Below are 72089 nucleotides of genomic sequence, written 5' to 3'. Positions count from 1 at the left end.
GATCCTTTCTTTGTGTCCAAGTTTAATAAAAGGTTTGACTCCTGCTTCTGTTGCAGTAAGGGGTTCTAAATTATTTCCTGAGCAAAAACTAGTACAAGGCTTATTCCCGTTGTCTGTAGTGAAAAACGAAGTAAAGTAGTTATTCAGCGTATTTGCAATATATCTGTTTTTCTCTGGAAAAGCTTGGTTTTCGTTTCGTGATTTAGGGTTCAGGTGACGCCAGAACTTTTGGGGAGCACCTTTTAAGAAATGAGTCAGCGTATTAGTAAAGTAAAATGTTTTAGCTGTTTTTATTTTGGACTTTAAATCAGTGATGGCCGAGGTTAATTTTTCAATTGTTTTTGGTGATTGATGGGGTTTCTGCACTTTTTTCAGCCGTCGAACTTTTCGCTTGGCATGAATTATGGTTCGAGTTATCCATGGATTACGTTTGCGTATTCTCTTAGTCTTGGTAGGCACATATTTAGTAACGCAATATGACACAATGTTTTTGAATCTCTGCCACAATGTTTCTATGTCAGTATTTATGTCACCTGAGAGTTGCTGAAATGATGTTAGTTCGTGTGATAAAGTATCAAGTATGGTAGTGTCGTTAGCTCGGTTGTAGTCTGGGTACGTTATTGCAGATGGCAAGCAAGGGGCATTATGGTGATGCGAGACAGAACACATTATTAGTTTGTGGTCAGACAGGCCATTTAAAATTTCAACTTTCGTTTCTCGACAGGAGAAGTGACTACTCAGGAAAACTAAATCTAAAATGTTAGCACAATCAAAGAGTATGTCCTTCAGTATTAAACAAATCAAGTTTTACAGTTATTGCGCGCGGTTTTTTTTTCTTACCTGTAGAGTATTAAAAGACTGAATATCGATTCCGTGGGAGTTGTCGCTGTTGTCAACGACAAAAGTTTCGCTTGTAGACCACAATTTCTTTCGGACGTTCCCAAGCCATGTAGCACTGGCTTGTTGCCACGAGTTATATTTTCTGCGTCCTAATGTCGATGAAGAGAGTTTTTAACTGAGCCATTCATTCGTTCGCGGGAGATTGTATTTCGCGCCACCTTTGTCCCGTGGACAAGAGTGAGCGCCACGAAGTCAGAATGAATCTTGCCCAGCCAAGTTCTTATGAGAAATTTTGTCCTCGCCATAAAATGTTCTTGTACCGAAGTTCGCTTTACGGATGTCACCCAATGAGAACATTTCAGCTCTCCTACGACTTTAGCCAATAGGGATATGAAAGACATTCAGTGTGAGTGGGCTCTCGGTTGGTCTCGAGATTTCCTGCACAGACCAACTTCAGTAACATACACAGGGAATAGAGGTGTTGAGCGAAAAGTGCGAGCTTTCCTGGATAACAAGAGCTAAGTAACTGGATCTCTTGGTAAACACATGCATCACGAAGATGAAGGGACAATTAGCTCTAGCCATGGTCGTACATGGGCAACTTCTGAACACCTACAATATTACGTGCCTGAATATAAAGCCGTAACACATTCAGTTTAGGGGCTCAATTTGCGGCGAGACCTATTTTTCGTGTTCTAATGAGTGCAGATAGCGTTGATACCTGAGCCTAGCCTCCGCCGCAAACGGCGGTGACCTGCCTGTCCCAGCCCCATTTGAACTTGTCTTGCATAATGTGGATGCGCCTTATTCAGCTGACGAGAGCTTAGGCATTGCATTGAATCGTCAGACGTTTTCATTAAAAGGCCTATTGGCGGCCCGTAATGAAATTTTGTCTGTCGAACCTTGTTCTCTCGTTGATGAAATTACAAGCGCTAACTCTTATCCCTATTAGCCGAGCGTCCTTCAGGACCTCTACTGTGGGAAAGAAAGTTTTATCAAATCAAAACCAATTTATGCTTGCGTCAGTCTTGATCTTCATCACAATTGTCATAGGGACAAAGACCGACTCAGGAAATTCAGATTTATAAGCCCGCTCAATTTATTAGTCGAATTTGTTTACATCTCAAGTACGCATCACGTCGGAACGAAGGCACTACGCAGGTGGATGCGGTGACCCTTATTTCACAATCATTGAATGGAATAAGACAAAGGGAATAAGACAAGCAAAGAAGCTCACCCCAACTATGAAAAGTTCAATAGTAAAACTAAGCACTTTTCTAAATATCATAAAATCATCTGAAATGTTGTTGCATTTAATTTATTTCATTTGTTTTCTCCTTAAGGGCCTGGTTGTAATACATAAGGGGTGGCCGTTTCACATGTATACCATTCTTTGAAAATGTTGAAAAGAAAGAAACCAAGAGCAAAGCATAACACAAAATGCGGCAATACTAACAAATACAAAGTATACATTGACAATTCAGAAATATATCCAGAAGGAATAACAACAATCAAGCAAGAAAAGGAAAGAACAAACAAGATAAGAAGGCAGGAAGTAAAATTTTTTATGGTCGTGTCACTCAAAGGGATTTTTTCACTGTTCGCGGAACGTTGTTCTTTGTGTGCAAGTTGCCATGTATTCAGGTAGAGAATTTCATAAGAGTTTTGAGTGAGGAAACAGTGAGCTATTCATTTCTAGCATGCGGGCAGGAATACGTGACAAAGACTCGCTTCGGTTTAAACTGGAAGATCGTCTTTTTAGAAGTTGATGTCTTGACTTCGGATGTTAGTCAAAGGGTCAGGAAGGCACAGACGAGCTATAGGGCGACGCGACTCGAGGAAAGGCAGTCCAAGGTTTCCTTTCAGAGAAAGGACGCTGGATTGTTTAGAGTAGGTTGAGGTGATGAAACGTGTTCAAAAGAAAAACAAATGCCAAAGAAAAAGGTCGCGGTACCAGCAGGAGACACATACATACACCGTCGCCGCACTTACAGCAGTTTATTATCAGCACAACCACGTTGTTAGTCACATTCCTTGAGGAAGCGCACATACAGTCCTATGTATCACAGTCTGGACGTCAATGCACACCTGATCAAAAATGGCATTCTTTTTTTCGTGACAATGACAAGACGGATCGCTGCTGCGAACATATGTTCGCTCTTTTTTATTACAAACACTTCAAGCAGTTCCCACTCGTGCCTGTACTTTCCGTGGCAGATAATATTAGTCCTGTGATGTAGCGTTGAGCAGTTCTGGCACTCTCTCACATGTGTGACCAGGTTGTTCCCTTTGCCAGAATGCAACGTCCTGTCGTTATCTCTGAGGCTCTCGTCCGAGCACTGCCCCGTTTGCCGTATATAAATTTTTCCGCATGAGGTGTCAATGCTCTTAATTGGGCTAGTTGGTGAGCAAATTCAGACATGGTGCTCGCGTAAAAAAAAGACACATACTCGTGAACACGCACTGTGTCCTGTCCGCCTACCTCAAGTGTGTGTCTTTCTTGTGCGCTAGCACCATGTCTGAATTCGTTTGATGCTTTTTTTTTTCCACGCAGGCTCTCGCTGAGAGCCGCAAATTCGGACGCATAAACCGGAAAGTTTGCGCGGGGCCGAAAACAACAAATTCACATCTGATTTCTCGGAAATCTTTTTTGGCCCATGCGAAATTCCGTGGTAGTAGGGAATGACCTCAAAATTTCTCATCCTACCTGTTGGGTGCTCGGTATTGGAAGGTGGCATTTTCATTTTTTCCCCAAGGTTTCAGCGATCGCCACTAGTAACGAGGAAGAAAAACCAGAAGCTTCATGTCCGAGCACCTGCTCGGCAAGACTGTGTTGCATAGCATGCGGGCAACGTTTCCACAGCGCATTTAAGAAACATAGGCTGGCAATGGCGCGTTTTACCAGCGTACCTCCAACAAACGTGTCCGTCCGCTAAAACCTTGACTTCTAAATATAGAAAGCTAATGGTGTTGTCAGAAGGCAAGTCTTTGGTAAAAACCATGTTCTTGGAACACGCACTAAATACTTAAAATCTGGTCCGCCGCAGGAATTCGCTGGTCAGTTGATAAGTTGAAAATGATTAAAAAGTCGTCCACATATCTAACACTTACACAATGCGCGTGGCGTGAAGTGCTTCCCGCTGGGTGTTTTATTTTGAACATGTACCAATCGCGCAGCAATTCACGCTTCTGATAAAACGTGCTGCGCGAATTTGAATGGCTTTGTTGTTAACTGTGAAGCATACTAGCGATGGATTCCTAAATTGATAACGCGTATTCAAGATTTGGTCTGACGAACGTTAGACAGGATAGTTATTTAATGCCTTAGGATGAGTTGTTCAGGTTTCGCAGCATGTAGCCAAAGGTACGCGATGCTTCGGATCAGATGGGCTCTATATGGACACCCATTATGATGAAGATTTCATGTGCACGCAAAGATATTTGTATGACGTCGTGTAAATAACGGGACGTGAGCTGAGTAAGTCATGTGGAAACCGAGCTGCGAAGGCGGGAGAATATTATTTCACTGGGTTGAATGGCATAAGCCAAGCTTAACACAGCGTGATAGCGTTTAGATCTTGTTTCAGGACGCATGTGTAATCTTAATTGTTTTGTGGTACGGTCAATGACGCAGTCATCTGCGAATAATCTCAATTTAGACTTGATGTTAGAATGCAGTTCGTTTATGTGTGTTACAAACAGTAAAGGAGACATCCCAGCATACTTAAGAATACTGAATGTTACGCTTGAACAAGAAGAGTTACGGTTCTGAGATCATGAGAGCCACGAACTTTCAAGAAGTACTTCATTAAACATACTAGTTTGTGTTTTACGCCAGTTCCGGACAACTTTAACAATAAATGGTTTAGCGAGAGCTGATGAAATGCCTTGGAAAAATCTAAAAATACTGTTGCAATGCAATAGTAAAGGGTTGCTTATTCACAATGCAGATGGGAGCGCAACAAGGTGCGGTCTACTAGCTCCAAAGCACCACTGTTTCTTAATTCCTTCGCTTCTCTTCTTTCTTATCTTCTGCCACACAACACCTCGTTTTCGTAAGTAGAGTTAAATTTACCCTCTGCTCAACCGAAGCCCTCTAGGCGTGTTCATAGGTTGTTGATTTGTTTCTTTTTTTTTTTTCAGTTGAGCGAGGCTGATACGGCTTTAAACGAACGACGTGACAAAGTTCAGTTTTCGCAGACCAATGACCCGATGAGGTCAGGCGGGCTATTTCATAAGTTACATTGCTTATCTGTTTGACTGCCACATATGGCCCGTCATAGTGAGCCAAGATATTTTGATATAGGCCGTGGCGCCAAATTGGGCTCCACACCCAGAAGAAATCACCTATTGAGTACGTGACACGCCGGTGACTGGCATCATATCGTGCTTGTAGAGTTCCTATGAAGTACCAGACCGTAAGTGGGCGATTCTTCGAGCTTCTTTGGCGAGACAGAAGGTCTCAGTCAGGCAGATCTTCACAGCTAGAGAAGGGCAGGGTGGTATCCAGAGAGTAGCTTGGTGGCCTGGCATACAAGAAGAATGGGCTGTACTCAGTCGTCTCACGCGTGGCGGTATTAAACGCGTATGTAATGAAGGGTAGAATGATGTCCCAGTTCTTGTGCCCTGCATCCGCATACATGGCTAGCATGTTGGTAAGCGTTCTATTAACGCGCTCAGTCAAGTCATTTGTCTGGGGATGATATGGCGTTGAGTGTCGGGAAGTTACGGCGTACGAACGCATGAGGTCCTCAAAGACATCGGCGGTGAATTGACGGCCTCGAGCTTTGAGGACAATTCTTGGCGGCCAGTGTCGTAGGGTTACTGATTTCTGCAGAGAAAGCGACACTTGAAGCACAGTATGTAGCAGATAGAACAACGGCGGTTTCACAATAAGATGTGAGGTAGTCCGCGCAGACTACAATCCAGTGATTTCCATCCAAGGACTTTTGGAAATGGACCTACGAGGTCAATGCCTACTTGATCGACCGGATTTGTCGGCATGTACACAGGGTGAAACAAGCCAGATGGAGCTGGGATGGGACGTTTGTGGCGTTGACATTGCTTGCAACTCGCAACGTATTCTTCAATCTTTGAGCGCATTCTGGGCCAGCAAAATCTTTCTATAGCACGAGTTCGAGAAAACCCTAGATGCCCAGATGTCGTATCAGCGTGCATGATACGCATTACTTAAGTGCAAAGCGCCTCCGGAACCCCACATAGGTATCGCTGGCTGACAGGCAAGTAACACTTCTTTTACAAGAGGACATTGCGCACACAAAAACAGCTTGCAGCTCCGCTAACTTGGGCGGCTGCAAAAAGGGGCTACAGGATCGTGTCCCTTTGCTGTTCTGATTTAAATACTTTCGGATCGGGGAACGCAGGCTTGAGGGCCGATATCAGTTCAGTTCAGTCGTTCAGTCGTGTCCAACTCTTCGTGACCATTTCGACCATGTCACGCCATGCTTTTCGGTCTCTCACTATCTTCCTAACGCCACATAACTTCATCTGCAGCACCTCGAGGTAGCCATCTCATCACGTTCGCTGCTTACCCCTTCTCCGGCGACCCTCAACCTTTCCCAACATCAAATCTCTCTCCAGCGACTCCTCTCTTCTCATCAGATAAGCAAAATAGCTGACCTTTAACTTTAGAATTTGACCCTCCAATGAGCAGTCAGGATTTATGGTCGACAATATAGACTGATTTGATCTTATGACAGTCCAAAGAACTCTCAAGAGTCTCCGCCAGCCCCACAATTCAAACGCGTCAATTCTTCGGCGGTCAGCCTTCTTCACAGTTCAACTCTCGCATCCATACATCACAACTGAAAGACCACAGCACGAGTTATACGGATCTTGGTTGGCAGACTAATGTCTCTGCTCTTTACTAGGCGGTCAAGGCTAACCATGGCTCCCTTTCCCAGAAGAAGGCGTCTCCTAATTTCATGGCTGCAGTCTCCTTCCGGGGTAATCTTGGAGCCAAAGAAGACAAAATCTGTCACAGCTTCCACTTCTTGTCCTTTGATGCTCCAGGACATGATAGGGCAAGACGCCATGATCTTTGTTTTTTAATGTTCAATTTAAGCCCAAACTTCTCACACACTTCTTGTACGCGCCTCAGAAGTCTCTTGAGTTCCACTTCAAGTTCTGCCATTAAAGTGGTATCATCCGCATATCTAAGGTTGTTGATACGTTTCCCAGCAATCTTCACTCCAAGTGAAGACTCGTCCAGACCGGCGTTCCTCATGATGCACTCAGCACATAGGTTAAATAGGCAGGGCGACAGTATGCAGCCTTGTCCCACTACTTTCTCAATCGGAAACCAATCAGTAAGACTATGCCCAGTTTTAACTTTGGCCTCTTGACCTTCACATATATATATATATATATATATATATATATATATATATATATATATATATATATATATATATATATATATATATATATATAATATATATAAATTATTTATTTATTTCAAAAATTACATACAAATACGAGCCTGCCCAAGCCAACAATGGGCTTCTGGGGCAGCGCTCGGCAGAATGGAGCAAGCCCAGGGGCGGCACAGTAAGTCAATTACACAGGTTCCTGTGGAGACAGATGAGGTGAATTGGAACTGCCATCTCTTGGAGAGCTTGCCACAATCTGCTGTGATGTATGCAGTCAAACGCTTTCGCATATTCAATAAAGCAGACGTAGATGGGTTTCTGAAATTCTCTTGCGTTTTCCATGATCCAGCGAATGTTGGCAATCTGGTATCTAGTTCCTCTGCCCTTGCGAAACCCAGCTTGCACGTCCGGAAGCTCCCAATCCACATACTGCTGCAGCCTACCTTGGAGGATTTTGAACATCACATTGCTAGCATGCGAAATAAGCGCGATTGGGCGGTAGTTGGAACAATCTTTGGCACTGCCTTTCTTTGGAATGGGGATGTAAACTGACCTCCTCCAATCCTGTGGCCACTTCAGGGTTGTCCAAATATTCTAACATAATGTATGCAGAATGTTCACAGCGTCATGGTTGAGGTTTTGAAGCAACTCAGCTGGAATGCCATCACTTGCGCTAGCTTTGTTCTTATCAAGGCTGGCTAAGGCCCATTCAACTTCACTCTTCAGGATGCCCGACTCGAGATCAGTAATCACAACCGTCTTATGTTGGGTTTGCACATCCGGGTCCTTCTTGTACAGTTCTTTTGTGTATTCCGGCCACCTCTTCTTTATCTCTGAGGCTTCAGTGAGGTCCTTGCCTCGTTTGTCCTTTATCACGCCCAGCTTAGCACAGAAGCTTCCCTTGATATCTTTGATTCTCTTATACAGAGCTCTTGTGTTCCTCAGTTGGCTGTTGTCCTCAACTGCTTGGCACTGTATTTTCAGGAAGGCATTGTTATCTCTCCTTGCTATTTTCTGAAAATCCGCATTGAGAACCTCTTTCCCCCATAACGTTTGCCATCCTCCTTTTCTCAGCTATTTGCAAAGCCTCTTCAGATAACCAGTTTGCTTTCTTGCATTTATTTTTCTTTGGAACTACCTTACTAGCAGCTTCTTATATCAAGAATATCAGTCCACATCTCTTCAGGCTCTCTGTCTTCTAGATCTAATTCTTGAAATCGATTCTTAACTTCCACAGCAAATTCTGATGGAATTTGATCCAGATCATACCTGAAAGGCTTTCTCGTTTTCTGGTTTTCCTCAATCGAAGCTCAATTTTGGCAATACGAAGCTGATGATTGGTGCCACAATCGGCCCCAGGCTTTGTTTTTACTGCTTGTATAGCTCTTCTCCATCTATGCCGGCAAAGAATCTAATTGATCTGAATCCTGTACAGAGTGTCCGGCGAGGTCCATGTGTACAGCCGCCTCTTGAGCTGTTGAAAATGAGTATTCGCTATGGTCAGGTTGTTTTCTTGACAAACCTCTATAACCTCTGCCCAGCTTCATTTGGCTCACCAAGACCGAACTTGCCTGTAATTCCGGATATTTCTTCACTCGCGACCTTAGCATTCCAGTCTTCTATGATAAAAACGACGTCTGATGAGGAAGTGTGGTCTAAACGGCCTCTCAGGTCCGCATAAAATCTCTCAACGTCAGCTTCTTCAGCAGTAGTGGTCGGTGCATAGACTTGGATAACTGTTATATTGAAAGGGTGACCTTGGATCCGAAGTGAAATCATTCGGTCGTTTTTGGGGTTGTACCCTAGCACTGCTTTGCCCATTCTTCTGTTTACTATGAGAGCGACCCCATTTCTTCTCTTCGATTCGTGCCCACAATAAAAGACATAATGGTCGCCGGAGTTAAATTCTCCCATTCCGGTCCACTTGAGCTCGCTGATACCCAAGATATCAATGTTCAGTCTGTCCATTTCTCTCTTGACGAGATCCAGTTTACCTTGCGTCATAGATCTTACATTCCATGTTGCTATGTGATATATCTCCTTGCAACATCGGACTTTCCGGTCGCTTCGCGACACATCCACAACTGTGCGTCCTTTTGGCTTTAGCCCAGCCGCTTCATTCGTCCTGGAGCTACTAGGAATCGCCCTTTGTTCATCCCCAGTAACATGTGGGACGCTTTCCAACCTGGGGGGCTCATCTTCCGGCGCCTATCATTAATGGTATTGCGACTGGCCATGGGGTTTTCTTGGCAGAAAATACTGGAGTGGGTTGCTATTACCTTCCCCAGTGAATCACATTTTGTCAGAACTCTCTGCCGTGACCTGTCGATCTTGGGTGGCCCTACACAGCAGAGCTCAAGACTTCATCGAGTTTCGCAAGGCCCTCCGCCACGACAAGGCGTGATGGGAGGTTTGTGGCGTTGGCATTGCTTGCAACTCGCAACGTATTGTTCAATCTTCGAGCGCATTCTAGGCCAGCAATACCTTTCTTGAGCACGAGTTCGAGAAAATCCTAGATGCCCAGACGTTGTATCAGCGTGCATGGTACGCATTACTTCAGTGCAAAGCGCCTCAGGAATTACAAGTAGATATCGCTGGCTGACAGGCAAGTAACTCTTCTTTTTAAAGAGGGCATTGCGCACACAAAAACAGCTTGTAGCTCCGCTGACTTGGGCGGCTGCAAAAAGGGGCTGCAGGCTCTTGTCCCTTTGCTGTTCTGATTTAAATACTTTCGGATAGGGGAACGTAGGCTTGAGGGCCGATATATAATTGCCGAAATCATCTTTGTTGGATTCCGTCGTAGCTACTGCATCCTAGAAAAACAATCTGCGTCTGGATGAGGTCTCCCGCTTTTGAAAACCACGACGAAGTCATGTTCCTGTAACCGGAGGGCCCTGAGTGCGAGGCGACCACATGGGTCTCCAAGGTTCTGCAGAAAACAGAGTGAATGATGGTCGGTTACGATAGTGAACGAACATCCGTAAAAAATATGAAAGGAAACGCTATAGCGAAAACAACAGCCAGGCATTCGTGTTCGGTGACTATAATTTCGCTCTGGCATGGTTAGGGTACGACTTGCGTACGCAATAAATTTCTCTCGCTTGTCGTGGGGCGGTCAAGGGCGGCACTGATGCCGATTCCAGTAGCCTCCGTGTAAAGTTTTGTTGATGCAGTAGGATCGAAGTGACGGAGAACGGGTTTCGATATTAAAAGGAAATTTAGCTGACGGTATGATGCGTCACACTCTGGTGTCCAGTCAAATGTGGCGTTTTTGCTGAGAAAGCATGTCAACGGGTAGACAACATCAGAAAAGCGACGTATAAAGCGTTTAAAATACGGACACAATCCTAGAGAACTGTAGAACTCCTTCACTGTCTATAGCGATATGAAGTATTCAACAGCTGCTGTTTTCTGGGGATCCGGCATAACACCATTACCATTAACAAGATGTTCAAGAACCAGCGCTTGGCGCTCTCCAACGTTGCACTTTTTTCAGTTCATGATCTGGGCGGCGTTGTGCAAACACTTAAAAACGTGGACTAGACGGTCATTATACTCTTGTAAAGGTTGCCCAAATATGACGCGTCGTCAAGATAGAAAAGGAAAATATCACAATTTAAGCAGCGCAGAACTGTGTTGTCCTGAATCGTTCCAATGTGGCAGGTGCATTTCACAGCCCGAATGGCATAACATTAAACTCAAAAAGACCATCTGGCGTGACAAAGGCCGTCTTTTCCTTATCCGTAGAGCCCACTGTAATTTGACAGTAGCCAAATCTGAGATCGAGACGAGAAAAATAGGCCGCACAAGAGAGACAGTCGAGGGCGTTATCTATGCAAGGAAAGGAATTTACGTCTTTTTTCGTAACAGAATTGAGACGCCGATAATCCACATAAATTTACACGAACCGTCTTTCTTGCGCACGAGAATGACAGCAGCTCTCCAAGGGCTGGATGACTCCAATATCACATTTTTGAGTAGCAAGTCCTCCACTTGTTCATGAATGACTTTTCGCTTAGATGGAGACACGCGGTAGGGCTTTTGACGGATGGGACGAGCCGAACGAGTGTCGATGGTATATATGTTATGGGTCCTAGACACAGGGCAAGAGGTTGGCTCATTTTTGTTGCGGAAGCGACATTACGCCAGGTTTCGGCTCGTCGCGTAGTCCTTGGTCGCAGTCATGGATGAACTTAAACAGCCGCGAAGAAGATGATGGCGAAGACGAAGAACAAGAAGGCGAGGAAGTCGAATATGAAGAACACTAATAAGAAAACCACAAAGAAGGAGAAGAATTGGAAGAAGAACGCTCGGTCACCCGCAGCCTATGCCTTTGCTCCGCATTCGGTTCAGCAGCGTTGAACCATTTTCTTCTTTTTTCTTGCAGGAAAGTCAAACGTAGGCGAGAAGGAGAGAAGAATGCCCACAAGAGTACGGCGTTGTGAGCTCAGATCGGCGATGATCATGTTGAAGAGTGAAGATTCATCAGCGGCCGAAGGTACGGGGCAGTCGTAACATCTGTGACCACAACAATGACGCGTGACGCATCGGGTTCACATGAGGCAAGCTTCAAACTAGTTGGCAAACCTGCAGGCACGGAACTCGTGTTCAGTGTTCACAATGAGCCACTACCGTGGTGCACGGAGAACATACAGTGAGGAATGCTAACATTTTTCTTGAGACATGCTGAGTGCATGGAGTGCACAACTGCCTGACTGTGATCTTGTAAGTGGAGAGGACACTGGAACGAACATGCCTGACAACGGTAGAAGTACTGTGTCTTCGGTAACACTAAAAACAGTTTCTTTGGTTACGGCAGCTTTCAAAACGTCTCGACAGATGAGCAGCCACCGTCAAAATAAACCTTTTCATTTCGCGAGTCCGCGGTAGCGCCACAATACTTCAGAAAGTCCATTCTTAATATGGTATCATGCGTAGAGCGGGGTTGCACGATGAATTCGGCTGGAAAAATTACACCACCCACAGACACTTGAGCACTCCACACACCTAGAGACCGCAACGCCTCTCCACTGACACCACAAAACGTGGAAACACGATCATATTGAAACAGCACTTTGCGTCCCAACAAGCGCCGAAACTCATTACTAATCATGGACACAGTCGCACCCGTATCCACCAAAGCTAATCTACACACATCATGAATGAACACACGAATTTTGTTTTTGAGCATTACAGTTGAAGGAGGGATATTGGCGCAAAGCCGATTTCCAGCGGTCTCACCCCCCTTAGTCGTGTGGTTACTTTTGCTGACGAGGTGATACGGAGCGTCACCGTGGTGATGGGGAATTGCGCGCACGGCAAGCAGGTGGATGGGTAACACTTCGATGAGATGCGGGGGAATGCTCGCGTAGATACTCTTTCAGGGCATTCGAGCATTACCCACGCGTAGCGTTTGATTGCCGCAAATCAGGTCCCAGGTGCCTATTGTTGCGTATTGTTGGAGGCGCCGGGCGTTTATAGCTTGGTGGCAGCATACTGCGGCAGTACCTGGCGATGTGACCTTCGATGCCACAGCGGTAGCAGATCGGTGCTGCGGGTACAAAATGCTGCTGTTCATAAGGGCCAGGATCAGCAAAACGCATCGTAGTTGTGGGTGAATGCTCGCACAGCTCAGCCTTCCTAGTAGGTTGGATCGAACGCCGGGAATTGCGAGAGGCGAAATCACACCTTCGGGCATCGAGGGTCGGCGAAGTCACGTTGACGAAATGCAAACGCGGATAGTCAATCGAAGCTGCAGCTTGAGGAGATTGGGAGAAAGGCAGGGTTGCAATCGCTTGCGGTGATGAAGAAGGCTACCATATAGGGACTCTGCGGCCAGATACCAGAGCAGATTCACGCTGAAGAAGTGGGTTGAGGTGTAGAAGTTCTTTTTGTATGATGTGCCGAATAATCGACGGAAAAATCCAGTAGAGCGTGGTCTTCAAGGCTAGCCACAATAGGCACGTTGGCCAGCCGGCCAAATTCAATACGAGGTGTTTTCAGGGCTTGAAACGCGTGGATGTGTCTAGTGAAATCAGAGACTGTATCAGGGTTGTCTTTGGCAAACAAAAAGTACACGTCTCCCGCAATGTCCTGCAAAAGGTGGCGACTCTATCTTCCCCTAGCATGTTTGAACTGACGCATTTGCGTAAGCGGAGGATCTCTTCAGTATATGTGCTGCAACTTTCACAGGAAAATTGAGCTCTTGGGGCTAGGGTCTTCTGAGCCCACTTTTTGCTCGGAAAAGTGTTGCCAAAGCGCTGTTTTAACCCTGTAGCAAACCGTTCCCATATCGTAAAGTTGTCCTCGCTATCTTCAAGTCTTCGCTGTATGAGTTAGAAAGAAAACGAGATTGGTTAGCATGGTGGCAGCTTCCCATCGATTGTACTGCTAATTCTTTGATACTCCATGAGGATGGGAAGCGGTGGCAGTTCAGCAAGGCGGCGACTACGGCGAAGCTAAAGTTGTTCTTGTTGCGCCGTTGATAGTCGAAAAGGGGTCAAACCAGCACCATCCACCAAGTGGCCCCCAAGTTATCAATCTGACGGTAGTCGTCCATGGGCTGTAAAAAGTTATGAGTAAATTCTGCTAGTTGCGTTTCGCATGAGAATAGCTTTCAAAAGTCCAGTTGCTGAGGGTATGAGAGGTTAACTTGATTCCAGTTGTGCCTTAAGCTAATATGCAATGATATTGCTACGCAAAGACGACGACGAAGTGTTTTCCTCTCTTGCCTCGCGGCAAGATAGATGACGACGAAGTGGGACTGTTTTGCTGGGGTGCTGCTCGCTGCTATGCCAGTTGCAATCTTGTAAATATATTGTAAATTGATTGAGTCTTCACGTAACATCTTGATCGAGGTGCTGCCGTTGATCTCGGCGTCAGCCTCCGCACGACGGAACTCCGCAGCGGCCACCTGATTTTCTAACCAACAATGCCCCAGGATACCGTCCCCACACCACTGGAGGCCTTGCCGACGGTCATCCTCACCCACCCGCGCGATCCTGGTTGTTTTACTGGTATGGACACGGCTGACGTAGAAGAATGGATACGGAAGTATGAACGTGTTAGCAAATATAATCGCTGGGATCCCACCTTCATGCTAGCCAATGTTGTTTTTTACCTTGAGGGCACCGCGCTATCTTCGCGAGAGACCCACAAAGAGCAGCTGAAAAGTTGGGATGCTTGCAGAGAGAAGCGCTGTGAACTCTGGAAAACCGCTTGGCCGAGAGCTCGACTCCAAGATAACCCTTGAGACCTGTCTTCAAACATCTACTAAATTGTATGTGGCCTAAATTCAGGATGTGCTCGCCCTTTGTCATAAAGTGGATCACAACATGTCGGAATCCATAAACGTTGGTCATGTCTTAACGGGCATCGCAGACGATGCATTAAACTTGCTTGTATACAAAGAGTGCCACACAGTTGATACAAACGTGAAAGAATGCCGCCGTTTCGAGGACGCCTAAAGCCGTCGCATTGCACCATAATTTGCATGCCTTCATATTACTGCTCCGACATCTTCGTGTCACGATTTTCCGCCCAACACCTGCCACATCGCCGAACATGTGACCCGTATTGTCAGCCGCGAACTCGAGACCATCTCTCCTGCTACCTTGCCGCAGCACTGCGTTGACGGCCATCACCCGGACATTCCCCTGATTCAGGCTGTTGTACGCAAAGACCTCGCCACCTTGGGTTTCAACTTCATTGCTGCCATCAGCCCACCCACTGCTGCCGACGTTCACGCTGTTTATTGTGGTCGACCTGCTTATGAGACCGACGTTCGCACCGTATATCCTGGGCGACCTGCCTATGTCGCCCCGCGTCGACGTAATCCAGACGAATGGCGCACATCTGATAACCGGCTTATTTATTTTGCTTGCTCCTGCGTGGGCCATCCCTAGTGAAAAATCCCGTATCGCGACAAACGGGTCTAAATCGGTCCTGTATTTTCCCGTATAAATTTCATACCGGTGTGACCAGTCCTGTATGAAGCTTAAACGGGTTTATATCGGCAGGTCATGTCCGGTATGAATCTCAATCCGGCCGGTCCAGATTACATCCCAGTCCGATATGGATATGAAACAAGGCGGACCAGACCTGTATTCAGCTCATATATTGGGCAGGTCATGTCCGGTTTAACAGAAACCGGACAAACCCGATATGAATGAAACTGATACGGGACAGGGTATTTCCGCTTCTCAACACAATTAGGGCGGATCGTGAAGTTCAACCAGGATGACCACTTCGGAACATGCCTTCGTGGTAAATAAGCATGAAAATACATATTATACATTGCAACTTTTCTGTATATGTGGAGTACGCGCTGTTTCACAAATACCTAGAAGATATGAAGTCGTAGATGTGTGCGCTAGCAAGTACATACGCGCATCGTATTTTGCTTTTGCGTGTGCAACAGTCGCTGCAGCTTGTACGATGGTGCATCTTCATAGCAGCAACTGAAGATCTACCACCTTCAACGCGAAAGTGCAAGCAAAAACGTAGCGTTTCGTTAGCGAGGATAAAATACGCTCGAGAATAAATGAAACACATCGCTGACTATCGAAATATACACAGGTCAGCCGTACATCGGGAGTCGCTTCCTCAAGTGTTTACGCATGCAAAACACTTGGTCAGAAGTAAATTCATTGACGTCGCGGCTCTGCTGGCAACAAGTGAAGCTAAAACAAGCAGTATTACAAGTGTTGGTGCACCGCATAATTCTATATGTAGCAAAAATTGCATGCGTTCGAACACGATGACAAAACACATCAGCACTGGTAAATTGTGACATTCGATTTGTCTGCAAGAAAGCGATGCATTGTAAAGATGCGGGATACGGATAACCCTTCGTGATAGCCAGGAAAAAGATTCAGCGTGTTTAAAGGGAGATCGTTCAACTACGACCACAAATTCTACACCCTACAAAAATACACATACAAAAGAGCAATGTCGACTACATAAGCAGAAATATAACCACTACCATCGTTTTCTGCCGTGGTGTAGAGGTTAAAGTGCGTGCTTGCTGGCTGAGAAGACCTAAGTTCAAATCACATGTAAAATTTTCTATTTCTATTTTTTCTTTTCTATTTTTTTTTTCTTTTTTTCTGTTCTTTTTCTTTTTCAAATGTAGTGGTGTTATTTTATAACTCTGCATGCTTTTTCCTGCCTGGCGTCCAGTTTTGTTTTCTGAAACAGGGGCCACGGACCATACAGGAATTTCCAGACTGGGAGCTCCGCGCGGTTTCATTTCGGTTCAGCCTGTATCAATTAACCAGTAACCGGACGAACGCGTCATTTCTGGAACTGATACCGGACAGAGTATTCCGCTTCTGAACAGAAGCCGGGCCGATCGACGAAGCTCAACCAGAATGACCATGCCGGACACGCCAGCGCACTATAATAAGCATGATACCAAACATATACAACTATTCTGTATATAAAGAGCATGCTTCGTTCGCCAAATACCTCGAAAATACGAAGCCGTCGAAGTATGCGCTAGCAAGCATATACGCGCGTCGCGTCGCATTTGCGCGTACAATAGTCGCTACAGCTCGTACGATCTTGCGGTGCGTCTTCATATCTGCGACTGAAGATCTGCCGCCTTCAACGCGAAAGTGGAAGCACGAACGTATCGTTTCGCTAGCGATGACAAAAAACTGTTCGAGAAAAAATAAACAAACATCGCTCACCATCGAAACATGCGCAGATAGCCGCACACCAGGCGACGCATTCTCGAATGTTTACATATTGAAACCGCTCAGTCGGAAGTGTATTCATTGACATCGATGCTCCGCTGGTAGCACGTCAAGCTAAAACGCCCAGTATTACAAGTATTAGTGCACCGTATATCTCTGTACGTAGGAAAACTTACAAGCGTTCGTAGACGATGAAAAACATATCAGCACTAGTAAATTATAATATCTTGAGGTGTGCCTTCATTATAATGATACGGCAGATTTGTGAACCCTCGTGATAGCCTGCAAAAATATTCAGCGTGCTTAAAGGGCAATCGGTGAATTACGGTTACAAATGCTACAGCCAAGAAAAATATACAAAATACGAAAGAGCAAAAGTAGCTACATATACTGAATAATACCCATTGCACCGACAACCCGCCGTAGAGTGGTTAAGGTGCCAGTCTGAAGACCGTGAGGACCAAGGTTCGATTCCACACTTGGTGTTCAAATTGTTTTTTATTATTTTTATTTTATTTATGATTTTAAATGTAGTCGTGTTATTCGCGTCGCCCCCCTGGCGACGCGGTTCTTTCCGGAAACGAGCGCCGCCAACCATACAGGCCATTCCGGTATCAGAGCTCCACTCGGTTTCATTCCGGACTTTCCAAGGCAGTACAGGAATTTCCTGAAATAGCCCACAGTCCTGTATCCCAGATCCTGTACAGTAAACCTGTATACGATTTCCTGTAGGAATTTTATACAGGATTTTTCAGTAGGGATATCGCCCGTTATTGCCGCAATCAATGGTTCCAGCCGCAAAGGTACACCCTTCCACCCTCTTCTATCTACGATGACCACTCTCCTCCCTTGTCACCTCAATAAGACCATTCAAGCACTGTTGTTGAACCTGAGCCTTCCCCCCTCAACCGATCGCCCTCGCCACACCGCCGTCGCTTTTCATCTCCCAGTCCCTATGGCCGCTCCCAGACGGAAAACTAGGTGCTGCAGCGTCTAGAGGTGATGCTGCAGTAGCGACCACGATTACAAGTCCCCGTCTAGCTCTTCGTGCGCTACTGTGCTCGTAAGTTGCCCACCGTGCTCGTTGTCGGAGTAGCGTTCATGCCCCGATTGATACCGGTGCGCAAGTTTCTGTCATGAGCCCTGAACTGCGCTGTCGCTTGCAAAAATGGCTGACTCCTGCCCCTGTACAGGTTGTGCGTGCCGCAGATGGCGCAACGTCAAAGGTCGTAGGCCTGTGCTCTGCCCCCGTAACGATATCTGGCTGTTACACAGCAGTTTTTTTCACAGTTCTGCAGCATTGCCCTCACGACGTCATTCTTGGGCTCGGCTCTCTTTCTGACCATGCAGCCATCATATACTGTTCTACAAGCACTGTTGAGCTTAACCTACCCTCTCCTTTCGACTGATCTTCTCCTATTGTGCACCGCCTTTGTAGTGTCGACATTGACCACCTGCTACCTGAAGCCGCAACTTACGCCACCTTCTGCTCTGTACCCCCTACTCAAGCTGGCCTCTATAGTGTTACCCAAACCCTTGATGCTCCCCTCACGCGAAGTGTTGCTCTTGCTCATACCGTCGTCACTATAACCGCGAACCAAACATGCCTCCCTGTTCTTAACTTTGCATCGCAAGTCCAGCCTCTCCCTCAGTGCATTTCGCTCGCCACTATGTGTCCTATAAATGAGTGTGATCTTTCTATAGTGACCACCGGTTTACAGTCCTCATCTGACTGCTCAATATCTGAGGTTTGCAGCCTCCAAGACTATGCTAAGATAATCGCTATAGATCTTTCTCCTCTCCAAGCTCAAGCACTTTGCCATCTGCTGGCCTCGTTCAGAGATAGTTTTGATTTTGGTCAGCGCCCTTTGACCCGAACCGCTGTTGTGCAGCATCACATACACACCAGCGACGTCGCTCCTATTCATCGCCGTCTTTATCACGCATCCGGTGTTGAATGCCAGGTGATCCAAAAGGAGGTTGACAAGATGCTCGCACAAAACATCGTCGAACCTTCGACGAGCCCGTGGGCGTCCCCAGTATTTCTGGTTAAAAAGAAACACGGCAGCTGGCGCTTCTGTGTCGATTACCGCCATCTCAACAGCATCACTGAAATGACGTGTACCCTCTCCCCAGAATCGATGATGCTCTAGATTGCCTCCACGGAGCTAAATATTTTTCCTCCATCGATTGACGGTCCGGGTATTGGCAGATCGCTGTTGACGAGCAGGACAGTGAAAAAACAGCCTTTTTCGTGACAGGCGGCTTGTACAAATTATCTTGCCCCAGCAACCTTTGAACGAATGATGGACTCCCTTCTTTGCGGATTTAAATGAACATCCTTTCTGTGCTACCCCTACGACGTCGCATTTTTCTCGCCGACCTTTTCTACGCACCTTGAACGCCTCACCATTATTCTCACCGTGTTTCGTACAGCGGGCCTCCAGCTCAATTCATCGAAATTCCAATTTGGTCGCCGCCAACTCACCATTCTAGGGCACGTGGTTGACGCCTCCGGAGTAGGAGCTGACCTGGCTAAAATTCAAGCCGTCAAAAACTTTCCGCGTCCCCAGCCTTGAAGGATTTGCGCAGCTTTGTTGGCCTCTGCTCCTACTTTCGCCGCTTTATCAAAAATTTTGTCCGTGCCGCTCGTCCTTTTACCGACCTACTTATGACCGACACCGCTTTCGCGTAGAGACCTGACCAGCAAGGAGCATTTGCAAAGCTTATCAGCTTACTGACGTCTCCTCCGGTCTTGGCTCATTTCAATCCCTCAGCCTCTACTGAAATTTGATCAGACGCCTGCGGATGTGGAATCGGCGCAGTGCTGGCCCAATACCACCACGGCGAAGACCTTGTCATCGCCTATGCTAGCCGTTTTCTCTCTAACGCCGAACGCAATTATTCGATTACTGAGCGCGAGCGTCTCGCCATTGCATGGGCTGCCGCTAAATTCCGGCCTTACTTATTCGGCTGGTCTTACTCAGTTGTAACTGACTATCACGCTCTTTGTTGGTTGTCATCCTTCAGAGATCCCTCCGGCCACCTTGCTCGCTGGGCACTGCGCCTTCAAGAATACTCGTACAACGTGGGGTAAAGGTGGGGGGCCTTCATCAAGACACTGACTGTTTTCTCGATATCCTGTAGAGCCCCTTGAACTTTGGACACAGAAGCTATCCCCTGCATATTCGCCCTCTCCAGTCTCGCCAACGCAGGAGATGAACCGCGCAGTGACCAATCTTTAAGACCTATCATTGAGGGCCTGATATCTGGTAGATCGGCTTCTTCCCTCCAGCTTTTTGTTATACAGGATGGTTTCCTCTACCGCCGTAACTTTTATAATGACGGTTCTCCAATTCTATTGATGATTCCAAAGCAGCTCCGTTCCTCTGTTATTGAAGAACCTTACAACCTGTCCACAGCTGGCCACCTCGGTGTGTCTTGCACTTACGGCTGGGTACGGCGTTATTTTTGTTGGCCTGGACTATACCGTAGTATCCGCCGCTACATCACAGCCAGTGACACGCTTCAGAGTAGGAAACAACCATCGACGCCACCAACTGGCACCCTGCAACCTATTGACGAGCCCCTGAAACCGTTTTATCGTGTTGGGCTTGACCTTCTTGGCCCGTCCCCGACGTCAGGTCATAAATGGATCGCAGTGGCAACCGATTATGCTTCACGCTACGCCATCACACAAGTTTTACCCACCTGCGCTACGGATGTCGCTGATTTTATTTTACACAGCGTAATTCTCCATCATGGCGCTCCTCGCCAATTAATCACCGACTGCGGTCGCTACTTTTTGTCACGAGTTATCGAAGATATCCTCCCTTCATGCTCTACGAAGCATAAGCTCGCGACCGCGTATCATCCCTAAACCAACGGCCTTACCTAGTGTTTCACCCGGACATTCACTTGCATATTTTATATGTATGTCTTGCCTGATCATCACGACTGGGACCTCGCGCTGCCATATATGAACTTTGTCTACCCTTCTTCCTGCTCTTTGGCAGGAACATTGCCTTACCTTTGGACACGCTGATCCCGCCTGCTGGCCGCCCCGTAATCACCTACGCACGAGACGCCATTTGTCAAGCCACTGAAGCGCGCCAAGTAGCCCGTCGTTGGCTCCTCACCTCTCAGACTTCCCGAAAGTCTGCCTACGATAGGCGACATCGTCACTTAGCTTATGATCCTGAGTCCTTGGTTCTTCTATGGTCTCCTGCTCGCCGCGTTGGCCTCTCGGAGAAAAGTTTGTCCCCCTACAGCGCCCCTTATCGCGTTGTGCGCCAGGTCACCGATGTGACGTACGAACTTACTCCTCTTGTGTCTGCATCCGCCTCGTCTCGCCCCGCTACAGGACATTGTACATGTTTCGCGGCTTAAGCCATACCAACTCATTCCTTATTTGGCAGTTTAGCGCCAGTACGTCGCTTACACCCCCGGGGGTCATGTTAAGTGAAGACGAAGACGAAGTGCTTTCCCCTCTTGCCTCGCGGCAAGATAGATGATGACGAAGTGGGACTGTTTTACTGTGGTCCTGCTCACTGCAATGCCAGTTCCAATCTTGTAAAAATACTGTATATAGATTGAGTCTTCACGTAACAATATGTTCAAACAGCTTTGAGGGAATGCTTGTCAAGGATATCGGACGGTATATGAAGTTTTTTGAGCGGTCACCAGATTTGAAAATTGGCATAATTTGTTCTATCTCCAAGTCCTTGTGATGTGATGCATGCCAATAGATTGCGAACAGTAATATGACGTGTTTTATCATTTTGATATTTATGTCATCACAGCACCCGGACGTCGATAGTGGAAGTAAGTTAATAAAGTAAGATATGTCCTCAGCATTATATTAATTTTTTTTCGTTGATTGTGAAGGAACGATGGGTGTGTTGTTGATTTAAGTGATGTTAACGGGCGTGAAAACCGAAGCTAAATAATCATGCAGGGAGGCAGAGCAGCAATCAGGCTCAATTTGAAATCCGTTGGGACGTAATAAGTCGATTTTATTTGAACGTGATTTATTTGACAGAAGATGTCATGCCATAAAACCCCGGCCCTCAATCACCAGCGCCTGCGGAACAACAGACCACGGCGGCGGTCAGAGCTGTGACGCAGCAGGGGGTGCTAAGAATTCCTGGCTCCGCTGGACAGGCCGCGATGGGAAACTGACCTTGGCAACGTGTAACGCTAGAACCCTAGCTAGTCAAGCTAGTTTAGCAGTGCTGTTAGAGGAACTAGAGGGTATGAAATGGGATGTCATAGGGCTTAGGTTGGGAGGCCGAATGAGGCATATACAGTACTGAAGGATGGGCATGCGCTGTGTTATGGAGGTTTACCCGAGAGGCGAGAACTAGCAGTAGGATTTCTTTTCAATAAGTATATAGCAGATAATATAGATGAATACTATAGTATAAATGAAAGGGTGGCACCATCGTAAATAGGCCTAATAAGCGGTTTAAAATGAAAGTTGTATGAATGAATGTTCGGTGAGGTCCCGAATTAGCCTAAATCTGAAGAAGGAACGCAACAGCTTAGTAAGAACGAAACCCATCAACGAATTAGCCGTAAAGGGGGGGGGGCAGAAGAGTTCAGGATCTCGCTACAGAATATATTCAGCTCTAACCGAGGATGGCGACAGTACCCTAGAAGCAATGAAGAATAGTTATAGAGATATACTGAGTTCACTGCAGAAGTAGGCGGTAGAGGATACCGGTGAGATGTCTAAGGAGACGAAATATTTGAGAAACGCCAGAGTATGAAAGCTTTCAATCCAACAAACCAGAGAGAATTGGTAGAGATATCAAAGCTAATCAATAAGCGCAAGGTGGCCAAAATAAGGAAGTATAACATGGAGAAAATTTAGCATGCTGTAAAGAACGGCGGAAGCCTTAAAGCGGTAAAGAAGAAATTGGGCATAGGCAAAAACCAGATGCGCTAAATGACTAGAGGGGCAACGTCATCACGAGAATGGACAAGATACTCAAAGTAACTGGGGAGTTCTATACAGATCTCTACAGTAGCCAAAGTAGTCAGGACCGCAATGAGATTGGCGCTAGGGTAACACAGACGTTCCACCAGTGACGAACGACGAGGTCAAGAAAGTATTAAAAACTATGAAAAGGGAGCAACCAGCTGGAGAGGATCAGATAACTACAGTTTTGTAGAAGGACGGGGTGGGGGATATCGTGCCAGAAAAACTGGCCACATTGTATACGCAGTGCCTGATGTCATCGACGATACCGCAACCATGGAAGAATCCAAACATTATGCTCATTCATAAGAAAGGGGACGTTAAGGACCTAAAAAATTACAGACCAACCAGCTTAGCGTCTGTTACGTATATTACTAAGGTAATCGCTAATAGAACTAGGAAAACATTAGACTGCAATCAAGCAAAGGCAAAGGATGAAGCAGGTTTTCGGAAACGGTACTCTAATATCGATCATATCCGTACCATCAATCAGGTGATAGAAAAATGCTCGGAATATAACCAGCCCTTATACATCGCATTCATTCATAACGAAAAAGCATTTGACTCAGTAGAAACCTTGGCGGTAATGCAGGCATTGCGAAATCAGGGGGTAGACGAGCCGTACGTGAAAGTGCTGGAGGATGTATATAGTGGCTGCACAGCAACCATAGTTCTGCATAAAGAAAGTAGCGAAATTCCCATAAAGAAAGGTGTTAGGCAAGGAGACACGATCTCCCTAGTACTAGTCACAGCTTGCTTAGAGAAAGTATTCAGAGACATGGAATGGGAGCAGATAGGGATAAGGGTAGATGGAGAATACCTCAGTAATCTGCGATTTGCTGATGACGTTGCCTTGCTAAGTAGCTCGGAGGATGAACTGCAAATAATGATTGATGACCTAGGCTGTAAAAGTAGAAAGGTAGGCTTGAAAATCAACAGGCAGAAGACTAAGGCAATGTTCAACAGCCTCGGGAAGGAACAGCAGTTTACATTAGGTAGCGAAGTACCGGAAGTAGTAGCCGAATATGTCTACTTAGGACAGGTAGTAACCGCAGATCCGGACCATGAAAAGGAAATAACAATAAGAATAAGATTGGGATGGAGCGCATTTGGCAAGCACTCGCAGATTATGACTACCAGCTTACCGTATCGCTCAGGAAAAAAGTATACAACAGTTGCATCTTATCTGTACTCACCTATGGGGCTGAAACGGGGAGGCTGTCCAAGAAATTTCTACTTAAGTTGAGGTCAATCCAGAGGGTTCTGGAACAAAAAATGGTAGGGGTAGCATTAAGAGATAGGAAGCGTGCAGAGTGGGTCAGAGAAATAACTCATGTAACCTGCATTCTAGTGGAAATTAAGAAAAAAATAGGCATGCAGGACATGTAGTGCGAAGAGAGGATACCCGATGGTCGCTTAGGGTAACAAATTGGATTCCAAGGGAAGGAAATCGTCTCCTATAGCTTGTACTCTGCGTGGCGTTGTCGTAAGTTGTATGGTCAGGTGTAGGTACGCTGTTAGTTTTTAAATAGGCCCAGTGACGTTCGTCAGGCCGCTAATTCCAGCCAACTTCTAGGTTCTTTGCACTTTGCCGACATCAGTTCAAAAAGAATTAAGTTATTCGGATTATAAAATTCTAAAAACAAAAAAAAAAACTGCGCGTCTCATCCCGGTGTGAGAAGGATCCCTTCTCTCATTTAGGTCGCCCAGCACTCGACTTGGGCGAAACCTATGCGAAACGAAGCTTTCTGTTGACGTTGCACTGACGTATCGGAAGCTATCCACAATTGTTGCCTGTTAAACTCAACCTGTAGCCGCGCATTTTTGGCAGCGTCATTACCATGCATGTAATGACGCTGTGAAGTTGTGCTATGAGGACCGACTTCTCCGTCTGCTCAAAGATAGCCAAGCCCACCAGACACTGCTCCATACCATCTTTGCTGGGGTGTCGACGAGGGGGACCCGACGGTCAGCAAATCTGTGTTGCCGTTTTGGTGTTCTGCCGGCGTCAACTGCAGCTGCTGCTGCGGATCACCGAGCGTTATTTGTGCGAAAGTCCGAGAACGAGAGCAAAACGCGGATGCGGAGAAATTGCGTACTGGAGCTAAGGCGAAGCCTACCCTGGATCTGTACAGGGCCAGCAAGAAGGTGATCTGCCGGGAACGACTATATGGCAACTCCTTGGGCCGAGGCCTGCTGGCGGAAGTCCGCTGCGGAGGGCTGCGGACTAGAGTGTGGCGAGCGCGCATCACGAGCGATCTTGACACAACTTGTCCTATCCGTGGAGCCTCGGCAGAACAATCAGCCACGTGGTTTTGTACTGCTAAGCGATTTTGCCGACCTTGTCAGCTCTCTTGATCCGAACCGGATCTTGTCAGATCCGAACGTTGTCAGCTCTCTTGGGATTTGAGGAGCCTCCGGGAGGAGAGACCACAAAGCGGCGTCTTGAATTCCGGTGGCAACGGGGAGCCCTGCGACCTGCGGCGGTTGGTGACGGCTGTGGGACCTTTGTGCTTGAGATCGTAGAGCCTGGACAGCGAATTGGCGGACGTTTTAAGGTGGCAGCCTTTAATGCCTCGTCGTTTCATGCAGGAGTTATCGACAGAAATATCACGCCTTTCAATTTTTCGAAATGGTCCTGACGTGACAGTGCGGGAAATTCATATGGGGCCAATAATACTTTCGCTAGTAACCATGCAACCAATTAAAGCGATGGTATAGTGATACTCCAAGTAAGTGGGACTGAGTTTAATTAATTGATTAAACAATTAGCCTGATTATCCTAATTAGGTTCATCATTATTTAGTTCTCTAAATGTGGGCCTAGTCAAGCGAGGGTGTACTTACAATTGAGCGAAGGGATAGTAATTTATACGAATTAGCTAATTAGCATAGTAGTGCTAATTAGCCAGTTAGCGCGAGTTGCGCTTGTTAACAGGAACTAATGTTTACTGATACGTATACCTTGTACAGTTGATTGACTGATGTACAGTACGATAATTAGCTAATTAGTTGGCGTGTGCTAATTAGGTAATTGGTTATAAGTAATTAATGAAAATTTACGCGTACAGAATTGGGACTTTGGGTTGACGGCAATGACTAACAGTGCGCCGGAAAAGGCTTCCGCTTTGAAGCACTTTAGCAAGCCAGAGTGCCTCCTGAATTTTTGTCTTTTTTTCTCTGATCTTTTTTTTTGGCTCCGTCGCGCCATAAGGCAGCGGCGACCCGTTACAAAGGGCAAAGACACCAGCAACATCATCAAAGCAAGCAGATGCTCTCCCGCGCTTGTTGACAACACTGCATTTACCCGAGTTTACAGAGCCTATCTTTTCAAGCACTTTAATGAACAGATGCGAAACTAAAGCACCTTTTATTTGTTTTCTGCGTAGTAAGCTGAAGAACATTCAATTGTAAAATCAATATGACTTGACTTAGCTCCGCCATATATGCTGTTCCCCTGTCCGTGATGAACAGTCAGAGGGTGCCGCTTTGCAGAAGGCGCTCGACGAAAAACGTGGCCACTCCTTCTGCGGTACCATTAGGCAGTGCTTACGCGTAACGGGTAAGGTAATCGGTGGCCGCGATGACCCACAATTGTTACCTGTAAATGACTTCGGGAAAGGGCCGAGCAGATTCATCCCAGTTTGTTGAAATGGTTTGGTCGAATGCAGTATGGGATTCAGTAGTCCAGCTGGTCTGATCGGGGGCGTCTTACGTTGCGGGCTTCACGGCACATTTTCAAGTAATGGACAACGTCGGCAGACATCCGCGGCCAGTAATGCCTCTCTTGGATCCGATGCAACGTGCGCGCCATCAGTAGGTTCCCTGCTGTCTGCTCAGCGTGGAAAGCCTGTAAACTTTCCTTTCTTAGTTCTTTCAGCACGACAAGGAGATATGTGGTCTCGTTGGGCACGAAGCTCTAGGACGTCGTTGTGCAACGCGAAGGACGACAACTGACGCCTGAACACAGTCGGAGAAGATGCGATCTTGCCTTCTAGGTAATCCGCTAGGTCTCTCAACTCAGGGTCCGAGCGCTGCTGCTGTGCAAAAGTGGTGGCGCTGACCGGTCCTATGAAGTCATCGTCGTCCCTTCGGAGGGGGGGGGTGGGGAGAAGGGTCAAAAGGGGCCTGTGACAAGCAGTCTGCATCCGAATGCTTGCGGTCAGATTTGTAGACCAGCATGATGTCAAATTCTTGTAGCCGTAAGCTCATCTTGCAAAACGACTGGAGGGGTCTTTCAAGTTGGCGAGCCAGCAGAGCGCGTGGTGATCTACCACCTAAAATGGTCGACCGTATAGGTACGGGTGAAACTTTGAAGTGGCCCAGATGATCGCAAGACGCTCCTTCTCGGTCGTCGAGTAATAATTGGCTTCAGATTTTTAAGAGAGACCTGCTAGCGTACGTGATAACTTTCTCCTGTCCGGCACTTTTTAGGACGTGAACGGCGCCGCAGTGCTTGCGTCGGTGTCAGTTTCGGTCTCGGCATTCTCATGAAAGTGTCCCAGGATATGATGGGACGGCAGGCGGCGCATTAATTCGTCGAGCGCTTCTGCTTGCAGGGCATCCCATCTAAAATACACGTTGGTCTTTATGAGCTTCGGCGATGCGCGAAACGTTCCCGACAAATCGTAAATAAGCGCGTAGCCCTAGGAATCTGCGCACAGCTTCTTGTCGGCGAGCGGTGAAAGCTGTGCGACAGCAGCTGTTTTTTCTGGGTCATGGCGAGCACCATCCTTACTATGTGACCTAGAAAGCGCAGTTCCTCGGTGGCGAATTGACATTTCTCTGGTTTCAATTTTAGCCCTGCCAACTTGATTGCATCGAGCACTGTCCGGATAATTTTCAGGTGGTCTTCAAACCTTGAGGAGAAGACAGCGAAATCGTCTAAGCACACCAGACAAATTTGCCGCTTCAAGCCAGCCAACACTGTATCCATTTCTCGCTGGAACGTAGCTGGTGCACAGCAAAGGCTAAAGGGCATCACCTTAAACTTATGAAAGCCGTCTTCTCGCGCTCTCTTTCGTCGACCTCAATTTGCCAGCCGCCGCTCTTTAGGTCCGTCGACGAAAACTACTTAGCTTTGCAAGTGTATCGTCGATACGGGGGAGCGGGCAGACATCCTTCTTCGTTGAAGTTGAAAGTTTACTCTAGAACCAAAAAAACAACATAAAGGAATATACAGCGAGAGGTCCCATGGTACAAGAACGCAGGTGGGACCTCCCATGGAAATATGTTTCGATAGGAAACTTAAAGAATAATATTATTGTAAGGAAAATGTTGTGATGAAGAAACAATTAAAATAAATAACGAAATACATAGTAAAAAGAGCATTGTCGACAGATTTAGATACAAAAATAGAATACAGAAAAAGCTACAAAAACACTTACAAATTCCGCGACACAAAGGATAATAACAGAAATCACAAATTAAGTAGAAAATGTTTTAGTTTGAACTTGAACAAAGAAAGTGTATTAGTTGTCCTAAAATCGAAATTCAAAGAATTCCAAAATGATATGGACGAATATGGAATACATTGTTTCCCGTAGTTAATACTGACCTTAGGTAGTAGAACATTATTACGCAGAGCGAACCGTGGCCACTTGTTTTTGATCCTGTCGGGAAGAAAAATGCTAAACAGGAGCTGATGGCGAAGAATCTTAAAGAATAGAATACCGCTATTATAAAGATAAAGAGCTGATAGGGGTAGAACATTTAAATCTATGAACAAAATGTGCGACGGTGACATTCCAGTGTAGGAGGTTATAATGCGTAGGGCTTGCTTTTGCAGTTTTATTATTGGCCAAAGTTGAACATGATAGAAGTTACCCCAGGATGAAATGCCGTAGTTTAAGTGGCTGCGGACGAATTCGTAGTAAAGTGATAGTAACTTGTGGATTGGGAAATAGAATCGGGCTTTGCGCTTAACCCACATGAAATTTTCTTGCAAGTTTTTGCTATATGACAATAGAATTTTAAGTGAGGGTCAATAACAACATCTGGAAACGAAAATTGGCCTTTCGATGCGATGGCAGTGAACTGAAGTATTGTAGTGGTGAGACGAGCAATGGCTTCTGAAGGGGTGGAAAATTTGAAAGCAAGTCTTAGTAACATTCATAGCCAGGCGGTTAATGTGGCACCAATGATCAAGAGAATTAATGTCATTTTGAAGGTTAGATGTGAGCTGATAAATATCATGATGCGATGTTATCATGCTAGAGTCATCAGCGTATAATATACTATTTCAATGCCTAAAACAGGATGGCAAATCGTTAATATAGAGTAAAAACAATACAGGACCTAGAATAGAACCTTGTGGAACCCTATTGTTAGTGAGAGCTTCGTTAGATGTATGGTTATTAATACAGACTATGTGCTCTCGGTCACAAAAAAATCCCTTCAAGAGCATTAGTGGAGGTCCTGATACACCGTACGACTCGAGTTTCTGAAAGACGATGGAGTGGTCGATGGAATAAAATGCTTTGCTGAAGTCAATGAAATCTCTGTCGTGTTAGCCCAGGCAGGGGGGGGGGGGGGGGGGGGGCGCCGTTGCACCCGCGCCGGAACGCTGCCCGAGAAAGCAGTCTAGGCGCAGTGGTAAGACGCCCGACTACTGTGCCGAAGTTACCGGGTTCGAACCCGACCACGGCGGCTGCGTTTCGATGGAGGAGAAACAAAGTGGCGTCCCTGTGCTGTGCGATGTCAGCGCACGTTAAAGATCCCCAGGTGGTCGAAATTACTCCGTAGCCCTCCACTACAGCTCCCCTTTCTCTCTTTCCACTTTCACTCCCACCTTCCTTCCTTCCCTTACGGCGCGGTTCAGGTGTCCACAGAGCAAGTATGACAGATACTGCGTCTTTCCCTTCCTGTGAACCAACCAACCAACCAACACCGCGCTCCCAAACGAGGAAAATGACCCCCGTTTATTCTCGCACTCCGCTTTTATACACTTGCGCCATGGTAGAAGAACAAATGGTAGCGTAACTCCCATAGAAGCCTGCGTGTCGACTCTGAGCGAGGCTTTAGCTTCCCAGCACCCCCTGCGAACTGTGAGGCACATCAAACACGTGACGTTACTTGTGACGTCACAGAGACGTACTTTTGGCGGGGAATTTGATTGTCTTTTTACTTACGAACGAAAAACAAGGCCAACAACGACGGAGGCAGAACGATGCTCGGATAAGGCAGAAAAATGGACACCGTAACTGTTAAGCCAACTTTACTTGACATGGATTTCTACTGTCAAGTTTTACGTTAACTGAAATGTTTCGGCATCTTTAACCACCTTATCATAGCATCGTTCTGCCTCCGTCGTCGTTAGCCTAGTCTTTTGTCGCGCGTCATGTAAACACATTCTGGGGCTTATTTCTTCGGGCACGTTTGTGAAAAAGAGCCTTCAAGTGAATTCGGCAAGCACATGGTTAGAACCACATGGCTTGAGGCATTTCACTAAGGGCATAAATGAGTGAAGCTGTGCTGCATAGAAAGTCAGGCTTTATTAATTCACGATTACTTACATAGACGCTTCACGACAATGAAATCTTTAAGTGTAGGAGAGCGACCACCGCTCATTCGTCATGGTCTTCATGAAATCCTCGTGATAACAAAATTTCCTGAGCGTAGGTCTCCAAACGAGACGCGGTGAGATTATAAAAGGGTGAAAGATCTTGCTAACAAACAAAGTACATATCAGCGTCAAAGAACAACAAAAACAAACGAACGGAATAACTAACGCTAGCGCTAGAACGCCAACTGGCAAGAGCTTAGGTAAGCAATTCAAATTGGGATTGCTAGTATTTAGAAGTTAATGCGTCTGAGAAGTGAAAATATCTACGATATAGCTTCGCTCCAATAAATCTCGCCCTGTTCACGATTGCCATATTTTACTCGCGCTTTATTTGCCACTGAAAGGAGTCAATGTGAGGTTACAAATTTACAACTTAAGCACTTAACATGTTCATGAGAAAGATCCCATTGACAATATGAACATCACTGTAATAACAGCTAAAGCACGTTCAGCGAACGTTGTTGCGGTAATACGACGCAGTAAGCAAAACACGCAGCAAAGGGAGCGGAACGGAAGGCTCTGAGCAATGCGACACGCGTCTTGGGGGCAATAAAATCTCACCTTCACCACTCAACTAAAACATGCAGCGATACGCTGCTCATGCAGACGTGTATACGTAAAACAAGCCACCACTTTTGCGACGTGCCTGGGAGGCCGAGCTGAGCCGCCGAGCTGTGACGCAGCATTGTCCTATCGTCCGGAAATGCGCACATGCAGCGGCAATCAGTTTCTCATCGAGCACACACAGTCTTCGCCTTGCTGTAAAGCTCTACTACAACCAGCAGAATGAAATACTGACTGTTTGTTACAGATAACCCACTCTGTACGCAGCACGCAACGTTGAACGTTGAACCGGGGCCGACGACGCACTCATTCCGCGGATGAAAAAAGCTTTGGTCTGAGCTTTGGGCAACTACGCAAGTGGCCGAGAGAGGCCGTTAGAAACAAGTTAAAATATTATTAAAAATGTGACACATTTTTTATTACGCAAGAAACAAAAACTGCATTCATTCCTGAGCGCGAATATTATGTTTACTTTCTAGTTCTTTGGAGTTCTGGCAGATCTTATTTTCTGTGCGCTAGTAATTTGCCTCACAGTTCGCAGGAGCCCTCATCATCGAGTTGATGCCGCTGGCAGTAGGCAGCTGCACGCGTTTTCTTCCAAGTTGCGCGACCACTTGTACATTGACCTTGCTTGCGCCACTATCGCAGTCGCAGCTGCCAGCCAAACCAAGCCAAACCAAAACAGATGATAACAGCACATCCCCCTTTTCAAGCACTATTAACTTTACATGCATACATTTCAAAATAACATTGGAACACACCCAAGAAAACACGACAGAACACAGTCACTCCAAGCATCAGTCGTCCACGCCCAGCCTTATGGGTTTGCAAACAACTCTTCCAAATCTGGTCGTAGTTACAATTCTAGCTTGAGAATTGCCACCGTCAGTCTTCGTCTGAGTTAGAGGCACCAAATCTTTCGGAGCTTCGTCAAATTGGTTGTCTACTCCATTTACCAATCCGACCCTGCTGGGCTGTTCCTGAATATCCGGAAATTCGTAGTTCCCGCTATCTACCCGGTCTTTTAGGAGACGGTTAAGCGTTCTCCTGTTTCGACGGACTTCAACCCCGATTTCCGTTTGAACACGGTATGAACGCGGCTGTGGTGCTGCTCCGAGCACTGTACCTTTGGTACGGAGGTCACTCACCCACACCACATCACCTGCTTCCAGCTTTGGGAGATATTTAGACCGGTGACGTCGGTCGAAGTGGCGGCTTTGCTCCTTTTTGACTTTACGATCCTTGGCTGCCGCTTCTTGTAGACAGCATTGTCCCGGATTGCGGTGCGAATGCAGCATTGGGACTCTCGTTCTAAGCCTTCTACCCATCAGTAACTACGCTGGGCTGGCGTTCAAAACACCAGGGCCCGCTTGCACAAAACAATCTTAAGACTGTCTTAGCTAAGTCCAGACTTAACTGGAGTCTAAAGAATAGGCCACTAGCATGGCCGCTTAAGACTGGAGTCAAGACTGGGCTTCAGTCCTGACTTGAATAAGTCGCTTGTATGATTACGACTCTAGTGCTGTCTTGGTTAAGACACAAGGACGCCAGGTGTCTAAGTAGAGAAATTAGGGGAATACAGGGATGCGCTGGCACTGTCCCTGCTGTAAGATGTACACATTCCGTCAAATTGGCGTTGTGTAAAATCCGTGCCATTGCTTTTTGCGGCTTAAGATTGTGTTACGAGGAAAAATGCCCCATGTGGTTGCTGAGGCAGTTCTGGGAAGCCACTCTGGTGAACCTGAACCCGAAGCGTTCGACGTTCGGAACACGAGCCGTCTTAAATAAGCTTGGTCTTTCTAAAGACACCATTTAAGTCTGGACTTAGCTCGGACTTTATCGTGCAAGCCAGCCCAGGTGTGGCCCTATAAGCCAGCAAGGCTAAGTAAGGGTCGTCCGATTTTAGAATGAGATTCTTAACCGTCTTTACCATACGTTCGACTTCCCCGTTTCCCTGGGGGTGCCTCGGACTCGAGGTGACATGACGGAAGCCATACAGTTTTGCAAATTTCTCGAATTCGGCACTGACAAATTGGGGACCATTGTCGGTCACCACACACTCGGGAATGCCATGTCTCGCAAAAATGCTTTTCATTCGGCTTATCACGGTAGCAGACTTTGTTGACGGAAGAATGGCAATCTCTGGGTATCTCGAAAGATAGTCTACTACGACAAGATATTGCCGTCCCTGAATTTGAAACAGATTGACCCCTACTCTCTCCCAAGGAAAAGAGAGCGTTGGCGATGCAATCATCGGTTCGATCTGTTCTGGCGCATGCATCGCGCAAACGCTGCACTGTTTCACGAATGACGCTATCTCAGTGCTAAGTCCCGGCCACCAGACAGAACCTTTAGCCACACTGCGGCATCGCGAGATGCCTTGGTGACCGTCATGCAGTTTGCTTAGCGCTTCCTTGCGAAGGGTCTGAGGAATGATAAGCCTCATACCTTTCAGCAGAAACCCGTTCACCAACTAATGCATGCACGTTCCTGCCAGTATGGCAGAAGATAACAGGGAACATTTTGTTTCCTGGGCCACCCTTTTTTGCACACTGTGCGCAAGCTTCGACACACTTCGTCTTTTGCTTGACCTTCTTTTACTCTTTTCAAGAAATTGTCGCCTGTTTCTAAACCCAGTAAACAAGCTTTAGAGTAAGCGGTTACCTCTGAGACAGTTAAACAACTTTCCACTTTCGTACGAGCTAACGGCGAACGTGAAAGAGTATCAGCAGTGGTTAGCGATTTGCCTGGTACATATAATACAGAAAAACTGTATCGCATCAGGCGCAGACGAAAACGTTGAATTCTTGGCTGCATAGCATCGATTGCCATGTGACGCAACAGCGACACCAAGGGCTTGTGGTCAGTTTCAAAAACAACTTCCAGACCACGTATATACTGATCAAACCTTCCCGCTGCCCACGTCAACGCCAGCGCCTCCTTTTCGATCTGGGAGTACCGTTGCTCGGTTTTGGTGAGCGAACGAGAAGCGAATGCAACTGGTCTACGTTGCCCGTCTTTTTGCTTTTGAAACAAAACTGCTTCCAGACCGAAAGGCGATGCGTCAGCTGAAAGAGTGGTTTGTAGCGAAGCGTCGTACAAAGCCATGCATTGCGCTGAACAAATGAGCTCTTTGAGTTCTTGGAACGCTTTTTCCTGATTGCTGTCCCAGACCCAGTCCCAATCCTTGTGCAAAAGAACACGCATGGGAGCAGTCACTTGGGCTAAATGTGGCAGGAAGCGGCCCAAATGATTCGCCATGCCCAAAATGCTTCTAAGCTCAGTAACGTTTCTGGGTGCTCTCAAATCCTTTATAGCACTGACTTTCGCTGGATAAGGATGAATACCTTCTTCATTCAGAATGTGACTCAAAAAACGCACTTGCCTAACCCCGAATAAGCATTTCTCTTTGTTTAATGTCACATTTGCCCTTGCTAGGCGTGTGATCACGTTACTTAAACGCTCATCATGTTGAGCTTTGCTTTCACCAAACACTAGGACATCGTCCATGAGATTAACGACCCCCGGCAGGCCACCTAGTATCTCAGACATTCTCTTTTGGAAGTACTAAAGAGCGGAGGTAATTCCAAAGGGTCGTCGCGTGAAACAGTATCTACCGAAAGGTGTTAAGAACGTGGTTAGCTCTTCCGAGTCTTTACTGAGTCGCACCTGGTGGAAGCCTGAGTTAGCATCGAGCTTTGAAAACCATTTCGCTCCCGACAGTGACCCTAGAGCTTGATCCACAGTTGGTAACGTAAATCGCTCTCGAACTACGCATTTGTTCAATTTAGTGAGGTCTACGCAAACTCTCAGGTCTCCTGAGGGCTTCAATACCGGAACAATTCCGGCGCACCATTCGGTGGGCCTATCCACTTTCCTGATTATGCCCAAACTATTCATTTTATCTATTTCGCGCTTCAGGGACTCCCTCAGTGGAATTGGTATCCTGCGTGGAGCGCTTATGGCATGCGGGATAGCGCCAGCTTGTAGCCTGATGATGTACTGCCCTGGCATCGTACCTAGACCGCGGAACATTTCTGGAAAACGCGTCTCGTACTGCAGGTTTCCCGACTCGACCGCGCCTGCAAATTTCACGATACCTAAGACCTCAAGTGCAGGTAATCCTAGAAGGACGTCGCGTAACGAACTGACAACGTAGCATGTTTGATACACTGTTTTCTCTTTCCATGCGATCTCTGCTACGAATTTGCCTAGTACGTTAAGCTTACTGCCTCCTGCACCTTGCAAGATTTCATCGGTTTTTACCAGTCGGGACGGTAATCCCGGAAACGTTGCTGGTAATACTGACACTTCAGCACCTCAGTCAACCTTTGCAAAAATGGGCACAGAATTAATGCGCACCTGAACAAATCGCGCTTTTCTGCATGCATCTATTGATCCCACGAAAGTCTCTCCAGTTTCCTGGTTGACCGCTGAGACGCGTAGCTCTCCAGTTTCCTGGTTGACCGCTGAGACGCGTACCTTTCGTTGAGCGGAAGCCGTTGCTTTCTTCAAGCAGGCCTTTGCGAAATGTCCCTTCTTGCCACAGTGAAGACACTTGGCAGCTCTGTCTCGGCACATTGTCCTGGGATGGGCATCGCCACTGCAGAAAGGACAGCGCACCTCCGGCGTTCGTTGCCCATGCTGCCGCACCTCTGGCGTTCGTTGCCCATGCAGATGTCCCTTGTGCCTCTGTTGAACCACCGCGTCCACATTGGCGTCCTGGTCACGAATTTCCGATGACTTATGGCTGTGTTGTCCTCGTAGCGTACTTTGCTGCTGTTGGACGCTTTCCTTTAAGCGAGCCTTCGACAGCGCCGAAGCCAGCGTGAGGTGAGAATCCATTTGCAAAGCTTCCGAGAGCTTTGCGTCGCGGAGCCCGACAACCAGTCTGTCCCGGATCATCCGTTCTTTTAGTTCACCGTAGTCGCAACGTTCCGCCAAGCCGTGTAGCGCAGTGACGAACTGGTCTACCGACTTTCCTAGCATTTGTACGCGTCTGTGAAAACAGGCGCTTTCGTACACGATGTTCCTCTCTTTTACAAAGTGCCCGTCGAACTTTTTCTTTACGGTTTCATAGTTCTTGGCGTCTTCGTCAGATAGTGAAAACGTCTTGAATATGTCACGAGCTTGCCTCCCCATTGTGTACAACAGCGTTCGTACCTGAGCCTCCCCGGAGCATTCGTTGAGTCCCGTTGCATATCGGAAGTCGTCGAAATGTTCGATCCACGCCGGCCACTCTGACGTGCGGTCAAAGTCCAGCGGTGGCGGTTGCTGCAGTCCATGCAGCCGTATTGAAGGCGTCTTCGACATCGTGGATGGAAGGTGCCTGGCTCAGTGCGAACATTCCTGACCATCTGACATCATGTCGTAGACGGCCACTTCTGACTTCATGTCGTGTTAGCCCAGGCAGGGGGGGGGGGGGGGGGGGGCGCCGTTGCACCCGCGCCGGAACGCTGCCAGAGAAAGCAGTCCAGACACCGCGCTCCCAAGCGACGAAATGAACCCCCGTTTATTCTCGCACTCCGCTTTTATACACTTGCGCCACACTTGCGCCACAGATACACTTGCGCCACTATCGCAGTCGCAGCTGCCAGCCAAGCCAAACCAAACTAAAACAGATGATAACAGCACAATCTCCTGAAAACTTTTCTTTGTCGGTAGCCATCCTGATGTAATCTAACCGCCGTATTCAAGAACTAAACTTAAACTTAACTTACAAGTTAAGTGACTCATCGGCACTTAACGCGTTTCATGAACAACACTTGCACTTAAGCCACACTTAAAACCGCACTTATCGGCCCCAAAAGTTAACTTTCCAAAAGTAGCTCCCTACCTAGCTTAAGTGCAGCTTTTTCGCATTCAAAATGGCCGACTCCTACCGCTGCTTTTCCGATTTCGTCGACTACTGCGCTCGCGCAACTGATATCGCCGAAGACAGAGCGTACAGGTACGCACGCGCACCGCGGCCAGTGCTCAGGGATCGGCAGAACCCAATGGAGTTATACAACGACGCCGAATTCCTTAGCAGGTACCGCTTTTCCAAGGAAGCGGTACTGGAGCTGCTCGGAAGGCTTCCCCTTCGCGCCAACAGCGACGAACGCGGTCTCCCCGTGCCGCCGCTCCTGCAATTACTTCTGGCACTGCGGTTCTACGGAGCTGGAACCTTCCAGGTTGTCACCGGTGACCTTGTGAATGTGTCGCAACCAACAGTGTCCCGCATAATAGCACGGATTTCATATATGATCGCCGGCACTTTGTTCCCGACGCTCGTCAAGCTGCCAAGCGCCACCGAAGCCCCGGCGGTAATGCAGCAGTTTTATGCAGTGGCAAACTTTCCCGGTGTCACCGGGTGCATTGACTGCACCCACATCCCGATAAAAAGTCCGGGAGGAGAAGATGCGGAAGTGTTTCGGAACAGGAAAGGCTACTTTTCCATCAATGTTCAGGTATGTCTCCAGCGAAAATATTCAGCGAATCGAGAAAAAAAAAAAAAAAAAAAAGGACGCAATATTTTTTGATAGCTCTGGAACTTCATGCTTCATTGATTACCAAGATATGAAAAGAGTGCGAAATGTACCGTTGTTTTTCGATACGTTCATGGTAGCTATAAACCAACTTTAAAGAGGCTTGCGAGCCGGTAGGAGAAGCCAGCTTTTCGTTTTGTTGACTGTGCCAAAAGCAACGAATTTTACAGTAATTGCAGAAAAGTAGGGGTGATAGCTGTGAACTATAGTATGCAAGCATAATTCATGATTTTAAGTATAGCTAAATGTTTTCACCATAACTGCCTGGCAATAAATAAAGTAATCATTAATGTTTACTGTTTCAGATACAAAATGTAACTTATTGCCGTATTTTCTTGGTTTCCATATGTTGTGCATGCTTTCAGCAATACAACAGGCTGTTCACAGTTCGTGTCAGTAGACATCGATATAACAAAACAGTACTATACGAATTTCCCGTGTCGTTGCCACATTTTTGTGCAGTGACCTAAAATGTATATAAATACAGGCAGTACTTGGGCTAGTGTGCAAACGTTTGCACTACGCAAGTAGCCTTAATTTTTATTCATCTGACCACTACTGTTCTCGTATAGGCCATAATTACTGGCAGCAATGCGAGTAGAGTACATGTTGCAAGAGCCAGTTTACTTCTTCTTGCAGGCAATAACAGGGCCCAACCTCCAATTTTTGGACCTGGTAGCCAGCTGGCCTGGTTCGGCTCATGACAGCCGTATTTTCGATAACAGTCGAGCAATGGTCCTGTACGAGCAGGGCAATATTCCTGGTGTCCTTCTTGGTGATATGGGCTATGCGTGCAGGCACTACCTGATGACGCCTTTGAGAGATGACGTGCAACAAGGGAGTCCACAGCACAAGTAAGTTGAAGCTGTAGCTTTAACAAAGGCAAGTGCAGTGGCTCAACAAAGAAAAACTTTTATTTTTCTGCAGGTGCAACAAGTCACAAACACGGACACGCTGCACCATTGAGAGAACCTTCGGGGTATGGAAGAGAAGGTTTCCATGCCTCGATATGACGCTGCAGATTAAAACAGCTACAGTGCCTATAGTGATCACAGCATGTGCAGCACTGCACAACCTGGGCAGGCTGCTCAGAGACCCCAACCCCCCAGCAGCGCAGTATGATGCCACTTGTGACAACACTCCGCCTATTCCTAACTCTGGAGGAGCTCAGCCATCCCCCTTGGTGCCACTAGTGCACACAACAAGTGGTTTCAGAACAAGAGAAAGGATCATTGCGCAGTATTTTCACTGAGCGGAATCAATGTGCTAGACCCATATTCTTTATCTTTGATTAAAGGTGGGAAACACAGACAGGAGGAAGACACGACTGAGCAGCTCACAGCTGCTTTATTTGCAGATAGAACGCACCAACATACAGCCATCATATAAGTAAGGAACACAATCTCATCACTGAACTGAAGCTCTTGCTTGAATCTTTTGTGTTCCTTGCATGTGTGATGACCGCATATTTATGCTTTCTTTCTGCCAATCATGAAGTTCCTTATTAGCTGTTTTGCGACAGGATGTGTAAAGAAGAAATTTTATACGTTTGCTCTCCTAATGCATAATAACCTCTGTACCCCAGCATCATTACAATATTCCAATGTCCTGCTTTGAATATTATTCAGTTTTATAATTTGCTTGGTATTTCAATTTTTTTATGGCAATGTTAGAAGTTTTCTGGTGAATTTAGACCACCTGGGGATTTATTAATGCATTTGGTTTGGTTTGCATTGCCCTAAAGCAACTCAGGTTTTGAGGAACACAGATGTCGAGAACTAGTGCAGCTATTTTTTCATTGCTCTCGTCGACTTGTCTCTCAAGCATATTGAAGCCTTCCAACTTTTTGTCAATTGCATCAAGCTTTTGGTTAGTCGCTGCTCTACCTTTCTTTATTTCTCGGATACCCAGAAATTTAAACCACCTATGGTTCTCTAACATTGCACAGTATGCCAACATGAATAAAACACCATAAGCATCATACTTCCTTGTTGTATTTGTGCCTTCATTGGCCGTGAAGCAACTAACTTTCTTGTTCCTAGATATATTTCGCTTTGATGGCGTCTTGTGCACAAATTTATCGTGAACAATTGTAGCCATGTTTGACTGGTTTCACACTGTTCCAGATCGTCTTTGTTGCCTCTGGCGACTTTGTCACAATGTATAATTCCTTGCAACCGCTGGACATCGACGACAGTATTTTCACTTTGTTTTTGGCTAACCAGACGCCTCACACACCTGTAACTTTAGAAATTATAGCTCGACTTGAGATAACCAAGTTGCAAGCAAGAGTTCACATGACACAGTAGCATTATGATTGCAATTGATAAAGATGATGTCACGCATTTTCTGTGTTCAGAGTGGCTTGTTGCTATTAACCGTGTCGAGGTGTGCCGCTTGCCCTCAAAGTAGACTGGAAATGGGCCTACAGCAAGGGCACCAGTGTTTCACAAGCAAACGCTAGACGTCGACAACAGTATTTTCACTTTGTTTTCGGCTAACGAGATGCCTCACACACCTGTAACTTTAGAAATTATAGCTCGACTTGAGATAACCAAGTTGCAAACAAGAGTTCACATGACACAGTAGCATTATGATTGCAATTGATATAGATGACGTCACACATTTTCTGTGTTCAGAGTGGCTTGTTGCTATTAACCGTGTCGAGGTGTGCCGCTTGCCCTCAAAGTAGACTGGAAATGGGCCTACAGCAAGGGCACCAGTGTTTCACAAGCAAACACTAGACGTCGACAACAGTATTTTCACTTTGTTTTCGGCTAACAAGATGCCTCACACACCTGTAACTTTAGAAATTATAGCTCGACTTGAGATAACCAAGTTGCAAACCAGAGTTCACATGACACAGTAGCATTATGATTGCAATTGATATAGATGACGTCACACATTTTCTGTGTTCAGAGTGGCTTGTTGCTATTAACCGTGTCGAGGTGTGCCGCTTGCCCTCAAAGTAGACTGGAAATGGGCCTACAGCAAGGGCACCAGTGTTTCACAAGCAAACACTAGACGTCGACAACAAGTAAGCAGACGCTGCAGTGTTCACAAATACAGCACTCATACAAAAAAAAACTTTATTTTCTGCAGATACAATAAATCACAGACAAGGACTCGCTGCACCATTGAAAGAACGTTCGGGGGGTGGAAGCGACGGTTTCCGTGCCTCGACATGACCCTTCAGATTTTATTGTAAAGAACACAAATATACTCTCCATCTACAACCAAGAGCATGCATGAGTAGTACTAACAGCACCGATACCTAAAAACTTGAATCTGAACTATCAAGATACCGCAGTTCACAGTCACGAACGAGAAAAGACGGGGTGCTAATGCATGTGTCGCGGTTTTTATGAATGCAAAATGGGGGGGGGGCTTCGCTGTTTCTCTGGTTAATCATTGTGGTGCTTGTACAAGATAATATTATCTTTAAAGAGCACACAGCATGGTTTGTTGTTAGAATTAGGAGTTTTACGGTGGCATTCCCAGTAGTGCAAGGCCAAATTCGAGGGAGGGGCCCCATCCAAAGAAGTATTGTACTCACATATGCGGGTATTCACGCACCTTCCCGTATGACCTATACATCTTTTTCCACACGTGAAGGAAAAATTATACATCGCACCCGCACCAGGCTGCAAATATGGTGTAATGTTTTTTTTTTTTTTTTCTGCATCTAATAAGCTAGGCAAACTTTACAACATGGTTGATAGGATATCCAAGGCAGAAAAAGGACAAAGACGAAAAAGAGGAATAACAAAAAAAGCATGCCAGATAAATCAATAATGAAGTTTGTCCCTTGTGCCACAAGTGTGGTGTGAGTACTGCTCATGTTAGTACTGTGATGTTAGTACTGCTCATACGTGTTCTTGGTTGTAGATGGAGTACAATTTGTGCTCTTTCCAATAAAATCTTCAGTTGCTAGTCAGCGCGGGTTCAATATTCTCTCTTGTCTTTATTGTTGCGGTGATATCTTTTTACTAAAAAACTCTTTAGCGGAAAAAAGGGGCTCGTTATGATACAATTAAAATATTCAACAGTCTGCAAGTCCGAAGTCAACAAGGGGATATATTTTTTTATGTTTGTAGTTGATATTTACCTGAATTAGTCATGTGATGATTTTAGGGAGAAAGATTATTAAATGCAAAGTGGAAAGAAAAACAATGCGTCGATTGTAAATGAGCCCACCATTTGCGCATTGTTTTTCCTTATACTTTCAGTGCACGCCAAAGAAGCCCAGGTGGTCAAAATTTTCGGAGTCCTCCACTACGGCATCTCTCGTAGCCTGAGTCGCTTTGGGACGTTAAACCCCACAAACCAACCAACCAATATTCTCAATATCAACTAGAAAAGCATAAAAAAGGTATCCCCTACATTTACCTTGGGCTTGCAGACTGTTGACTGCTTTCATTGAAAACTTTCTGTATACTTACCCCATTTCTGACCTGATCTTTTCAGTTTTCCTTTCCATTAAGCTTTTTGATTTGTAGGTCAAGGAGGAGTTTTTTTTTCCTTTTCAATTCCCTATCCAAGTTTAAATTCTCCATTTCAATGTCATGAGCTTGGGCTCTTTTCGCTAACCGATCTTTGTGCTCAGCTTTCAGAAGCCGAACCCTCAAACAGTGTTCTCGCGTCTTTTCTTTTTTTTCACTTTCAATGGCTGCGAGGCGAGCCATTAGCTCTCGCTCAATCAGTGTTTGCCTTTGTGCATTGGCAGAGCGACTGGTAGCTCCTACCCTCACTTCTGAGGAAGCGGATGCTGATGCTGTCATAGGTGGTGCAGCTAGCGGAGCAGCAGATGTTGCTGGCACGGCCCTTGGGGTAGGTGGGATGGCTGGAAGAATGCTTGATGCAGCCTGGCTCGGTTGCTCGGCAGAAGCAGCAGAGGTACTCGTAGCTGCATCGGCCAGCTCCTCCTCCATTTCTGGCACCTCATCCTGATGGAAATGCCAGGACCAGTGTGGGTCCTCTGCATCATCTTAGGCAGAAGTGCTTGGGATTAGATGTCGCAGTGAGGGTGCATACTTTGGATCAAGACACTTCAATTCTCACAGCAGTTCACTAAACCTTTCAATGGTTCATAATAAATGAGTATGTGAAATGCATTGACAGCCTGAGAGATGTGTTTCATGTTTACAATGATGCAGTGTTCTACAGAAGACATTTTATCATTTACATTGTGCAGTAACTCAAGCAATGTTTCAGTTAGAGCCAATTTATACGACATATCAATGGAAATAAACCAGGCATATTGTCCATACTTTGGAGGGAATCAATTCTAGAATACGGTTCTCATATATATATATATATATATATATATATATGACCGACAATGGCTTGGCAGATACGTTTATGTAGTGCATCTGCAACTTTCCAAAAACCACTACGGTGCAAAGAAAACAACACAATATGTAGAAGGACATCAAATGCTCTGTTTTGCGTTGTTTTTTTGCGCCGTAATGATTTTCAAGTCATGAACCAGCTCGGACCACAGGCCATTATTGTAAAGCATCTGAAACATCTTTTGTTATAAAGGTCACACAGGTATACTATAAGACCACACAGATGCCATAGTAAAAATGCTCATGGGTGTGCAAACTTAAATTTAGAGCAGCTTTACACACTTTGATAAGAAAAGTTTATATGCAAAGAAAAAAATAAAATGTGAAGCTACAGCAGCAGCTCCCCAGCTCTGAGGAGATCTGGGGAGACACGAAAGGCAGGGATATGCTACAATTTTTTTTTCTGGATAGCCTATTCTTACTACATAAAGGAAATGGTTGAAAAAGTTATGCATACCAGTGCATGGCCACCAGCTTCGATATCTCAGTAAAAATATATTATGAATTTTAGTGGTGCATTTATTTTCGGTTCCTGCAGTACGAGTATAAAAAAATGAAAAGGCGTACCACTAGGTCCTGCTAGTGGAGTTTCTTGTGTCTGCGACAGCAAGGCGGCCACAGACGGTGTTACTGCTGTAGATTCAGCCTGCTGGTGGCGCTCCCGGTCGCTGTCGAATGGGTTTGGCACTCGAACTCCCATGTGGGAGGCGACAGCGCCGACCCGCTGAAGTTCGTCTGTCAGCTGGCTCGGTGGTGCTGAACCACCGCCTGGGAAATCGCAGAAACCGCTGTTAGTAGAGTTGGAGCAATTCTACACAGAAAATCATTAAGCGATAAGGTTTAGAAATGAAGCGGTTTTCACAGCGCTTGTACTGTGATGCTGTTACTTTGGGGCACGCTCAAAACATATCAAATCGCAAATTGTTTACTCATGCAAGTTTACTATTCACTTTCTATTCTTTCTCTACAGCAGGCACACGATGCTTGTGTGCGTTTCATAGTAATTCGTGGGGTAAAACACAGCACTCGTTCCAAAAGCGGGTGTGTTGAAGCTTGCTGCAAGCTGCGCCAAAAATTTCAACCCCTATTCAGCTGAGTAAAAGCTAGGATTACAGCTGTTTTCAAACTCTGTGCTACGTTACTGTGCTCACCACTTTAAGCATTACATCGCAGCAAAATAGTTCCTCATGTAGGTTGTGAGGTTCCATGCTGTTGCACAACGCCTTTAATACTCTAGCTTCGAGCTTGTGAGATGAAGCAGGAGACTGCATGGCAGCTTTTCGCTGAATGCTAGGCGGGACGTACACGCAGCAAGCAATTGGAGCAGCGGTACAGCAACAAAGACAAAAAAAGAAAACGAAAAAACGCAGGATAAAAGAAAACAGGACTTACCAGTCCGAAAAATTTCTCTTGTATCGTCCGCTTTTCCTTTCCGCCACTTCTCTTTCAAGTTCTCCCAACACTTTTTCAGTTGGAGCCATGTACGCGGGCGCACGTTATGGTGGGAGTTGAACTCTCGTTCTATCATTTCCCACTCTTTTCGCTTTCTCGCCACGCTCACTGCGTCAGTCTTCTTGTTTTCTACTACTGGCCGGTGCTTTTCAATGATGCTCAGGAGGATGGACCGCTCCTCTTCTGAAAAGTTCGCTTTCCTCTTTTCCATCGCGACCACGCGTGACACAGCACAGAACACGAAGCAAACTACGTTAATGAGAAAACATAAAACACACTACAAACGTCAATACACTACCAATGAATACAAAACTCGAAATATATACAATAAAAACAGAAACAGCTACGATAAAAGGGCAGGGGAGCGAGACGAAAGAAGAACGTTGCGAGCGATGAATGCGGGCGAACAAAAAGTATGGTTGCAATTTCGACGGGAGCTTTGCTAGACGCGCTACTATTGTGACGGCTCCATTTGTGGCCAGACAAGCAACAATAATTCGGTAAATCTAGCCCAATAAACTTTTTTTTTATTGTCAAATTGCAAGTTAAGACATTTGCTACCTATTTTCGATAATGTCCGACCGTTTACGTTTCTTATTAATTTAAAAACTTATTGTGTATGCCATAATATTTGCTTACCCTCGCTCCCATGGCGCTTACGTATTTCTAAAAGGGCTACTTGGATAAGTTGAGTATAAGTGCTGTTTTTGAAACGTTCGTCACAGAAAAGTTACACTTACACTTTCCGCGTTCTTAAGAATGCAGCCTTAAGTGGTAGTGTAAGTTCCGTTCTTGAATACGGCGGTAAGAGAGAAGCTATAGCAGTATCTGTAGATAGTCCGAGAAGAAAACCGTGCTCAGTATCTGTCAATATGTTGTATTTTTCAATATACCCAAAGAGCTTTATTTCATTTCTTTTTTCTAAAATTTTGTCAGAAAAAAAGGAAGAATGGCAATCGGTCGATAATTATTTGTTAGAGTGGGATCGCCTTTTTTGAACACTGGTATTATTTTCGCTATCTTGAGTTGCTGGGGATAACTAATACATATAAAAAGAAGATTGCAGATGTGGCTAAGAACTGTTGCGAGCATTGATCAGATGATGTCACCAGTTTTCAATTAATGTCAACGCCGGGACCGATCATCTTTAAGTTATTAATTACGCATATAATTTCTTCTAGGCAAGCGGGGGTAAGAAAGAAGGAATGGGGGCAGCGGTCAAGAGAAGATGTACACGACAAAGAGCAAGGGTAAGAAGATGAGGTGAAAAAATAATTGCACAATGTGTTCTACCCCCCTCCCAACATCCCATCTCCCCTTCCCCCGGACACCAAGAGTGCCGCCGCGAATTAAGGCCGGCATAACCCGTGTCCGGTATCCCCCCCCAAGAATAACCCAAAGACCCCATCCATCCATCCATCCATGTGTTCTCTGTTACTTCAGAATTGGTTAAAGGAACACCATCGTGGAAAATAAATTTAACTACTCTGGGCGTCTAGCCAATGTTCAAATATTCATCAAGGAGCTGCTAATTTTGTTGTTTAGAATTATTAGATTGCTTGAATAATTGGATTTCATAATAGCTTCATTTAGCTTTTTTAAGAAGAGATGATAGTATACTAGAATACCTGATGTATCGCAATTTAAGACGATGAATAAATAGCTGGCGTTTAGTTTTTTTATTCATGTTTTCTTTTTTCCAGAGTGAGTTTAAAAGAGCAGTAGTTATCAATGGGGAAAGAGGGGTATAAATACTTTCGCGACGATGATCAAAGTGATTACAGTCGATAGCTAGTGAAGAGTCACTTCTTGATTCGAGACACCCGAAATGTACGAAACATCAATGTTAGACACGGTTTCAATATATTTTTCACTATTTAAAACTGATTTCTGTGTAGACGTGTGGTTAATATCATGAGATGATAGTGCGTAAAGAATTACCGAAAGATATCAGTGATATCACATTCTGCCATGCCAACCTGAGGAGCGGTGGGAAAATTGGAGGTAATGTGATCGAGTAATGAATCCGAGCCGTGGTCAGTACAATGTGTAGGGGTGTTAATCAAATTTGTGTAACCATAGCTGTAGAAATAGGTCGTGTAATCGATACTGATAGGATTAGTCAAGTCAAGAAAATTAATGTAAAGTCACCCATAATGAAGACGTTATTATTTTATTATGGAGTGTTCAAAATCTCGGCAGAATTCAGACGCATTATTAGCAGGGGATCTGTAAATAGCTCCGCATATAATATTCTTTGTGTGACCAGTATATTGACAATCAAGTTCGATCCAAACCAATTCGCATTTTGGAACATTGAAGCACAAATAAAGGCGTCTTTTGTAGGCGATGTGATCTGAAACGTAGATAGCAGAGCCGCCATAGGCATTATCAACATGGCTTGTATATTCACTAGAATAACCAGGAAAAGCACACAAGTCTTTATCAAGGGAAGATAGCCAAGTTTTAGAAAAGAAAACGATGGAACATTTATGTTGGTGGGAAGTAAGTAAAACGGTTATGCTATCGTAATATTTCTGTAAACTACCGGCATTGATGTGGATGGCAGATAAACCGTTTGATTCAGACAGGATCAAGGAAGTGTCTTTCGGTGAAAATGAAGCCATGATGATTTGAAACGTGTAGAACGTCAGCAGCGGTTAGTATGTTATTCACGGAAAATGTTCATGTCGTTTACATTACGTATGCGATAGATCGTGCTGTTCTGCTCTTTCCTAGCCAGAATAACGCCGTTTGACGTCCACAAGAAGGACCACTTTTTTCTTTCTTGTGCTTATGCGCCTTTGAAAAAAGGTCTGTGTCGTCGGGGGAAAGATGCTCATTGACATAAATGACAGCATCGTGCTGTTCAGGGAAACCCATGCATGTCGTAGAAGGGTGATGTTTCCTAGCCTTAGCATCAAATTCTGCCTTTTTGTTTCACGAGAGCAAACAAACAATTATGTTTTTTCATTCTTGTTGCGAGTTGGAACTCTGGGCACGGTTTCTAGATCCTCTAAGTTTACGGGGCAGTCAATCGCACTGCTGAGAACCTTAACAATATTGGTGCAATTCTCGCCCTGTGTCACCGGGACAGCTCTGATTTCAAGTTTGTTCAGGCGCGAATATTGGTCCAGGTGGGCAACCCAGCGCACGAGGACCTAATTGCTCTCCAGGAGTCTCTTGTTCTCGGCCACAAGACCGGTGTTCCTATCATTTATGGCTTCGAACTCATCGCTCATGAATTCAAGAAATGTTTTCAACTCAATGACCTCATTTTGAAGTTCCTTGATGGCATCACGGTCACGGAAGATTTAACAGTAGCCAGAGCATCAGTGAGCGTTTGAAATTTTGTTCCAAATGACAATTCAGGTTCCTCTAGCTCATTAGCTACAACAGCAACAGTTTGAGCCATAACACAGCGAGCGATCTGAGACTTGCAGCCCAAAATTGGTATGTACTGAAAAAATAGGCACAAAGATGGTACTTTTACCTGGGCAAAAGATGGGTTGCTGGTTATCTCAGGGCGCTAGCTGGACAACAGTCACAGATCGCTCCCCAGCAAATGATTTGAAGCGCCGATGGGAGCCAGCTTATGTATACCGGCCAGGCAGACCTTGCAGTGGCGCTCATCCACAGCGGCGACACTTGCGTGTGCTGACGCTGGCAGTCCGAATGCGCGTGCCACAGTGTTGCGTGTTCCCGCAACCATAAACTCAGCTGACGATGCGCAAAAGGCGTAGCGTGCAGCAGGACTAACTGGGCAAAAGGTGGATTGCTAGTTAGCTCAGGAAGCTAGCTGGATCTCAGTCACAGATCGCTCCCCAGACGCTATTCAAGCGGCGGTTTACAACGCAGTAGTAAAATTTGTCGGGCTAGTTGGTTCTATATAGTTCAATGCAATAAAAAGCTGCGCTAATAAGACACGGACGAAGGATAGGCGTGCGTCCTGCCTATCCTTCGTCCGTGTCTTATTACCGCAGTTTTTTATTGCATACAACGCAGAAAAGAAGTGTTTCATCTTTCTTCTTCACTAGAACGACTGGCGTCGCCCAGGGACTCTTCGATGGCTATATGACGTCATGGCGAAGCATAACCTTAGCTTGATCGCGGATGGCCTGTCGTTCCCGCGGGGACACACGATAGGGAGTTTGGCGCAGAGGCTGGGTGTGCTCGTCGGTGCCAATGCGGTGCTTGGTCAGTCGAGTCTGACGCACCTTCGATCCTGACGAAAAGCATTGGCTGTAGCATTGAAGAAAGATGCGTATCTGGTCTTGCTTGGCTCGAGATAGGGCTGGATCGACGTCAGAAGTGAGCAGATTTCCTCTACTGGTGCATCGCCTGTAGGCTGGTCGGATAAGGCGAAGACATCTCGGGTGTCTGCTAGCGCGTCGAGGAAAGCGATCATCATGCCTTTGTTAAGATGCCGGTTTTCTTAGGTGAAGTTCGTCAGCGGCACCTGAGCTTGTCGTCCATGGAATTTGGCGATGCCTCTTGCGATTCTGAGACCTGGTTCCAAGAGTAGCTGGAGGGGGGGGGGGGGTCCTTCGGCAGATTTGATGTCCGCGCTACCCACGCAAACTACCATACTTGATCAGAGCGGTGCGGCCATTCTTCATTGAAGACGCTTAGAGCAACAGGTTGCTTTGAAGTCATCGTATCAGGTTTGCCTTCGTCCGTCGAAAGCTTAATGAGCATTGAGTGAAGGTCGATGACTGCCCGATGTTCGGTGAGAAAATCTATGCCCAGGATAACGTCTCGCGAGCACTTCTGTAGAGCCACAAAACTCGTAGGATAAGTGCGTCCATTCACTCTCACTCTTTCGGTGCATCAGCCGGATGGCGTAATAATATTACCATCAGCGGTGGGGATTACCGGACCATCCTAAGTGGCTTCACGTTCTTAAGCTGGGTGGCAAACGCTCCACTGACGACAGAATAGTCGGCTCCGGTGTCCACTAGGGTGGTACCCGTGAGACCATCGACAGCAACTTTGAGACCACTTGTTCGTGCCTTGGTATTGCATGTTGGCTTCCGTGTTCAATCTCTATTTCGTCGCGTGCTGAGGCCGCATTTGGGGCTCAACGTTGTCACTTCGCTAGGCGGCGGCGTCAACTTGGAATCTGGGCGCGTGAATGTCGAGGGCGTCTTCATAAGGAGCGTTGGCGTAATAGCATCGTCGTCGTTACTCGTCGTCGGCGGTGGAGAATCTTGGTTAGTTTGCCGTGTAGCAACCTCATCTCCAAGGGTTGCTGAATTTAGTACCCCTTCGGGGACTAGGAGACTTCCTCGTACGTAACCGCGGCCCAGCGACGCAAATCGGGCACTGTACGGCAATGGATAGTGGTACCGACGGCTTGGTGACTCTGGCCTATGCAAGTAATGTTCGATTTCTTCCGGTCGTTCGCCAGGACGGGGCCGCGGGCCGTCCATGGCGAAGCCGTGCAGCCCGATGCGTCTGTGCGGGCAGTGGCGTAAAATGTGGCCGGCCTCACAGCAGTGGAAGCATAAAGACCTGTTCGCAATCCTCCAGGCGTCGCACTTCCTGGGGCTTGGAGGTCGTTGGCATGGTTGGCCGGTGGGGGCCAAGGGGCTGCTTTCAGGTATAGGAAGGTAGTGGGCGAGGGCTTGGAAAGTCACGTCGGGTTGCAGGACAACGTAATGCAGCAGCGTAGTGCATTGCTATTGCTTCTTTTAGAGCTGTCGGAACCGTCGCGTGACAAAGAAAATGATAAAGCAGCATCTCGCAACAATGAGCATCAACAAAAACAAAATACAGAATTAATCCTCGCGCTAGAATCACATTGATATGACCGCATGCCGGCGGCTGTCAAAAAAGAACAAATAAAGGCGAATAATTCGTAGCATTAACTCATTCTTTATGACACATCAGCATGGTTTTCGCTAACCTTTTTTATGTGAGACACAGCACATATCCTTCAGTGATGACCTTCTTGCAGCCATTAACTCTGGATCCTACATCGACTGTATAATCCTCGATTTTCCCAACGCATTTTATTTTGTTAACTATCAACTACTTTGTTTGAAGCTTAGCAGAATAAACATAGATGCCAGCATTTTAGCATGGGTTGAAAACCTTCTCATCAACAGAACACAGTTTGAATAAGCCAATAACTCTAATTCTTCTCCTTCTACAGCTGACTCCGGTGTACACCAGGGCTCTGTGCTCAGGCCGTTACTTTTGCTTATCTACATTAATGACTTGCCTGACCACATCAATTCTATTAGGTTGTTCGTCAATGACTACATAGTTTACAAAAAAATGCCTTCTTCCTTTGACTCTACTCAACTTCAGTCTGACTATGCCCCAAATTAACAGTATGGCTTAGAATAGTCCTTCGCTCGGCTAGTTTGTGAATTATTCAGATAGTACTAGCGCTGACAGACATGGACAGAGTTCGTCTTCCTCCCTCCTTCCATGTCTGTCTGCGCTAATACTATCTCAATTAACAATATATCCGAATGGTGTGACAATTGGAAAAACCGCCTTAGCCCTTATAAATGCAAAGCAATGTGAATTTCTCAGAACATACTTCTTGTTTCCCTTGACGTTTTTAACTACATGATCGAAGGTATTTCCTTAGAACACGTAACATCTTATAAATACCAAGGTATTTACCTATCCAATGATATGTCCTTGGAATCATAAATAAACTCAATTTGCAGTAGTGCTAATCACATGCTTCGATATTTAAGCCATAAGTTCACTATGGCACACTCCTCCTTAAAACTACTACTCTATAAAATACTCATACGTATAAAATTGGAATATACATGCTCGGTGTGGGATTTTGGTCTTGAGTATCTCACACAAAATCGCAGTGCACTAATCATACTTGATAAATACTCGCGGTTATTCAGTGTGTGAAATATGAAAGCTGTCATGCATCTTCCATTCCATTCATTACGAACAAAAGTGTCTCGCTTATCTCTGTTTGACAGAATTTATCATTACAACCATCATCTTAAAGATGCGCTTCTCTCTGAACCTACGTACATTTCATCCCGTACAAGACGACCATTATAATGTAGACATCCCTATTTGTCGCACTAACACATTTCCACTAATTTATTCCGAAATCTCAGCAACGAATGCAACCACCCGCCCACCTCAGTTGCTGCTCTTACTGGCCGTGCTGTGCTCAGATCTGCTGGTGAAGAATATTATTCCCTGTATTATATCTACACATATATATATATATATTTATATATATATATATATATATATATATATATATATATATATATCTTGTGGAAGAAGGCTAGGTCAAGACGGCGAGGTCGTGGCGGCAAGCACAGCGAAGCCTTGTCCAGCGTTTTAATCCGGTCACCAACCCAGGCACGCGCCAGAGCCGGCGCCGCGGGACGATGATGATGGTATGTACAAATGAAAGAAGATGATGATGGCATGTACAAATGAAAGAAGGTCCACAGAAGGCTCACACAATCTGCCCGGGGGGTCGGAAGCGGCCAGCCTGGCCGCTCTTAACTAACCGATGCACCGCGGCGCACAAACGGTTTCAAGCGAGAGACATGGACAATTTCAGTTCCACGGTGGCGTCGATCGGCTGGGGGATCAACAGGCGCGACTTTGTAGTTAACTGGAGAAGTTTGGCTGATGATCTTGTAGGGACCAAGGTAGCGGTGGTGGAATTTGTCACTAAGGCCAGGGGTGCGCAGTGGAGTATAAAGCAGTACTTCGTCACCGGGACGATAAGAGACCACGCGATGCGTAGAATCGTAGCGGCTCTTGCGGTCTTCCTGGCACGCTGCTGTGTTGAGGCGGGCAAGATGACGGCATCTGGCCACACGAGATAAGAACTGGGTAGGTACCGATGTGGAGTAGTCGGGCGTAGAGAAGAAGGAAGCGTCGAGAATTGTAGTGGGAGGACGGCCATAAACGAGGAAAAATGGAGAATAACCGGTAGTCCGTTGTACTGCTGTGTTATAGGCGAAAGTGACGAATGGTAGAATAGTGTCCCAATTTCGATGATCCGGTGTGATATACATGGAGATCATATCCGATAAGGTGCGGTGAAATCGCTCAGTCAGCCCGTTAGTCTGGGGATGGTAGCTCGAGGTTGTCTTGTGAAGGGTGGATGACGCGTAAAGAACTTCGGCAACGACTGTCGATAAGAAGGCCGTCCCGCGGTCACTTAGGAGCACCCGAGGAGCGCCATGACGCAATACAATTGATTGCAAAAAGAAATTTGCTACTTCTTGAGCGGAACCGGTCGGTACAGGTGCTGTCTCAGCATAGCGTGTAAGGTGGTCGACAGCTGTTATAATCCAATGGTTACCCCCCTCGGAGAGAGGTAGGGGACCATATAAATCGATGCCGACTACGTCGAATGGCGTGGTGGGACAGGGAACGGGTTGTAGAAGGCCAGCGGGTGAAGAAGTCGGTCGTTTGCGACGTTGGCATAGAGGGCAGGATGCGACGTATTTGGCAACGCTGGAAGATAGGCCAGGCCAAAAGAATCGTTTTTTCACGCGGTCGTAGGTTTTGTCAATACCAAGGTGACCTGCAGTAGCGTCATCGTGGAGAGCCGCCAGTATTCGTTGACGAAGCACATGCGGCACGACTGGTATCCAGCGAGTTCCATCAGTGCAATACACGAAGCGGAGTAGGATGCCATCTTCGAGCTTGAAATTGCGAAGTTGTCGGCGAAGCCGAGCATTGGGTGGGTCCGAAGCGCCAATAAGGCGATCGATGATGGGACGGCAGTAGGCATCGGCTAATTGCTGTGAGCGGAGAGTGTGTTTGTTCTCTGCGTCGTCAAATGAAACTGTTGTGATATACGTCGGGGAAAGAGATGGTCGGCTGTGGTCATAGGTGGAAATGCATTGGGAAGAAAAACAGCAAGCCGATTCCGAAAGTGGACAGCGAGAAAGAGCGTCGGCGTCTTGGTGTTGGCGACCCGATTTATAAATGACGTCAAAATCGTATTCTTGCAGGCGTAGAATCCAACGGCCAAGTCGGCCTGTCAAATTTTTGAGCGAAGACAACCAGCAAAGAGCATGGTGATCGGTCACAACTGTGAAGTGCCGACCGTATAGGTAAGGGCGAAACTTTTGGACAGCCCAGACGACGGCAAGGCGCTCCTGTTCTGTAATAGTGTAGTTTTTCTCAGCTGGAGTCATAGTCCGACTGGCGAAGGCAATCACTTTCTCACGCGAAGTTGCATCGCGCTGCAGAAGTACAGCGCCAAGACCGATACCACTGGCATCAGTGTGCAGGATGGTTGGAGCGCTGTCACTGAAGTGGCCAAGAACAGGGTCTGATGTGAGGGCGTGCTTCAGGTTATTAAAAGCAGCTTCGCACTGTTCAGTCCACACGAAAGGGCTGCGTGCTTTAAGTAGTTGATGGAGGGGAGCAGCAATACTTGCAAAATGCTTTATAAAACGCCGGAAATAAGACGCCAGGCCGAGAAAACTGCGCAATTCTGTAGTCCGTTGTGGACGAGCAAATTTCAAGACCGCGATAATTTTTTCAGGGTCTGGACGAATGCCGTCATGGCTGACTAGATGTCCCAATATTTTAATTTCCTTCTGTGCAAAGTGGCACTTCTTGGTGTTGAGCTGAAGGCCCGCTGAAGCGAGACACGTGAGGACCTCATTCAGGCGCGTGAGATGGTCGTTAAAAGTTGACGAAAAGATGACAATGTCATCCAAGTAGCATAAACAGGTTCTCCATTTTAGGCCACGAAGCACAGTATCGATCATCCTTTCAAATGTCGCTGGTGCGTTACAAAGTCCGAAAGGCATAACATTAAATTCGTAAAGGCCATCGGGAGTTGCGAAAGCGGTTTTTTCTTTATCGTCCTCGTGCATAGGTATTTGCCAATAACCCGAGCGGAGGTCCAAAGTCGAGAAATATTGGGCGCCTTGGAGAGAGTCAAGGCCGTCATCAATTCTTGGCATTGGGTATACATCTTTGCGGGTAATTTTGTTGAGTGCGCGGTAATCAACACAAAAGCGTACCGAGCCGTCCTTTTTTTTAACTAACACTACTGGGGAGGACCATGGACTTGTCGAGGGACGAATAATATTGCGATGGAGCATGTCATTTACATTTTCTTCAATTACCTTTCGTTCAGAGAGGGAAACCCGATAAGGCCGTCGGCGAACGATAGAGTTACCTTCAGTAATGATGCGATGGTGCGCAACACTAGTCCGTCCCAGTGGTGGGGAAGTGGCATCAAAAATGGCTTGGTGTTGTCGAAGCAATGTCAGCAGTTCTTGGCGTTGGTTCGGCGTGAGGTTAGGATTAATAGTCTTTGTGAGAACAGAAAGAGAGACGTCTGTCGAAACACGGTGCTGAGGCTGAGGGGCGGTGAGCACCATCAAGGACAAAGGTTGAACATCCACCTTGCAGGGGAGAGAAGTTCCTTTTCGGAGCACGAGGGATTCACGTGAAGTGTTAGTGGCCGCTACTATCGCTGAGCCGTTGCAGAACCTCACAAGACTAGACGGGAAGGCGATACCGCGTTCAAGATGACGATAAGATGGTGCGATGAGTACGTCCCCGTCAGCGATGTGGTCAGAAACAACGGTAAGCAGTTTTTCGCACTGAGGAGGCAGAACAGTATCAGCGGCGGCAACGAGGGGATGATGTCGTTCAGAAACTTCAGATGAAAAATCGCTTTCTGTCATATGGAAAAAACAGGTCGCCACAAGAAATTAATGCCGAAGCGGTTGACAAAAAATCCCATCCAAAAATTATCAGATGCGCACATGGAGAGAGCACAGCAAACTGCACATGATGGCGGACGCCGTCAATAACAACTCGTACGGTGCACTTTGCTAAAGGGCGCAAAGGGACGTCATTGGCTCCACGGAGTTCAGGCCCATCATATGGTGTCGTAACTTTTCGCAAACGGTAGCACAAATCAGCGTGAATGACAGAAATTGCAGCCCCTGTATCAATTAATGCTTCTACCGGTAATCCTTCAGCTAAAACAGAAATCACATTATACGGGCGATCTGGAGGACTTTTGGTAAGTTCGCAGACTGCAGTTTGACCTCCGGAAACTGCAACGCTTAGTTTTCCGGATGGCGGACAGGGAGAGTTGTTGCGGGTCGGAGAGGGGAAACTGAGCGGCGGTATGGGGATAGGGACCGACGTCGGGACGCATGGGTTCCACGAGGCTCAGACGAGGATTCTGGAGGTGGAGATGATCTTCGAGGTGGGCTGGACATAGGAGGTCGTCGCTGATAATATGAGGGTACGTCACTTTCGAATGCGTTATAACCACGCCGCTCGTTCTGAATACGGCGACGGCAGAAGCGGGATATATGTCCTCGTATTCCACAGTAGTAGCACACTGGGCGAGAGGGGCGCCAGGGTGCGTAATAGTGTGGCGTAGGCTGAGCCGTCGTCACGGCGTTGATGTGGTTGTAGGGCGATGCCAGTTGGGGCGGCGGAACAAAAGGAGGGGGTGATGCTGCGACGTGCGCGTAAGTCGATGCTTGGCGGGGTGCAGGAGGGTCGGACGGCATAGGTCGCGTGATTGTTGCCAGCTCATCTTTAATGATGTTGCGTAGACCGGCGTCATTAGAAGGTACGGAAGAATGATCGCACCCGTGTCGACAGACAGGCTTGAGGGCTTGGAGCTCCTCCCGGATGATGGCTCGAATCAGTGCCCGTAGATCCAGGTCAGCATAGGTCGGGCCTGTAGCAATGCTGGGCTGCAATCGGGAGGACTGCAGTTGGTCGATGCGTTGGCAGGTCGCAATAATGGCGTCAACAGTAGAAGGATTCTGGGCAATCAGGGTATTATAAGCCACAGAATTAATTCCTTTTAAGATGTGGTGTACGCGTTCAGGTTCCGGCATGGTGGTACTAACACGCCGGCAGAGTGCAAGTATGGCCTCTACGTAAGACGCGTACGACTTATCGGGACCTTGGAGGCGAGAGGCGAGCTTGTTCTTCGCGACCTCAGTGCGAACTGCTGGGTCGGCGAAATATTGGCGGAACTGCTGCTTGAATGTTGTCCAGTTAGTGGTGTGGGGTTCGCGGTTAATAAACCAGGTTCTGGCGACCTCAATGAGGTAGAAAGAAACGTTCAGAAGTTTTAGAGCGTCGTCCCACCGGTTGTAGTTACTGCAGCGTTCATAGGTGTCCAGCCAGTCATCGACGTCTTCGTCGCGACGACCAGCGAACAGCGGCGGGTCGCGTTGTCGTGCGGGCATAGTCGGAAGGGGTGGTGCAGCCGAGGTAGAGGGTCCTGCCGATTCTTGGGTGCTCTCGGTAGACATAACGATGGTGGCAGGCGGTAAACAGCGACCGGAACGTAGCTCCAGCGAGAGGCAGGGCACAAAACAGCAAGGGGATCAATTCTCACCTCCACCACTTGTGGAAGAAGGCTAGGTCAAGACGGCGAGGTCGTGGCGGCAAGCACAGCGAAGCCTTGTCCAGCGTTTTAATCCGGTCACCAACCCAGGCACGCGCCAGAGCCGGCGCCGCGGGACGATGATGATGGTATGTACAAATGAAAGAAGATGATGATGGCATGTACAAATGAAAGAAGGTCCACAGAAGGCTCACAATATATATATATATATATATATATATATATATATATATATATATATATATATATATATATATATATATATATATATATATATATTTTCCCTTCCACAGAAAAGGGCAGCCGAGGCAAAAGGTTGAAAAACCTGACGAGGCCCGGCACCCAAGCAAAGTTTGACCGACCAGGGAAATAATACATTATCAATCTAGGCATATACAACCTAACACAGGTAATAAACGCATATACCACAAAAAGGTTATTACACACGTGAAACCACTGCAGCAAAAGAAAGTACACAACAAAAACAAAATAAACCTTGAGTTAATCTTTGTTGGTCTTCTTCTTTGTTGCTCCCGTTTTGCAACGTCAGGTCCTCGCGGTGGAGGAGCGGTCCGTTTGGCGTTCGACACGTTGCAGAGGAGATGAGACAGATGGGCAGACTTCTGGGCACGAATGAGTACTGAAGAATTTATTTACACTATTTACAGTATTCACACTTCGACCGGTGTGGTCGCTACCATCAGAGGCAAACTAGAACGCCAGGCCACGGTGCGCCCGCAACAACACCCTGTCCTGCCCGGCCGACGACATACTTGCGTCGCGCTACAAGTAGCGGTTCCTCGGAGCACGGTCAGCGCATGGCATAACCCGGTCCGCACCTTTCGTTCCTGCTCTCCAACGAGAGCCCCAGGCCAAAGTTTCTGCTCTAAATATGAGTTCCAACTCTCCACTCACGAGCACAGCATGCATTTCACTCTCCCAAGAGCAAAAAAAATAAAAATAAACAAACAAACACGCTCAAACGCAGCGGCCACCAACGGTGCTGACTAAAAGCTGTAAGAGCCATCGGCGGAAGGCGACGGAAGAAAAAAAAAGTAACGGGGCAATTAAGCGTCCCCTTTGGGCGCGCCGACTCCTACGCCTTTAGGCCCGTAGCATTCCCCATGCTACATTCTCCGACCGACCCAGGCGGCTTCTCCAGAAAGACCAAAACCGCAGCGTGCGGACAATGCACGGGGAGTGCGACACGCAGACCACGTCGCCGCGCGCGTCTCCTTCCAACGTCTTTCCTGACGTCTTGGTTTTACTTCCGTGCCCGGCGGCCTTCTGCAAGCGGCATTTGCCCCAAAGTTTTGCGACGGCCGAACATTTGAGGTGGGGGCGACTCGAGGAGCCATTAAAAAAAAACAAGGTCTAAAGACGCCGACCAAAACACCCTTCTGGTCTGCAGATGTACCTGGCCCACCCAGCCTGACGGTCTGCAAACGTTTAGAGAAAAAAAAAAACAAAATCAAAAGACGCCGACCTAAACACTTTCCGGTGTGCAGGTGTACATGGCCTACCCAGTCCAACGGCCTGTAAACCTGACTCCTCCCAAACCAGATTGTTGTGCGTACACTTGTTGTAAGCACAACAAATACTCTAGGCGTCGATCTGCTGGCGCCCCAGCGCTCAGCAGTTATAGAGTCAACCACACAACAATAAAAAAATTAATACCCACAAAGCGGCAAGCATGCCTACATCGACAGCTTCTCGGCATGCATCACAACCATACATACGACGCAGTGGGCACTTCAACAATGCGATACAAGGAAAGAAAATCACCAAGTGGTACGCAATGACACACAAGAGTTCGGACAACAGCTCATGTCACACACCACAAGTAAAACCACACAGGGCGGTTCATGAATCCTTCGCGTTGCGCTAAAACTGTTCGTCACGCACAGCGACTGAACCAGTTCAAAAACTTCACACTACAATGTTCGAAGTCACATGGACATGCAACCACAGTGAATCCGCACAATCAATACAATCCATGCTGAGCATCTCTCAACTCCTGCCACTTCAGCTGCAGTTTTCCCTTCACTCTCACCTGCTGCCACCCGTGTCTTAGGTGCACGGTACATGATACATAGCTTGATTGCCACACGAGCGCAATGATCGTCATAGCAACAGGACAACAAATGAGATCGAGTGGACTAGACCAGCTGGGCCAAAGATTAGGTAATGCCCACCTGGGTCGAACACCAGCCCTCCCCGGTTAACGTACTACATACTTGCGCGGTAGAAACTGTCCACCCGTAGCCGGCATTCCTCTCGTGGCGCAAACTGTCTACTGTGAGGTCTCCGCGTGCTGTCCGCGCGCAGACTGCACGTAGTTACCACGGGCCCAACACGCATGTAGTCACAGTGCTCCTTCGTGTGTCTAGCAGCTACGATGCAAAGCTCATCTGCGACCGACTCTGGCTCCTCGGCCTGACGGTCATGCACAAGCGTACTCAAATCACATCGCAAGTGGCGAGCCATCTCCGCCCGTGACGGTGTTTCTCTGCTACGCTCATAGTGAGACAGGCGGCCTGAGTGGTCAACAGTGCCGCTCCATCCGTGCGGCTGCAACTCAGCCACAATGCCACCTAAATTCAGAACGGTTAACTCCTTATCGGCGCTCATTGGCCACTGAGATTCTGTCAACAAAACATCGCACATCATACCTGGCCCTGACGAACTACGTGTGTCAAGCTTCTGCAAAGCTGGGCATACGCCCTCAGTGTCTCTGGAACGATTAGGTGCGCCAAGAGTCTCACCGTCGGTGTGCACGTTCGCGGAGCCTATCTGCACATCGGCAGTTACAAACAACTGTTCCCTCTCAGCCTCATAGGCTGGTACAACAACACCTGGTGTCGCGGCACCAGCTGACTCTGACCCGGTTGCCTCGCTAGCTCCGCTCCTAGGCAGCTGCGATTCTGTCACTGACAGGACATCGCCCTTCGCGCCTGCATCTGGTAACTCACTCGCGTCATGTACCTGCGTTTCTGTGCACACGTCCTCAGTGTTCACTGTGTCAATGACGCGACTGGTTTTATCAGCGACCTCACCATCGACGTACGCCCTCACGAAGCTGATCTGCATATCGGCAGCCACAGAATGTTGATCACCCTCAGCCTCGGCTGCTAGCATAGCAACGTCGGGGGCCGCGCAACGAGTGGTCTCCCCGCTGATGCATTCAAGAATCCGGCATTCACTTTGTATGCTGTCTTGCTCAGCTGGCCCTATGTCCTGGCCAATATGATGCGCCTGACTGACAATTCCTGCTCCTGCCGGAATAAGTGCGCTACTATGAGCTCTCACCGACGACAAAGTCGCCGCTTTCTGTGGGCGCTGTTTGTTGCGTAGCTCTTCCAACTGACGCTCGATGGCTCGCATACGATCTTGTCTTTCAGGCTCGGTGTTGAACTCATACGGCGCGTAGCCAGTGCTCCCAGAATCCTGCTCCGGTGGCAAACCCGTCGCCTGCCGCGCGGCTCGCCGTTCCTTTTGTTCCTTCATAAGAGCTGCCAACTGACGCCTCAGAGACTTTAAGCGCTCTTTACCTCGCTGCCTTTCTCTCTTCCGATCCCGTTCGCATTCCGGACAATACCCACAAGCTTCGTCGTAACCCTTCATCAACCATATACACCGATCTAGCATTTTCTGACTTTGCGGCTCGAGCGGAAGACCAGGATTAACGTCGGGCAGCTTCGACAACTTGAATCCACGCTTCGGGGTCAGCAAAAAAACCACGGAACTCCGGAACCTATAACGGCGGTTACTGGGCACCCAGAGGACAGCGAAGCGCGGCCAAGCGCTGCATGAAAGACGCGGATGGACAGATTGAACATTGATATCTTGGGTATCAGCGAGCTCAAGTGGACCGGAATGGGAGAATTTAACTTCGGCGACCATTATGTCTTTTATTGTGGGCACGAATCCAAGAGAAGGAATGGGGTCGTTCTCATAGTAAACTGAACAATGGGCAAAGCAGTGCTAGGGTACAACCCCAAAAACGACCGAATGATTTCACTTCAGATCCAAGGTCACCCTTTCAACATAACAGTTATCCAAGTCTATGCACCGACCACTACTGCTGAAGAAGCTGATGTTGAGAGATTTTATGCGGACCTACAATGCCTTTTAGACCGCCCCCCATCATCAGACGTCGTTTTTCTCATAGGAGACTGGAATGCTAAGTTCGGGGGTGAAGAAATATCCGGAATTAAAGGCAAGTTCGGTCTTGGTGAGCCAAATGAAGCTGGGCAGAGGCTATTACAGGTTTGTCAAGAAAACAACCTGGCCATAGCGAATACTCATTTTCAACAGCACAAGAGGCGCCTGTACACAAGGACTTCACCGGACACCCTGTACAGGATTCAGATCGATTATGTTCTTTGCCGGCAGAGATGGAGAAGCGCTATACATGCAGTAAAAACAAGGCCTGGGGCCGATTGTGGCACCGATCATCAGCTTCGTGTTACCAAAATTAAGCTTCGATTGAGGAAAATGCAGAAAACTAGAAGGCCTTTCAGGTATGATCTGGATCATATTCCATCAGAATATGCTGTGAAAGGGATGAATCGATTTCAAGAATTAGATCTAGAAGACAGCCCGAAGAGATGTGGGCAGATGTTCGTGATATAATACAAGAAGTTGCTACTAAGGTAGTTCCCAAGCAAAAAAAATGCAAGAAAGCAAACTGGTTATCTGAAGAGGCTTTGCAAACAGCTGAGAGGAGGATGGCAAAAGTTATGGGGGTAAGAGAAAGATACAAGGTTCTCAATGCGGATTTTCAGAAAATAGCAAGGAGAGATAAGAATGCCTTCCTCAACATACAGTGCCAAGCAGTTGAGGATAACAGCCAATTAAGGAACACCAGAGCTCTGTATAAGACAATCAAAGATATCGAAGGAAGCTTCTTTGCTAAGCTGGGCGGAATAAAGGACGAACGAGGCAAGGACCTCACTGAAGCCTCAGAGATAAAGAAGAGGTGGCAGGAATATACAGAACTGTACAAGAAGGATCCGAATGTGCAAACCCAACATAAGACGGTTGTGATTACTGATCTCGAGCAGGGCATCCTGAAGAGTGAAGTTGAATGGGCCTTAGCCAGCCTTGCCAAGAACAAAGCTAGCGGAATTGATGGCATTCCAGCTGAGTTGCTTCAAAACCTCAACTATGGCGCTGTTAAGATTCTATTATGTCAGAAGGTTTGGACAACCCTGCAGTGGCCACAGGATTGGAGGAGGTCAGTTTACATCCTCATTCCAAAGAAAGGCAGTGCCAAAGATTGTTCCAACTACCGCACGATCGCGCTTATTTCGCATGCTAGCAAGGTGATGTTGAAAATCCTCCAAGGTAGGCTGCAACAGCATGTGGATCGGTAGCTTCCGGACGTGCAAGCTCGGTTTCGCAAGGGCAGAGGAACTAGAGACCAAATTGCCAACCTTCGCTGGATCATGAAAAAGCAAGAGAGTTCCAGAAACCCATCTACTTCTGCTTTATTGATTATGCGAAAGCGTTTGACTGTGTAGATTACAGCAGATTGTGGCAAGCTCTCCAAGAGATGGGAGTTCCAATTCACCTCATATGTCTCCTCAGGAACCTGTATGAAGGACAAGAGGCCACAGTTAGGACTGGGCATGGTCTTACTGATTGGTTTCCGATTGAGAAAGGAGTGAGGCAAGGCTGCATACTGTCGCCCTGCCTATTTAACCCATATGCAGAGTGTATCATGAGGAAGGCCGGTCTGGACGAGTCTTCAGCTGGAGTGAAGATTGCTGAAAAACGTATCAACAACCTTAGATATGCGGATGATACCACTTTAATGACAGAAAGTGAAGTGGAACTCAAGAGGCTTCTGATGCGCGTACAAGAAGAGAGTGAGAAGTTTGGGCTTAAACTTAACATTACAAAGACAAAGATCATGGCGTCTTGCCCTATCAAGTCCTGGAGTATCAATGGACAGGAAGTGGAAGCAGTGACAGATTTTCTCTTCTTGGGCTCCATGATTACCTCCGAAGGAGACTGCAGCCATGAAATTAGGAGACGCCTGCTTCTGGGAAAGAGAGCAATGGTTAGCCTTGGTAACCAAGATCCGTATAACTCGTGCTATGGTCTTTCTAGTTGTGGTGTATGGATGCGAGATTTGGACTGTGAAAAAGGCTGACCACCGAAGAATTGACGCGTTTGAATTGTGGTGCTGGCGAAGACTCTTGAGAGTTCCTTGGATTGCCAGAAGATCAAATCAGTCGATATTCAGAAATGTGGCGCAACAAACACAATCACAAGAGAAGATACACAACACACGCGCACATTTCTGAATAACATGCAGCACCAACTAGCCCCTCAAGCCGTTATATTGAGATATCAGTCGATATTGTCGACCATAAACCCTGATTGCTCATTGGAGGGTCAAATTCTAAAGTTACAGCTCAGCTACTTTGGTAATCTGAAGAGAAGAGAGGAGTCGCTGGAGAAAGATTTGATGTTGGGAAAGGTTGAGGGTCGCCGGAGAAGGGTTAGGCGGCGAATGCAATGGTTAGATGGCAATCTCGAGGCATTGCAGATGATGTTATGTGATGTTAGGAAGATAGTGAGAAACCGGAAAGCGTGGCGTGGCATGGTCCATAGGGCACGAAGAGTCGGAGACGACTGATGAACTGATATATAGTATATATATGTATGTATATATATAAATATATATATATATATATATATATATATATATATATATATATATATATATATATATATATATATATATATATATATATATATATATATTCAATATATATATATATTGTTACGGACGAAGGAGGAAAAAGCGCTCGCGCTAGGCCCGCCAACAATACATTGAAACGCCCTCTCACAGTCATGCTACATCTTCTCCCTATTCTATGTTCTCCTGCTTTAATCGGCTTTGTTGCAGGTGCGGGGTACTTCATCATCACCCCCTCATCCTGGTCCGGAGCTTCGGCACCCTGCGACGTTTTGCGTCGGCAGCTGGTGGTTAGAAGGCATCGCATGGCTGCTTCCCAACCTGCCAGACCCAACAATACCTTGCCGTTCCTCCTCCCCATTCCACCACCCCGAACACAAGGAGAAACTGACCCGAGACGCCACACATGACCACAAGACCAGGAAGAGACCCGAACGACCATATGTGACCCCACTGATCAGATGTTCCCACTAACGACCCCACGACCCAAGACCCCGCTATATTTGAAGACATCCTCCCCAGCCTATGCCATGCGGTCCGTGCCTTGGCCTCCGCCATCTAGTCATGGCAACGTGTGGCCCGAGAGTGTCCTGGACCAAGGTTCGTCGGGAATTATCGTGCCGGCAAGCCGTTCTATTCTTCCTTCTTCTTCTTCTTCTTCTTCTTCTTCTTCTTCTTCAAGCATGCAGACACGCCCATCATCATGCCATGGAATCATCAGCATCGATAACCTTCCTCGTCTACGATCGCGATGATCGCTGGGTGACCCCGAGTCATGTTACGGACGAAGGAGGAAGAAGAGGGCACTGGCGCGGGAGGAGCGCTCGTGCTAGGCGTCCCAACAATTCATTAAAACTCAACTCACGGTCATCTAACATCTTCTCCCTGTTCTCTGTTCTCCTGTTTTCGTCGGCTTGCCGCATCGTAACAATATATATATAATTCCACTGCCTTCTGTAATGCCCCACGGGCCCTGAAGGTATTCAAGTAAATAACTAAATACATAAATTATTTTATTATAAAATTCTACCATTTCTAGAAATATTTTATTTTATAACTGCCACATGAGAGAAAATTTACAAAGTGTTCACTGAAGCACAATGCATGACTTTGTGACAGCAGCTATTTTGGCGTATGCACAATACTGAAAAAAAGGTTATGGTATTCCGAAAATTTTGAAGCAAAAACCTTCACTACGAGGGTCGGAGTCGAGCTTCGCGCATGCCGTATGCCGTGACGTCAAAGCCAAGGCCAGCCGCGCGGCCCCTCCGCCAAACTCTGCCGGCGTTGCCTAGCAACGCTTAAGAGGTGTGCGACTCTTCCTCATTAAAAACTATAGTCTCCATCAGGGAATCGAACCTCTATTCTTTGGATTTCCAGCCGAGCACTTCATTGCTGTGCCACGCCCTGGGTCATGAAACGTTCTCCGTAATTCCGCTTGTCAATCTTGAGGATTATAGCGGGATTCTGCGTGTGACAGATACTGCGATTGGCGCGCCATTTGAAAGTACCAAGTACTAGAATAGTGAACTCACTCAATTATGGTTACGTCAAGGATGTGACGTCACCAATCTGCCGTCAGCTATGAGGACCAAGCCGGAACGAGTGCACTGGAACGCCGCCGGGTGCCGCTCCTTGCCTTCTACGAGTGATAGAAGCAGCGCCGTTCCTTTGCTGTAAACGAATTATAGAACGCCGGTGAACTTAGACGCGCTCAATATGGAAGCCATGGATAGTTTAGCTGACTGGAGAAATTACCCTCTTCTGATCCCAAGGTAGTCACTGCTTTTTGCTACGTATATCCAGGAATAGCAGAGCGAAGCCCTCTTTCATATTTTATACAAGTTCAATATATTCAACAAACAATCATCATTCTTGTATTTCAACACACATTCAGGTACAAAAATGCCCTTTTATCACTCCCAGAGTCGTTTGGGGTATATTTGTCCCATATAGTCGTTTATTGTTTCCTCCCTAGCCATTGCATTCATTTTGTGCTTGTGCTACATTATTCCTGTCTTGCGGTCGCTTTAATGTGATATATTTGGTGCCTACTTGTGTCAATGAATATTTTTATACACAACGGGCAGGACGTAGAGTCGCAACACCCGCTCAAATGGCAACTATCTGCTTCCACAACTCTAGATGAAGCACCACCAGCAATGAATGTTATTCAGTGTGAAACGCATTTAAATGGTTTGTAAATGTTCGACAGTATAAAGACTAAGGGGAGGTTTATTTGTGCGATCTTCTCTAGGCCATGCCGGATCTACAGAGTAAGTTGTTGAAAACGACTTCTTCGCCCAGGCCAAGAAACCTCATCGAAATTAATGAACATTTTTCCTTCGTGTCAAGCTCTTAAGCAGCGCGATGGACAGTGAAACGTCAAGTGTCATGTGTGTAGAACAATTCTATACCTCCGCAGCTGAGAAAATAACCGAGATTCCAGGAGAACTCTGCAGGACCCATGCGTTCCGAGTAAAACATGTTGCCAGATTGCTCACGCTTGTGCGGTTTGGTGAGCGGGACGTTATATGTAGTCGGGGATGTTTCTCACGGTATGGATGCTAACGGCTGTATGCTGAAAAGTATGTGTAAGATAATGGAAGATTAAATTATGAGATGTTTGATAAACAGGGGGGGAAAGTGCGTGTATTGAGGGCGCACGAGGGGATCCATAATTATCTACTCAGTTTTCTCTGATAACAATATATTTCTCCCCATCAATTGCCCGGAACAATCCAGCTCTCTGCAAGCCTTGTGCGAATGCTTGTCTGCTGACGGGAACTTCAAGTATTCGCCCATGAACAAGTGGGTCCTGTACAAATTTGCATTAAATCAGTCCAACAACTTTAATCGAACTGTGAAATTTGTTAGAGACGTTTTTTAATGAACCAAAATAAGCAACTTCTTCATTGATTGATTGATTGATTGATTGATTGATTCAATTCTATTGCCCAGGGGCTCAGAGCATGACCTCGAAGTATTATTCGAGTAGTAGACATGGGAATAATGCTATGACGGCTGTGTATCAACTTTCGCTAAGCTTGCATAACACAAAAGTCTCTTCGAAAACACCCTATTCTTATTAGTTGCTTGGCTTCCAGGTATGAAGACCACAGTGAAATTTCCCGCTTTCTCATTATATGCAACTCCTACTTAAGCCAATAAATAGATGTATGAAACGACATCAGTCATTTCCACGCGCTGTATGCCTTTCTCCTTTTTGCCTCAGAAACTTTGCCGCCCTCCTAAAGCGAGCGAACGGCTTCTTCAGGTGGCCCCGCTTGGGGCTGCTCCACGGCGCTCGTTCAGCCTCGCTCATTATTAGTCTACAGTGGAAAAACAAAACGAACGAGCCAACTCAGCAGTCATGCGTCCAAATTTGAGCCTCGCTGCTTGCTATTTTTTCTGCTTTCGTCCGCTAGTCGTATCCTAATTGGAGCGCGGAGACTGATTGATCTTTAATCATACGTGAATAGTCCTATCCCTCGCGTTCTCGGCACTTGACGGTTATTTCTTTATTTTGCAGTGCAAATTTCCACTCAGGAGTTTCTTTAATTAGCCAGCCCATATACGTCTTACATGCGCCGCTGCAGGCTAATTTGAATGAGCGCTAACCCATATACCTTTTCTTTGTCTTTTGTTACAGCGTGCACCTAATTACAATTCCTTTTCCATTCTTTTTGTTTTTCTCGACACCAAACTTCGACAGGTACGACCAGCCTGCTCTGTTCAAGCAAATCAATGCCTACCTGGGTTTCCCGCAGGCGATACTGAAAAACAGGCCTCATTACTGATGCAAATAGATAGTGTCACTCGTTTTCTTGATACAACTCTCACTGCTCTTAATCCACTCGCTAGCAGCTCCACCACCAACTTATCTCGGACATTCTCACGGGTTCAAAATTTTACTTTTCAACTCCTTAATCAGACTTGCAAAGATGTCATTCACTGAGTAATGATCGGCGGGAGCTGATGAAAGGCTGACATCTGGTCAACAATTCTTAAGCAGAGCAATAATGGCTACTCGTCCCACTCTACATTGGTGTGTACTCAAATCGATGCAAAGTTTTACAACTGTACAAGTTTCGGCTTTGGGGCGCAGAATTATATCCGACCGTAATGATAATGGTGCTCTCTATAGGCCTTGGTGCCATTCACCAAATAATTTTTTTTTATCTAATGCCTTTGAAAAGGTTGGTGTAAACACTGTTCATACTGTACAGTTACGTTATTTAGACAGTTTGAAGCCCCTACCTACCCATGCTTTTCCCAGCGAGGGAACTTTCGGTGAAAAGAGCGTAATAACAAAAGGCACACCGAAAATCCCTTATTATCTAAAGCTTCATAGCTTCCGAAATCATTTAGTATGAATGCACGGTTGCGGCAAGAACGTAGGGACACTCGCTGCTGGCTGTAAAGGAACCTTCAGTCGATTTTAATCACTTTTCAATTCACATCCTTCCTTACGACGTTGACAAGAGAATCTCTTCATTTTTTCTCTCTCTGGCCTCAGCCTTATGTCTCCGAAATCAACAGACGTTCTCTTCCCCGCTTATCTTTTCAATATCTTCACTTCTGTTCATTATCCCTAGATCAGCGCCCGAACTCTGAAGCCGTCTCTCGAAAAAAATCTGGCTTCGTTCAAAATGATTTTCGTGCCGCCTCGTCGTCTCCTGCTCTTTATCCGCGCAGATCCGAAAGACGAACTGTTTTAAAAGGAATAAAAAAGAGTTACGTACGAATAGTGAGAACTCTAGCTGGAAGAGGCAAGATAGATAAATAGATTAAATAAGGAACAAAAAAAGGAGCGAAATTGACAGCTGGGCTTTCTTGAGTCGAAGCCATTGTGTAGCAATGAAAGGGGGGCGTATATTTGATTTTGTTTCAACTTTTCGGGCCGAACGGTTTCCTCGCGTAGCAGGAAATGCCAGCGCTGCGATTGGCGCCTGCGGAACCGTCGCACCATTTTTTTTCGGCCAGAGGGAAGACAAAGATCTTTCGAAATAAAACTTTAGTAGAACGAATATATGTGCAAAATGGCGAACCATTGAAAGAGCAAGGACCTCTTCATTTCAAAAAGAGTTTCGGAGAGATGGAACATTCTTTTTTTTTAGCCTTCAAGGGTAACAACGGAGTAAACGAATGAGGTGAAACGAAGCTAGGGCACGTGTTTATTTATTCACATACACCTTAAAGGTATTCTTTGCGGTATCTATTATAAATTCTATGCTTCTAAACCAAGATGAGGAAATGGAACAAACATTTTTTGAAGATGCTACACTCTGAGAACGCCACAAATATTGAGCGAAGAAGTGGTATGAACCCAACATAAATTAAAAAATTATACGTTTCGTTATTAACATGAAATATAGCGCAGAAGGAGAGCCTGCAAGACGGAGAAAATAATTTCACAAAACCAGAAATATATTAATCCACCTGCTGTGCTGAATGTTAGAAAATTGAACAACAAAACAGACTGCGAAGGGTAACTTAGGTGTTATTGCTGTGAATAAATTTACTTATTCTTGTTACTTTGAAAGTAGTTTCATCAGGCGTGACTGAGCCTGCCAGTAAAATAAATGTCCCTGAAAGATAATAGTTAAGGTCCAACGTTGTTCATATAGCTCAGGAAATCAGTACGTTAAGAGTTTTCCAAGCTAGCTTAGTAGGATTCTGTTCAAATTCAATCGTTGAGTGCATCTTGAAATCTCGCTCAAGTAACACTAATAGCACTGAAATCACTATGAAATAAGGCTTGTCGTTGGACTGTGTAGTCAAAGTCGCGCATATATCAGTAAAAAAATTGCGCGGGATACTTAAGTTCCACCTTTAAGGACATGACCGAATAGCGTAGATGACCACCCGACATACAAAGCCCCGCTTTAACCAAACCGGTTCAAATTGCCGAGGGCAGCGTTCATGAGTCGGCATCCAAAAAAACTGTAAGGTAGATGCTTCTTCCCCTCTGCCGCCGCCTCAGATGACCAGCCACATTGGGCACATGATTCCAACCTTCTGAAACATGTGGTCTCGTTAAATAGCACAAACCATCGAAGAATCAGTGCTCGGCTTTGCCAGCTACCAATTGCCAGCGGCATGCTCGACATTTTTCGCTCGCGACTCCGACGCCGACATCGCCGCCAACGCCGGAGTTTCTCAGTAACGGGACCTTTAGCGCTGTCACGTTAAGATTAAGGCAGCTATAACCAACCTTGCTTTTGACTTAAGAAGACTGATCGACCACACAAGAACGGGGGGTCCTATTCGCAAAATGCATTTTTTGAAAATGCTGCTTTCTCTTCAGACCCCCAATGTCCAAGTTCTTTTCTTACTCATTTGGTTTCAATATTTCCATTGTTACCGAGAGCATTTGTGAGCTGCAAGTCCCTTAGCTTGCTTTCAAACTTAAGTATTAGCTAAGCGGTTAGTAACTTGTGCGCCTTGTCAATGCGTCCAGGACATAAAGTTTGATCAAACAGCAACGAATACATTGAATATTCTGGCACAGTTAGGAAATTTGACGCCGCTATGAAAAGCGGGAAACATTATTGCTACGTTTCCAAAGAAATATTCTAAACTTTATAACCGTCAGTTAAATGCAACTGCCCAAAAACGGTTGTTTGGACGCTTTAGCAGCGCTCATAAGCGTCAGTGCTCCTACCACAAGGGCGAAATAATTGTAGCGGTGTGATAATATTCCACAATTACGAATGGCGAAATGAAAATGCTTCTATTTCATTCGCTGAATGCATGAAATTGGAAATTATCAAAATTCTTGAAACCGCTTTGAAGGTGCTCGCAAGTTGGCGAATACATTTCGGATAAAGGGCACAATTTTCGAATAAAATTTGGCGAAGTGTCCTTTTAAGAGCGACTCATGGTTGACACCCGTGAGAATTGTTCGACTCTGCGACGCTGACCATTTCTAAGGCTGCAACAAGTTTAGTAAATCTTTCGTAATGCTAGATCTAGGAAAATATTCCTGATGCGTAGTAGAGACCCGCGTGATGTTTCCAGGTATATTTTTAGCTTATATCCTTTTGTTAATTATAGCAATACGTTCTTCTCTTGTGCGTCTACAATGATGGTCATAGAGTTATTATTGTGGCAATATATTGTCGTGGGGCAATATACTGAATACTGACTTCATGTTGCTCACTTCCGAATGGAAGTGAGTATTCCGCCTTTCAATAGCTGTAGAATTCACTATAGTCCCACATCGCAGTGCCATCGTAGCGTAGGGTTTCTGCGAAGATCCTTGAAAATGTTCTGCTAGAATTTGATATAGTTCTTTTACTATTCGATAGGAGTTCGATTTGGCCTGTAGTGACTGTGTTCGCACTCGGTTCGATAGCAACGTTCTGCTATTCGCGTTCGATTCCCTCTCGGTAAGCAAATATTGTCGTCTTGATAGGTAACATATAAAAATTCAACCGCGCAATTCTGGGTAACTCTTCTCAGTAACCTGCATATGAAAACATAAAGAAGTAATTTTTTCGATGATAATTTTAGTTTACATTAATGGCTGCCCCAAACGGCATCTTTGTGTTTTTGAGAGTCAAATCAGGCTGAAATTAGGTATCACTAAATACTACCGCAGCTCCTCAAAAGACTCGTCTTTACCAATGGACAGTCGCGGCGGTATTTTAAACCCAATTGCGATCTCCTATTTCCCCTTCCGTAGACTCATCCCAGATGAAGAAATGGAGTTGAGCCTAGATACCTTTTCTTCTTTTCAAGAGTATTTTATTTTACTTGCTGGCCCTTCTGCTGGTTCATTACTGCTTCATATAAACCAAGATGGTGCAGCTAAAGATGCAGCCCGGCTGCATCATTGATGCATTGCGGGGCGGGACGTAAATTACAACCTAGAGCTCTACCGACTTAGTTGCTGCTCACTAAGAAGAGAGCTTCACTGAGCTACGATTCAAGCAATGCGCGAGGAAAGAGAGACTGTGTGGCGCATATAATGCTCGTTTAGGCAGTGGACGGATTCCTCGCCAACGCATGCAGCACAACCATTTGCACAATGAGCGAACTTGGCTTTAGCGAGATATTGCGAAACAAGTGTGCGATAAGGCGTCCTATTGCATTTCAGGAAACAACGCGAACTAAAATAAGCAATAATAACGCAATCGTAGATGAAACAATACATCGCCCCGGCCCGTTTAAAAAAAGAATAGAGTGAGGTTCCCCTCCCGCGTGCTTAGAATTTGTGAGCGCCAGAGCAAATAAGCCTCCACAAGTCGAGGGCTAAATTGCAGCTGCGCCCTGGAATTGTTTAGGAGCTCTTCTTGGAAACGGGAGGGGCGCATTGCGGAGAAGGAATCTAGAAGCGGCAAGGAATAGTAAACAGCCAGTCGCTGTATTGTTGTGACGCAAGAGCAGGCCGATGTGAGAGCTGAATGCGAGGAGCGACTCCGAGCTGAACCGAGAACAGAGCTTACCTCACTCGACGCCGAAGGTCGTTGCAGATGCGGCAATCGTAAATTGCGGGGTTAGAACGGGACGGCGTGCGCCAGCGTATAGACGTGCGCCCTCTGTTTCGGACAAACGCAGTTCTGCTGTAATGAGAACGAGCCTGCGTTGCTAGTATTTTTAGAAACAAAAAAGCCAAAAAGCATC

General features: G+C 46.4%; 1 protein-coding gene across 1 annotated transcript; it reads right to left on the bottom strand.

Annotated features, from left to right (window-relative positions):
* Positions 1–40563: 40563 nt before the first annotated feature.
* LOC146194013 (uncharacterized) lies at positions 40564–45175 on the bottom strand. Its single transcript, XM_084602929.1, has 3 exons — positions 44311–45175; positions 43486–43686; positions 40564–42554 (listed from the first exon to the last, which is right to left on the bottom strand). Exons 1-3 carry the CDS (start codon positions 44579–44581, stop codon positions 42031–42033), a joined length of 996 nt encoding a protein of 331 aa, XP_084459055.1. The 5' UTR covers positions 44582–45175; the 3' UTR covers positions 40564–42030.
* Between the last annotated feature and the right edge of the window lie 26914 nt (positions 45176–72089).

The sequence above is a fragment of the Amblyomma maculatum genome, chromosome 4, assembly GCF_055883805.1.
Source record: "Amblyomma maculatum isolate TAMU_Amacu chromosome 4, ASM5588380v1, whole genome shotgun sequence".
Taxonomy (NCBI): domain Eukaryota; kingdom Metazoa; phylum Arthropoda; class Arachnida; order Ixodida; family Ixodidae; genus Amblyomma; species Amblyomma maculatum.
Note: the sequence above shows the minus strand (reverse complement) of the source record. Positions and strands in the feature narration are given on the sequence as shown.

Coding starts and splice junctions, on each gene's coding strand:
- LOC146194013 (XM_084602929.1), bottom strand. CDS start 44,581: ATGGAAAAGAGGAAAGCGAACTTTTCAGAAGAGGAGCGGTCCATCCTC. Junction 43,687..44,310: donor AAGAGAAATTTTTCGGACTG/GTAAGTCCTGTT, acceptor GCGATTTCCCAG/GCGGTGGTTCAGCACCACCG. Junction 42,555..43,485: donor TCCACTAGCAGGACCTAGTG/GTACGCCTTTTC, acceptor CTTCTGCCTAAG/ATGATGCAGAGGACCCACAC.